Consider the following 72,089-nt stretch of genomic DNA (forward strand, 5'->3'; position numbering starts at 1 on the left):
TCTCCACCTCCAAACCTGCCATTTGACTCTGTATAGTGATCTATCATCTTTGACTCTAATCACCCCCAACCTCATCACACTCAAAATTGTACTATGTGGCTATCACACTGCAATTCATGTTGAAGCTCCCACGTTATCTCTCTTTCATCTTAGTGTTGACGGCCAAAAACATCCTGCCGCTTTCACCGCCAAAAAGTTTGAGAACCTGAAAACACTTTGCTTGGACTCTTTCTACATTGGCTTCTTACTTTCAGAATTCCCGACCATGAAAACAGTAGAAACTTTGATACTGGATTCGAGAAACATAGCACCAAGAGACGCTAGAGATTCAAAATTAACCCTAGGGAAGGTGTTCAGGGTTTTTCCGAACGTGAGTTCTCTACGTATTAATTCAGGTGCTTGGTCGGAATTAGAAGCCTGTTTGGATCCTCAAGGTTGGGACATAATTTTGGATGGGAGTAAAGGATTGAAGACAATCAGTGCATATCTGATGTTAGTTGACCCGTCGTTGACTTTCTCATATGTTGCATGTCTGTTGGACCAATGCGTGGGCTTGTCAGTGGTCTCGTTGCTTATCCACTGTGGTGTTGATGGTACTCAATGTAAAAGTTTCAGGTCTAAGTGCATGGCTCGTTGGCCTGGGTTGAAGTGGCGGTGGGGCGTATGGGGTAAACGCATGAAAGATACTTGGATAACCGATCTACAGATAACCGAACACCACAAATCATCTAAGAAGCTCCGGTTGTGATGAGGTAAGATCGATCATATGTCATTTGTAATCGTTTCTATTGATGAAGGCTTTTAATATTTTTAGTTTATGTTATTGGCTACTGTGTTTTTATGAAATATAACCTATAGATCTAAATATTAGAGTTATGATTTGTATTGCATTATTATTCTCATCATTTCAGAACCAGATTGTGGAGGACTTTTGAAATGCATGCCAAAGGGTCGGGTTCATCGATTATTATTATTGTCCAGTTTTTATAAATTTTTAATGTGTCTAGTACAAGATTATAACGACTGATAATAAAAATAATTACTAATTTTTATATATCTTATTTTTGTCAGCCTGGGAGCAGGGTTATAGGTATGTTCAGGGGCGGACCTAATGTGTTAGTAGGGATAGCACGGGCTACGGCTCAACCCGGTCTCAATTAGTCTGCTGTATATATATATATACTAATATATTTTGATTCTATTATTTATGCTTAGTCAGCAAATTGGTTTCTCTTCTATCATATGGTTTGTAGTAATACAATAAGGTTTTGTGGTCTATTAAAAAATAATATGAATAGACTTTTTATGGAAAACTTATAAGTTAATTTGGACTAAGCTGGGTTGAATATGATCTGCATTGGATTATAATACTCTTTGGATTTATGTTAATTATGACCTGCATTTAGGACCCCTGACAAGGCTTTAAGTGCACTCCTAGTCACAGCTATAATCACATCATTTCGAAAGTGGTTAGAAGCGAAAAACTAAAACAATAAGCACAAAAACCAGTCATATGGTTACATTTGATCTCTGACTTGAGTCATTGTACTAGGTACAATAGATGCATTTAGTTATACATAACAACGGGCACATCTAGAAATTTATAAAGGTAAGTGGCATGAAACAAAGTAGGCGAAAATCTAAGGTGTGACGTTGAGGACTTGAGGCTTTGGCGCCTCAACTACACATGGTCTAAGCTACTGTTATACCATTAAAACGTGTCACCTTTATAATTTTAGTTTCTTGTCCATGTTTTTAGTCCAATTTATGAGTTCTGATCTCCAACCTGCAACAATCAAACTTTGTTGTGCATTTAATTTTACCATTAGTCGTTAAAATAGTCTTACTATCTAACATCATATGTAGATCCGGTTTGTCTTTTTCATTGTGTTAAAGAGATGTTTCTTTTTTCTTTTTAGTAGAAAATTTTGGCCCTGTGCTTATTTTGTTTGTTTTTTGAGCAAAAAAAATGTGGTAAACTTTTATTGATAGCCATAGATAACAGATTGTTTTGCAAGTCTTGCATAACATGCGGGTCGGGTTGGGCGACAGGTAAATTAAGTTTGCGTCAAAACGGGTTGTGAGCAAATAGAGTTTGGGTTGAGTGTCGTTCTTAAAAGGTATCATTTTGGTTTCGGGTCAAAACGGGTCCAACAAAAAAGAACTTGAGTTGAAATGTGTTGTTTCAGAGAAAAAGTATCAAAACAAACATGCACTCGTTAACTTGTAATAATCATCGATCAACTAATCGGAGACCTTGATTCAATCTATTCTAGTTATAACAAATGTGTTCATGCATGACATCAACTATGATATGTAATTCTTTTATATCATATCTATCCGTCCATCCAACTTCATTCTCATCTCTCTGTACTCTTTATTTCAGAGATCAAATATTTTATAAAAGGGTCTACATATTCACACACCTTATTCCCTATTTCCACACTCTTCTAGACGCCTCGTATAGCCCTATACGAGGCGTATAGGTTTGCTTTTCCCGACCAGCTTCTGCACCTCGTACAACGTCACATCAGTCACCTCATACGGGGAGTCTAGCCCTGTACGAGAGGTCAATACGAGGGTACTTAGACGCCTCGTATAGACCTATACGAGGCGTCTTGGGCTGACCGATTTGGCTATGATGAGACTATGCCCGACATGACTTAAAGGCATACGGGGAGTAATGTCACACCCCAACCGATGGCGGAAACATCGGGATGAGACGAACAAATTGCTCAAAACATCATAACACTACATGTGACAATATAATTAAATTTCATTTATTAAAATTGCAAAGTTTCATACATTGTCATAAAAAGGAAATAACAAACATTAAACATAGTTTATTTCAAAAGTGGGTTTCTAGGCCATCCTATTCATTTCTTCAAATCTTGACTTCCTCATCCTGCAGTATGCATTTAAAATAAAGTCAACAAAACATGTTGGCGAGTATACAAGTTTGAATATAGTATAATATGTTTGAAATAGTTTAACATGCTCAAATCCACGTGACTACATGAGTTCATATTAACAGTTATACTCGTAACGATGAGATCTATGTGTTCAAACCAAAGTTTAACGCAATTAACATAGCCTAACCCTAGAAGGGTGGTAACATGAGTAACATAGAATAAACCTAACAATACCCATAATATTATGGGAGGGGCGTTTCTCAACCTACAGCGCTGCCATTGTTAGGGGAGGCTTGCAAAGTTAATGAACACACAGTCATAAATGTTTAACAGTAGCATAACATGATTAACATGAGTCAAATAGATTCACATGAAATGTGGATTGATAGTGCAAAAATGTTTAACATAGTGTGTTTGGTATAGAAATGCATACAGCACCCAAAATGTGATAAAATAGAAAATGGGTCATGTATACTCACCTTAGAGTGCGTTGCGTGTTTCTTGGTAAAGAATAAGAATTGAGTCCAAGAGATTTGCAAGAGATTTACCCTATTTGATTTGGGAATTCGTTAAATTGGTAAAGTGATTAAAAAGGATTTAGTGGAAATTAATAATAACAAATAATAATAAAAATGGAAATGTTTAAAATGAGAAATGATAATATAAGTTTTGATTTTATAATTTATAATATATAGTAATAATAATACTATTTTGGATAAAATCCTATACACATTATTAATAAATTTGATTAATATAATAATGTTTATATTATATTTGTATAAAAATATTAGTAAATCTGATCAATATATATTTATGTCAATAATAATGACTTTTGGTTAATAATAATATTAAATCTGATATGTATATATACTAATAATAATAATAATGATTTTGTAAACAATAAAAAGAAAAATTCTGATAATATATATATTAATCTGAAAATGATATATATATATAGATTCTGAAATAATAAATAGTAATAATAATCTGTTTTATAAGTATAATATTATATATGATATATATATATATATATATATGTACAAAAATTATGAAATAATAAATCTGATTATAATAATATTCCGGATTATAAATTTATAAAGTAATACTAATAATTCTGAGTTTTATGATAATGTTAATTATAAAATTAATAAATCTGATTATAATAATGATATTTAATAAAATAAATTCTGATTTATAACAAAATTAATAATAATCTTGTTTAATAATAAAATTCTACTTTATAAATAAAGTAATAATTCTGATTATATAAAATAATTTAAATATTAATATTAATAATACTTCTGTTATATATATATATATATATATATATATATATATATATATATTGTTAATAATATTAATAATGATAATACTGATTTTATATATAATTATAACTAACAATTCTTAATAATATTAATAATAATGATAATAATAATAATAATAGTAAATATATAACAGTAAGCAATAAAAAAAAAGAAAGGAAAGAAAGAAAGAACAGAAACCGACGATACCGGCGACTGAAACGATTCCGGCGACGTCTTCAGCGGACTCCGGTGATGGGTTGTCTTCTCCGACGGAGCTCCGGCGACTTGCAGGTGGAGGTGTAACGTGAGGGGTGAGGTTTCCGGCGACGAATGTGTGAAGCGGTTACGAGAGTGAAGGATTATTCGGTGCTCGTTTCGGTGATCGGGGGTGAAAGGAACGAACATGAGACTTAGTCGGGTTTATATAGGGGATGCCAGCAACAGTTTCGAACTTGAAGGGTCAAGGTTCCGGTCATCAACCCAACAGTCGGAGAAGACGAACCAGTTTGGCGGTTTTTATTTAAATTCAACGCATTTAATTAGTTGTTAAATATAATTAGATTTCAATATAGTTTGGATGTGGCATGTCCGGCCGAGTGGTTAGTCGTTCGTTTGTTAAGCGTGACGTCCCGAGTTCGATCCTGGTTCCCCCGCGGTTCAACCCCCTTTTTTTGTTAACAGTTAGTCTGACTAACTGGGTTAGTCACTAACTGAGTTTTCTAACTCAGTTAGTGCTGCCCTTTGATAAAATTAACCCAGTTAGCTGATTTAACTGGGTTTTCACTAACTGAGTTAGTTTAACTAACCAAAACTAACAAAATCATTAAAAATTCAGTTTAAAACATCTATTATTTAATTTTAATTATTAGTTTACTTATTTAAAATATTAATAAAATAATATAAAAATTATTTTAACCCAATTTTTGATATTTTTACCGAATTAACGTATAAATTCCCGATTTTTGTACGGTTTAGGGTAATCTCTTGGCAATGATGAATTTGAGAGCTGAGATTAAGATGTAATTTCACTGTTTTTACGTGTTTAACATAGTTTATCATGTTTTTAATTGTTTTGACAATACATAGTATTCAAACACAAATATGAATAAAATAATGCACTTTCATTATGATTTCAAGTCTCGAGTACAATTTGGGAATAAAACCAAATACCACAAAGGTACAACTTACAAAAATAGAAAGTACAAGTAGACTTGCCAAAAATGGAAAGATTGAAAATACGAGGTGTCACAAGTAAAGACCTATACGAGGCGTCTTTAGCTCACATAAAATGCAACCTACAGTGCGTTCTTGGTCCACATCCGAGCATTCAACAAACAAACACTCACATTCTGTTTCTTCTTTTATTTATTCGAAAGACTCTTGTTGTTTGTATTTGCGTTCTTATCATCCCGGAGTGTTGAAATGTCATCATATTGGGACGGCAACTATATCTTCGGGCAGTATTCTAGCGAAAAGTGGGGGCACGAAAGCGTTCCGGTAACAGTTATTAGCGTAAATGTTTTAATTACTTGTTGTTTTAGTTTATTATTTACTAATGATGATACGGTTGTCTATTTTGGAGGAGTCTGGCGTTCCCGATTCTAATGAGCAAGAGGAGGTTGTGTCTAGTATACAAGGAAAACAAAACAGCCCGTTTCTAGATTTGAACAAGCATCCTCCTGTTGATGAAACAGCCCCTGTAGATGACTCATACCATGCTAGTGGATACGGAGGAGACGGTGGATACGGAGGAGACGGTGGATACGGAGGAGACGGTGGATACGGAGGAGACGGTGGATACGGATGAGACTGTGGATACGGAGGAGACCGTGGATACGGAGGAAACGGTGGATACGGAGGAGACGGTGGATACGGAGGAGACGGTGGATACGGAGGAGACCGTGGATACGGAGGAGACGGTGGATACGGAGGAGACAGTGGATATGGTGGATACGGTGGATACGGGGGATACGGTGGATACGGAGGAGACGGTGATCATCAGCAATTCATTTCCCCGGACACTCCTTACGTTCATCAAAACAATTCGGACGTTGGAGGATATGGTGGTTATGGTGGATATGGTAGATATGGTGGTGAAGCACCTCCCATTCTGGACAGTCCGTACTTAAAAAAGACGGTATAAATTACTATTTTATTATTAATATTATTATTATTATTATTATTATTATTATTATTATTATATTATTATTATTATTATTATTATTATTATTATTATTATTATTAATATTGTCGATGTTACAGGTTTTCAACTCCTTAGATGAACTAAAGACACGGATACAAGAAATAGCAAACGCGGATGGTTTCGTTATTGTCACCCGTCGATCAAAGAAAATCGGGGGAAGAACCGGGGGGGGGGGGGTATGGCTTGAATGTGATCGTGGTGGTGAGCACCAGAGTACAACAACACTTAGAAAAGCTGGAAGCAAAAAAACCGGTTGCCCGTTTTACCTGCTGGCTGTCCGAAACCACCCGTATGAAACCTGGGAGATAAAAGACGGAACAATTGAACATAACCACGAACTTTGTGAGGACCTGTCGGCCCACGCGTTTGTGCGAAGGTTTACTCCAAGCGAAATGAAACTGATCGAGCAGCTGACAGCTCAAAACATGGAGCCGCGCAAAATATTTCAAACGATAAGGAAGCAGGACCCCGACAGGTTTCATGTTCAGAAAGACGTTCAAAACGTTGTAGCGAAGATTAGAGCCGAACAAAGACATTCAAAGCGTACGTATTTTGACCGTATTTTTGAAGATTTGAAGCATCACCGGTTCATCCCATAGTTAAGTATTTTTGTCTCGTTTATGCCTTTAGACCGTAGGTTTGCCCTGAAATTTGAATTTTGTTGGGTTTTGGGGGTTTGAGTGTAAGGTTGAAGATGAACAAGTAGAACAGGACGCCGAGTATAGCCCTATACGAGGGCTATACGAGGCTCTGAATTTTTTTTTTTTGTTATTATTATTATTGTTATTATTGTTTATTGTTATTATTATTATTGTTATTATTATTATTGTTATTTATTAATTATTATTATTATTATTGTTATTATTATTATTTATTAATTATTATTATATTATTATTATTATTAAAAACATTATTATTATTGTTATTAAATATTATTATTATTATTAATTATTGTTAATATTATTATTATTTATTAATTATTATTATTATTTATTAATTATTATATTATTATTATTAATTATTGTTAATATTATTATTATTTATTAATTATTATTATTATTATTATTATTTATTAATTATTATATTATTATTATTATTTAATTATTTAATTATTTACTTATTTATTATTGTTTTTATACGTATACAGTATTTATTATGGAGGATGATCTGATGCCGGGCGATGACATTCACTTAGAGCCGGTTCAGCAGGGTCCACGACGGAGACGGCGACCGCCTGTGGATACGCTGCAGGGGCATCCATATCTAGAGTTTCCCGACGGCACCGAGGCCGCCCGTCATTGCCAGAAGCTTAGGAGGATGCACGTTGGATCGCATGCATCGATCGACTGGGATGCGATGGATGAGATTGCTGAGACGCCGAGAGTGCGTCGGTTTATACCTGTCGATTCGCCGTGGCATCGTCTTTTTGATTTGGCGCACACGCCGACCTACAGGGAGCTGCTGGTCGAGTTCCTTTCGTCATTCACATTTCACCCTCCTGGGGTCCCAGTGCCGCTTCCGTACCCAGGTGCTCCCCATCCGCCTGAGGTTTCTTTCAGGCTTGCTGGCGTTATGCGTTCGATGACGCTAGCAGAGTTTGCGGTGCATTGTGGTTTATACATGCAGGAGGAGATCGAGACTGAGATTTACACAGCGGGGCTAGTGGTGGTTGAAAAACCCACTCTTGTAGGGTTTTGGCAGGTGATTGCGGGGGCGGATCATTGGGAGCACGACAAGTCGAAGGGGAGGGTGTCGTTTGTTAGGGACCCACTATACAGGTATGTACGTTTATTATGGCAATTATTGTGATTATATGCACTGTTTATTAATCTCTGTTTTTGTATTTCGCTAACACTATCTGCAGGTATCTGCACCATTTGCTCGCTACTTCTATTTCAGCGCGCGGCTACAGCCGTGAGTGGTGTACGACCACAGATCTTTTTTCCTTTATTGTTTGTTGTATAGGAGGCCGTGCGCGCTAGCACACGGTCTAGCCCAGTACTACGCCTCCGCCCATCACCGGCAGGAGCGCGGATTTTTGTATGACGGGGCGTACGTGACCGTCATTGCCCGTTCATTGGGCCTCGTACCACACCAGGACCCACATCTACGGACGCCGGCAATCATGCCGACGCGGATGGGTATGCAGTCGCTGTGGGGGATGAGGGTAATCAAGAGGTTCCCCGTTGGCCCGCGGTTTAAAAACCGCGAAGGGGGCGTATGGACAGAGGAGGCCCTACCAGAGCATTTCGAGCCCGTTCATCCTCCTGCAGATCCTGCTGATGTAGTGCCCGTGGAGGACCCTCCGGAGGATCTAGACGGTGCAGCGGTGCCACAGCCACCGCCACCTGCCGGGGCACCTCAGTTTCCACGTCACGTTATTCCAGGTCATGCCCCAGGAGCTGCGCTACATCCGGATGTACGAGCCGAGCTTGATAGGCTCAACGATTTGGTAGGTTGGCTGGGACGGGCGGAGCAGGATAGACGAGAGAGAGAGGGATTACCCCCGATACCGCTTCCACCGGTTCGAGCACCACATCAGCAGCACCAGCCGCAGCAGCAGCATCAGGATTCGGATTCAGATTTGGATGCATAGACCTGTTGTTGTTTTTATTTTTATTATGGATGTACAAACTTATCTTATATATTTTTGTTATGGATGTAAAAAGTTATCTTATATATGTCATATTTATGTTTGTTTTCAGTTATTCGGTTACTTAATGATTGTTGTCTTAAATTTAGATAATATGGAAACAAAATATGTTTTGAATATAATACGGAAACAATATAACCCCCTGAATATAATACGGAAACAATATTTGAAAGAGATAAAATTTTAATCGAAAGAATAATATTTAAAAAAGTAAAATGTTAAAAACAATATAATATTTAATCGATATAATATATTTAAAGAGCCGATTTTTAAAATAGTTCATTTAAAAAAAACAAAAACTTTTTATAGTGTAAAAAACAAAAAAAAAACAAAACTTTTTTTAAAACCAAAAAAGGACGATTTTTAAAATAGTTGATTTTTAAAAAACAAAAACTTTTTATAGTGTAAAAAAGAAAAAAAACTTTTTTTAAAAACAAAAAAATTTTCAATAAAAAAACACATCTTCCAAACTATCCAAAAAACCATACCAAAACCCACCAAAACACCCCTCATTTCAGCCAAAAAAAAAAAAAAAAAAAACCAAGCATAGACGCCTCGTATAGGGCTATACCCTTCGTATAGGGTTCCTTAAACATCGTGCCTGACACCCTCTGAGACCCCATCGAATTCAGTGCATATACGCCTCGTATAGAGCTATACGAGGCGTCTAGGGCGCAAAAAGTGTGAAATTAGGCGGAGAAGGTGTCCGGATAGTCTGGGCCTTATAAAATTGTTTTTGAGGATCAACTCAGGACCGAATATGGTTTTGAAGCAGCAACTGATTAATAAAATTGGTCCGGTGAGTAGGGCTGTCAATCGTGTCATATTTGATGGTTTAACAATTTGTAGTAAAGGCCCAATATTTTTCACTACCAAAAACACCGAGACCAACTAAGGCACTTCTGGTCGTGTGTTTGGTCCTACACTTCATGATACTGGTTTTGGGTTTGGGTCGGTTTCTACTGGTGTTGTATAGCACACCCTAGTATAAGTATTTCCATCTAATCATTTTGGCTACACACCTCATTGTATTCATGGACGCCTTCCATGAGCCTTTTTAAGTCAATTTCCCACAATGGCCCTAACTATTTACCCTTAACTAATATCAACACCTACTATCAATGAATATATAATGTTCACTGAAATGAGAAATAAGGCACTTGCTTGATGTTCTTCTCAAAACACTAAGCTTTTAAGCCAATTGTCCGCAATTTTATATCAAGAGAGTTGTTGAATAGACGAGGTTTTGTACCTCAACGCAAGGGGCTTTTATTACTGAATGGTTGGTTTGCTAGGGGTTTTGATTGAGTAAATTACAAAAATCGTCCTTTATGTTTACACTAGATTGCTAACTATGCCCTTAAGCTTCAAAAAGTACAAAAAACGTACTTGATGTTTTCAAACCGTTGCACGTTATGTTGTTTAGCTCTAACTCACTTAGTTTTCAATGCTAAATCTAACTAAGTAGACCCCACATAAGGTTAGTCATTTTACTCTAAATACTAAAATAAACAACCATAAAAAAACAATAAATAAAATAATTCTCAAAACTTAGTTAATTCTCAAAATTAACACAATATAAATTTAAGTCCGACTTTTGGGTTCAAAGTTCACTGTGTCCGTATTTTAACCTTAGTAGTCTGAGTTTAAATTCCTAACAGTCTAGTCCGAGTTTTCTGGTTTGTGTTTTATTTCAGGTTTTTGTGATTGGGTTTCACACTCTGATTAAAACTCAGACATTTCACTCCACTTCACTTCGTGTTTTCACTCCAAGTTAGTTCTTGCTTGGAAGTCCACTGTTGTTTTCTAAAATGGCAAACAACAATCTCACTGCAATGGTGCAAAACCTCAAGCACAATGCTGAGGTAGGAAGTAGCGACAAACCTCCTTTGTTAATAAACGAGCTTGATTTTCCTGAGTGGAAGGAGCGTTTTGAAAGATATGTGCGAGCAAAAGACATCAAAATCTGGTTGTGTATCGTTAAAGGATGTGGAGCTACTCCAGTACGTACGTTGACGATTGATACGTATCTGGCTCTCACTGACGATCAAAAGAAATTTTATGACTGTGAAGAGAAAGCTATGTCAATGATAACAATAGCAATGACACAGTCTACACTTCATACGTTCCGTAAGAGAAATAGCTCAAAGGAATTATGGGATAGTATGATCCAGCGATATGAAGGAAACGAAATGTACAAGAAACGACGTCTCGAACGTTTGAAGACTCAATTCGTTGTGTTCAAGGCTTTGAAGAATGAATCATTTGATGACACAGTGAATCGATTTTATCATTTGCTGAGCGAACTTGATAGAAGTCAAGAGGGTATCTACACTGAATTCGAGAAGGTTGAGAAGTTTCTGAATTGTCTTTCGAGAGAATGGAATATGTACACCGCTTTGATCAGAGAGGGTGTTCTCTACGAAGAGCTTTCATTGGAAGAAGCTGTTCAGAAGCTGAGGGGTTACGCTTGGAATATGGAAGATCAAGCATCTGATTTCGAGAAGATCCAAGATCCTCAGTTATATAAGGCTTCGAAACCAACGGATAAGGGTAGTAATGGTGGTGTCGGTGTCGCCTTGTATTCGGAGAATGAAGGTCCTGCAAGTGAACACGCCTTCATAAGCAACAATGACAGTTCAGGTGGAACAAACAATTCAAATCAAGGGATGTACTCTTCTAGTGGAGCTCAGAAATCTCAAGGAACAAGCCTGAACATTCCTAAGATAGATGCAAGCTGTTTAAAGATGATTGAAGAAAACATGAGTCTGTTGGCGTCCTTCATGACTGCCTACGAGAACTTCTGTCTTGGAAAGCTCGTTGAACCGTCAAGTCTCGATGAGGACTTTGATCAGATAGATCAAGACGAAATGGAAGAACTTGATCTACAACTCAATATGGCACTGTTAGTCCGAAGAGCGAAGAAGTTTCTGTTGAAGACGGGTAGGAAGTTCATAGGAGGTCAGACAAAGACTCGAATGGGAGTCGACATGTCCAAAGTAAAATGTTACAACTGTGGTATCTACGGGATTTCGCACGTGATTGTCGAAAGCCGAAAATGGAAAGATCTGACAACAATTCCCGAGGAAATAATTCAAGACCTCACAACAATTCATCAGCTGGTACCTCTAACTCAAGTGCTCGTTCAAGTGGGTCTGAAAATCTTACACCTTCGACAAACAATGCTATGGTGGCTCAACCTCTACAGAGTGTGACTGAGCCTTATGATTGGGGTTGTGCCTTGGAAGACATTTCGGGAGCTATTGTGTCACAAGCATTTATAGCTGAAATTGTGAACGAAGAAGTGTGTGAAGAGGTTGTCGAAGAGACTAGCATTGAGGAGCTTGCAGTTGTAGCTGAGGTTATTGGGGAAGAATTGGATTCGGGGAATGTTGCTGAGAATGAAAATCCATCGATTGAAGAGTCTGTTGAGAAGTCTAGCAAGACAGAAGATGGAGAAAAGGGAGAACGCTTTGAATTCAACATCTCCACAGCCGAAATGCAGCAATTTGCGGATGCAGAAGCTAAAAGGTTGGAAGAAAACTCCATAGTAAACGAGGCTTGTGCATTCATGGCTGGCATTGAGGTAAAATCATCTTCTGTAGATAAGCGATGTGCTAGATGTGTTGAGTTTGTGACTAAGATTGATAGATATGCACTTCATAACACAAACTTAATTGCAGATTTAGAAAAATCCAGAGAACTCATTGCTGTTTTGTCTAATTCGGATAAAGAACACCGAATTAAGATAAAAGCACTGAAAAATGATATCTCTGAATTTGAGAGACTTGTGGCTATGGGTAATCTTAGAAATCAGGAATTAAAATCTGAACTTGAAATGAATCAAAATTGTGTTTTGGAAAAGAACAAAATCATTTTGGAAAAAGATAATCTGATTTTAGATTTGCAATGAAAGATTGAAAAATTCAGGGATTCATCCGAAGTGATGAATTTCTGTATTAACAGCCAACGTCTCAAAGAATCTGAGGAAGAAATGTTCGGCATTGGTTATACTAAGGTGCCTCCTCCGGTAAACCATAACTATACATCGATGCCAAGCATTGACCCTGAATTGGCAAATTTTGTGCCAAAGACTCCTCTGACGGTTGAACCACAAAGTGAGTCAGAATCTGAGCCAGATGAAGTTACTGACTCAGATCAGTCGAAGATGAGTGGAGTTTCAAAGAAAAATGAAGTAAATCTTGAAAACATTGAAAATTTGATAAGCAATAAGATTTTGGAAATGCTTAATCAAGTTCAAAATGAGAAGTCAAAACCAAAGTCACGTGGGAAAAACAAAAAGGGTTTGAAAAATGTTCCTAAAACTGAGTTTGTTAAAGGGGAGGATTTTATCAAAGAAGAAGTAAAAATCGAAACAGGTTCCAACTCTCAGTTTGTGAACCAAATTTTGAAAAATTCCACCAACGACTCATCATCTTCGACCACTCACGAGGAACGTCCAAAGAATGCTGCGAAAATTCGCAAATGCTACAAGTGTCGTGGGAAAGGACACTTAGCAGCAGACTGTCCAGATGACAAGGGTAAATCTCTTGTTGATCCTGATCAAAAGAAACCTTTTGTTGAAAAACCACAAAATGAAGCAGTTAATGTTGAAAAGAAAAATGGTAAAAATCAGAAGGTTGAGAAAAACAAAGTGATTAAACAAGAAGTAAAACCAGTTATCAAACCAAATGTTAAATCACAACAAAATCAGGATCAAGAGGAGAAACCTGTTGTTATTAACCGCGGGGATAGATCGGAAAATACATCTCAAAGACATGATACTCGTGAGAAAACCCCTCACAGACGACAAAATCATGTCACTTTCCAAACAGTTGAGAATGAGCAACGTTCTGGAGGTTCGAACAGCAATTATGTTAGACCTCATGCACAGAACAGATTCGTGAATGATCGAAATGCGTCACCCCCCCGATTTCCAAATCAAAGACCGCATTCGGATAATCATCCACGATCATTCTTAAAGACACGAAGATGCTCCTAGATTTGGTAGGAATTTTGAGCCACCCAGGAATCAAAATTACAGTTACCAAAACTATGGAAGCCGAGGTTATGGAAACTCTGGTTATACCAACAGATCGTCAACTCCGTATAATCCACGATTTGCGGGGATTCATTCCAACAATTTCCGAAATGGAAATGGTGGACACAGAGGCGATGATGGTTATTTCAAAGAGTTTTCTTATGTTGATGAATCAGGACGACCCAAGACCATCATTGTCACACCCCAACCGATGGCGGAAACATCGAGATGAGACGTACAAACTGTTCAAAGACATCATAACACTAGTTGTGACAATAATTAAAGTTTATTTCATTGACATTCATAAGTTTCATACAATACATGGAAATGAAAAAGTACATAACATAGATTGTAAATTTAAATAGTTGATGGGTTTCTAAGCCATCCTAGCCTTTTCTTGTTTTCTTGAATCCACAGCCTGCAGTATGCATTTAAAATACAATCAACAAATAATTGCTGGCGAGTATACAGGTTTGATATAGCATAGTAGAGTTAATAGTTTATCAAATCTAATCCATGTGAACAACTGATATTCAATTAACTGTCATACTCGTAACGATGAAATCCACATGTCCAAACCATAGTTACGCAATTAACATAGCCTAACCCTCGAAAGGGTGGTAATAGAGTTAATAGATTAAACCTAACAATACCCGTATATACGGGAGGGGCGTTACAACCTACAGCGCTGCCATTGATAGGGGAGGCTTGCAAAGTTAATGAACATGTAGCCATAGATGTTAACATCAGCACAACATAGATAATCAATGATCAAGTAGTTTCACAATAGTATGGATAGATTGTGCAATGAAAGTGTTTATCATTGTGTTTTTGATAAGGAAATGCATACTACACCCAAACGTGTAAAAAGAAAATGGGTCAAGTATACTCACCTTAGAGTGCGTTGCGTATTTCTTGGAATAGAATTAAGAATAATAGATTTCCCCAAGAGGATGTGCACAAGAGGATTACCCTATTAATTTTGAGGTTTGATTAATGTTGGGAACTTAGGGTTTATTTAAATAACAATGCATAAAAATAATACCAACATTCCGAAGTAATAAACATATGTTTCATGTGTTTATATTTATTAAAAATATATGACCAATTGTTTTATAAGTAATGGAGTAAAATAAATACTGATTATTAGAATAATATTACTGATTTTACCAAAGTATTATAAATATTATTACTAAGATGTTGGATTATATAAATAATAATAATTATGATATATATATATATAAATATTATAGATTAAAAATAATAAATATGATTATTTTATAAAATAATGTTGCTAATCTAAATAATATTGTAGATTTGTTTATTATAAAATAATTAGATAAAAATGATAATTCTGTTTATTTAAAATAATAAATCTGAAAAAAAATAATATTTCGGATTTAAATAATAATTTAAATGATAATTCTGATTATTATATATATATAAAAAAATCTGATTTAATAAAGTAATTCTGAAAAATGTAAATACAAATTCTGAAATATAATTTCTGATTTACTAATTAAAAATAATAATTCTGATTAATCAAATAATAATTCTGTTATATATAAAAATAACAAATCTGAATTAATAAAATAAAATTTCTGAACAATAATAAATTCTGATTTAACATATAAATTCTGAAATACTAATTCTGAAAATAAATAAAAATTCAAATTCTGATATAATACAATAATAATTCTGATTTAAATATTATATTAAATCTGAAAATAACAATTCAATAAATCTGAAAATAAATAATAATTCAGATTGTTTAAATATTAATTTAGTTATAATAATTCTGGAAATTTTATAAATAAATCCTGATATAATAACAATAAAATTCTGATTTTATAAAAAGTATTAAATCTGATTTTTAAATATAAATTATGAATTTTATAAATAAAATTTCTGTTTCAGATTTAAAAAAATACTAAACCTGTTTTATAATAATATTAATAATAATAATAATAATATTAATAATATTAATAATAATAGTAAAACTGGAAGAAAAAAAAAATAAAAAAAAAAGAAAGAAGAACGGGGTCGGAAGGAGTTACCGGCGAACGATTACCGGCGACTGGACCGGCGGCAATGGCGGTGGTTCGGAGTTCCGGCGAGTGTACGAGTTCCGGCGGTTCTCCGGCGAAGTGAAGTGTGCTCCGGCGAGTCGTGAACAAGGACGTGAAACTCGAATCGGTTTGTGGTTTGCTTCGGTTTGTATCGGAGTTTTGGATTCGGTCGGGTGTAAAGGGACGAACCATGAAGGTTCGATCAAGTATATATAGGTGATGGGGGTGTTGGTTACAAGAACTGAAAGGTCGGTTCCGGTTAGATGATCAGAAGTCGGTTTAATAAACGAAGAAGACGAAGCAGCTTGTTGGCGGTTATGTTGTTTGATTCAAATTCACGCATTAAATACGTGATAAATACAGTGCAGGTCCAAACCATAACACATAAATGATGCAGCCCAGTTGGTTATGGTTGTTGTTTGTGAACTGATGGACGCGGGTTCGAATCCCGGGTCGCGCATTACATTGGGATTTAATCCCTTTTTTTTTTTATATCAGTTATGATTAGCCACTAACTGAGTTTTCCAACTCAGTTAGTGCTGCCCTTTAGTAAAAGCTAACCAGGTTAGGTTATTTAACCGGTTTTCACCAACGGGGTTAGATTCGCTAACGGAAATGCTAAAAAATCAATAAAAATTTAGAAAATAATTATTTATTTAATTTAAATTGTTATTTTATTTATCTAAAATATTAATAAAATAATATAAAAATCATATTTAACCCAACTTCAATATTTTTACCGAATTAGCGTATAAATTCCAATTTTTGTACGGTTTAGGGTAATCTCTTGGCAACGATGAATTAAAGAGTCGAAATTAAGATGGAATTCCTCTGTTTTTACGTGTTTAACATAGTTTCAACGTGTTTAACATAGTTTCAACGTGTTTAACATAGTTTCAACGTGTTTAACATAGTTTCATAGTTTCAATGATTCATAGTATTCAAACACAAAATATGGATAAAATCATGCAATTTCATTATGATTTCAAGTCTCGAGTACAATTTTGGAATTTGAATCAAGTACAACAACGGTACAACTTACAAAAGTAGAAAGTACAAGTAGACTTTCCAAAAATGGAAAGTTTGAAAATACGAAATGTTACAGTCTCCCCTACTTTAGGAGATTTCGTCCTCGAAATCTAAGAGGAAGACAGTTGAAAAGATGGCATCCAAGGATTCCATAGAGAGAATAGATGAAACTTGATTGTGAATGGGAGTCATATCAAAGACATGGAATAATAGAGAATAGTGGGAGTATGGAAGTGAACGATTGACTCTAAGTGGATGCAAGTATAAGAATGGCATAAGTATTGGATATACAAAAGTTGCGTAGTAAGAATGGAGTTTCGTCTTGGATAATCGGACATAATGCGTTTGTAAGTTGTTTAAAGTTTGCATTAGGTCCAAAAAGGTGTGCAAAACACTGAATTTCTCATGGCACGTTTCACGAAAGTTTGGTAACGTGGTGAAAACACTTATATATAGGATGTACCAGCGGTGTATCCACCATGTTTTGACCATGTTACGTCCGTTTCGTTATTCGTGTCATGTTACGTTCCATGTCTTACCATACACAGTAGTACACTCTATGGTTCTCATGCGCTTATTACTATAATCCCGTGTGCACCCGCGATTATACCAATCGTCGCATGATCCGCATAGCTTGTACTAATTTGCGTATGAATCAAGGTATACATAAATTTTGAAAATAAGATTGTGTGCGTGTAAAAATGTAACATGTAAGCATGTTCGCGTTCCAAATAGTATAAGACTAACGTAAACGAATCCTTCGGGTTTCGCCCGTGTACATGTGCGAATGTATAAATTTTGAGTAAAAAGCATGAGCATAGTATAAGTTTAAATTTGAACACGCACGTGAGCATAAACATAAAACGCATGCCAGGAGTGTGAGCAAAAGTATAAGCATAACGTGTATTAAAATGAGCATAAATGTGAGCACAATTTGAGCACAAACGAATGACGTGAGTATGGACAAAATTCGTATAAATGAGAGTACAACAAAAGTACGAGTATAACATAAATCGTATAAATGAGAGTATGAACACAAGTACGAGTGTGAATACGAGTATAAATATGAGTATAAACATAAGATGCATGAGTATGGTTGTAAATGTGAAAATTAAGTGTAAAACATGAATGTTTAAGTACGAATGGAATGTATGAGTATATATATATATATATATATATATGAGTGTAAACGTGATCGTATAAGTACAAGTACAAGTATGTTGTTGCGACTATGAGTATAAATATGAGTACAAGTGTAAGCATACGAACGTATTGTGGGGAGTACGTGTGTAAATATGAGTCAAAGTATAGACACGAAACGTGTCGTGGTAGTTATGAGTATATAAATACGAGGATCATAACAGACGTGAGAATGTGTCTGAATATAAATACAAGTATAAACATAGCGGTATAAGCGTATACGCAAATTGCATACGTATGAATGTGTATATGATTATAAGTAAAACGAAGGTGTATGAATATGAATTTAAGTATCACGTAAATGTATAATTGTGAGTGTGTAAAACGTATGAGTTTTGAATCGTGAGTATAACATAAATGCGTAAGTGTGAACATAAGTGAAAGCATAAAATGTATAAGTATGGACGTAGGGATTAATGATTTTGTTTATAATATAAAATTAAAATACATGAGTTTATGCGCATAAAAGGTTTAAAGTTTTGAATATGAAAGGAAAAAGAGAACGAGTGACACGCGTGAGATTGTTGTGAGATATTGACTAAAACGTGTAAAATGATATACATATATAGTTGTCTGTGCAAAACGTGAAGTTAAATTAGATTGAGTTGTCAGGAATGTAGAATCTAGTTTGTGAATTGTAAAGAGAATATAAAGGAAAACATATTTTGGTTATGCGAAAGGATACTTTGTAAAAGAATGGAAGTGCTATTATGGTTTTAAAAAAAAAATTTCATAGCTGAAAATTTGTCGTCCTTATAAAGTTTCCTTGCCCACGTGTTTTGAATTTAATTAACGTATCAAGCGAGGTTTTGAAAAGTTCTTCGAATTAAAAAGTTTGCATCGTTTTAAGAAGTTTTTTTTTTTTTTTTTTTTTTTTGTATTACTAACTTCGAAGTTTACAGATTCTAGTGAAAAGGTTTAACCTTAGGAAAAAGGAATTTTGGTATATGAACCTGGTGATCGTGAAAGGTGTCCTTAATAAAATGTTTTTGTTGATCTTGAAAAGAGTTTTGATAACTGATCGGATAATATTTGTAATATTCTGTATGAAAAGTTGGTTTGATTCTCAATTGGAAATTTAGAATTCTTTAGTATAGTGATGCGAGATGAGTGCGTTTTAGTAATTACGTGGAATACGAAATTTTGTGGGCAATAGATTTATTAAACTGATTAGGGTGACAGTAGTATTTTGTGAAATTTTTGAAATCGAGGAATACGCGTTTTTGGTAACATTGAAAATTTTTGTGTATGCGAGCGATGTGAAAATAGATTATAGAATAGGAGATACGTCTAAATAAATGAAGCATTTTGAAATACATGATAAATGATTTAGGTATAAACATGATCGTGTTTACGCAATATAATCTATTAAAGAAAGTATTGGTAACGATCACCTAGGTAAGGGAATCACCCCAAATCCGTTGGTGAGGTCGTTGTAAGATGAGAAAAGAAGCGAAGTTAATCGTCAAGGTAAGGAAATCACTCCTATCTCGATGATATGTCTTCACTCGTTGTTACGAAAGCGTAATTAAAATTAAGTGAAATTATGCATGCTAATGATGTATAATCGTATGATGTATGCGCAAAAGTGAAATCCTAAAAATGGTTCAAAATTGACAAGGAAGAGTTTCATCATAAAAGATCGAAGATAATAAAGTGTACATCTGATAAAAAGGAACTTGGATTTTCTGGGAGAGTGAGAGTACTGACGAGATGATGACATTTAGAAATTCAAAACAAGAAATGGATGAGACTTTTAATCATAATGTTTTTGTTTAGGAAAATTGATTTCATGTATGCATCACATAGCACATAGTTTCTCACATGAATCACCAAATAGTTTCACATAGTTTAACATAGTATTACACATAGAATGATGTTTCACATAGAATAATGAAAGCAATATAAATTTAGTTTGTTCACGAAAGAGAGTAGTTATTAATTGTTTCGGATTGCGATAATAACGTGCTTCGTGTTCCCAAACGTGAATTGAAGATAACGCTCAAATATAAATCACATGATAATTGAGATAGCATAAAAAGAGATTTTATCAATAAATATGGAGTGTCACGGAACGTAACATAGACTATTCCAAAGTGAATCGAAGTCCTTTTCGAATTAAGGAAACGTGCTTTGGCCTAATAGACAAACATTCTCATCGAGGAGCGACTAACGATGTTTGTCCTTCCAGTTACTACACGTCCTTAATCGATTGGGTAAATCGAAACTTTGGCGAGATCGAAAATCAAGGAATGGGACTAGTTAACAAGATGCGAGTTTCACCTCTAACTTGATAACATCGTACCCTAACGTGGTTAGTACCCATCCAAAGATGAGGGTCCACTAGATTAGGAAATGGAAAACTCCCATCAAGATTTGGATATCACTCCTAACTTGAGGGTAGATTTCGTGCAAAATCAAAGTATAGCTGAGTGAAAATCATCACCAAGTGTGGGAATCACCCCTATCTTGATGAATCATTTCGATTGTGTTATAAGAGTGTCTTCAAAGCTTCCAAGTGTGTATTGTGTTAGCCTTAGGAAAGGCTTGTATATTAGAAGTCCAAAAGAATAGAGAGAAGCAAAGAAGAGAGAAAAGGATAATGTCTTTAACAGCAAGTAAATGAGAAAGCTCCTAAACTATAGACTAGGCAAGTAAGGCATTCCTAATTCCCTATAGTTATGGCTCTGATACCAATCTGTCACACCCCAACCGATGGCGGAAACATCGAGATGAGACGTACAAACTGTTCAAAGACATCATAACACTAGTTGTGACAATAATTAAAGTTTATTTCATTGACATTCATAAGTTTCATACAATACATGGAAATGAAAAAGTACATAACATAGATTGTAAATTTAAATAGTTGATGGGTTTCTAAGCCATCCTAGCCTTTTCTTGTTTTCTTGAATCCACAGCCTGCAGTATGCATTTAAAATACAATCAACAAATAATTGCTGGCGAGTATACAGGTTTGATATAGCATAGTAGAGTTAATAGTTTATCAAATCTAATCCATGTGAACAACTGATATTCAATTAACTGTCATACTCGTAACGATGAAATCCACATGTCCAAACCATAGTTACGCAATTAACATAGCCTAACCCTCGAAAGGGTGGTAATAGAGTTAATAGATTAAACCTAACAATACCCGTATATACGGGAGGGGCGTTACAACCTACAGCGCTGCCATTGATAGGGGAGGCTTGCAAAGTTAATGAACATGTAGCCATAGATGTTAACATCAGCACAACATAGATAATCAATGATCAAGTAGTTTCACAATAGTATGGATAGATTGTGCAATGAAAGTGTTTATCATTGTGTTTTTGATAAGGAAATGCATACTACACCCAAACGTGTAAAAAGAAAATGGGTCAAGTATACTCACCTTAGAGTGCGTTGCGTATTTCTTGGAATAGAATTAAGAATAATAGATTTCCCCAAGAGGATGTGCACAAGAGGATTACCCTATTAATTTTGAGGTTTGATTAATGTTGGGAACTTAGGGTTTATTTAAATAACAATGCATAAAAATAATACCAACATTCCGAAGTAATAAACATATGTTTCATGTGTTTATATTTATTAAAAATATATGACCAATTGTTTTATAAGTAATGGAGTAAAATAAATACTGATTATTAGAATAATATTACTGATTTTACCAAAGTATTATAAATATTATTACTAAGATGTTGGATTATATAAATAATAATAATTATGATATATATATATATAAATATTATAGATTAAAAATAATAAATATGATTATTTTATAAAATAATGTTGTTAATCTAAATAATATTGTAGATTTGTTTATTATAAAATAATTAGATAAAAATGATAATTCTGTTTATTTAAAATAATAAATCTGAAAAAAAATAATATTTCGGATTTAAATAATAATTTAAATGATAATTCTGATTATTATATATATATAAAAAATCTGATTTAATAAAGTAATTCTGAAAAATGTAAATACAAATTCTGAAATATAATTTCTGATTTACTAATTAAAAATAATAATTCTGATTAATCAAATAATAATTCTGTTATATATAAAAATAACAAATCTGAATTAATAAAATAAAATTTCTGAACAATAATAAATTCTGATTTAACATATAAATTCTGAAATACTAATTCTGAAAATAAATAAAAATTCAAATTCTGATATAATACAATAATAATTCTGATTTAAATATTATATTAAATCTGAAAATAACAATTCAATAAATCTGAAAATAAATAATAATTCAGATTGTTTAAATATTAATTTAGTTATAATAATTCTGGAAATTTTATAAATAAATCCTGATATAATAACAATAAAATTCTGATTTTATAAAAAGTATTAAATCTGATTTTTAAATATAAATTATGAATTTTATAAATAAAATTTCTGTTTCAGATTTAAAAAAATACTAAACCTGTTTTATAATAATATTAATAATAATAATAATAATATTAATAATATTAATAATAATAGTAAAACTGGAAGAAAAAAAAAATAAAAAAAAAAAAGAAAGAAGAACGGGGTCGGAAGGAGTTACCGGCGAACGATTACCGGCGACTGGACCGGCGGCAATGGCGGTGGTTCGGAGTTCCGGCGAGTGTACGAGTTCCGGCGGTTCTCCGGCGAAGTGAAGTGTGCTCCGGCGAGTCGTGAACAAGGACGTGAAACTCGAATCGGTTTGTGGTTTGCTTCGGTTTGTATCGGAGTTTTGGATTCGGTCGGGTGTAAAGGGACGAACCATGAAGGTTCGATCAAGTATATATAGGTGATGGGGGTGTTGGTTACAAGAACTGAAAGGTCGGTTCCGGTTAGATGATCAGAAGTCGGTTTAATAAACGAAGAAGACGAAGCAGCTTGTTGGCGGTTATGTTGTTTGATTCAAATTCACGCATTAAATACGTGATAAATACAGTGCAGGTCCAAACCATAACACATAAATGATGCAGCCCAGTTGGTTATGGTTGTTGTTTGTGAACTGATGGACGCGGGTTCGAATCCCGGGTCGCGCATTACATTGGGATTTAATCCCTTTTTTTTTTATATCAGTTATGATTAGCCACTAACTGAGTTTTCCAACTCAGTTAGTGCTGCCCTTTAGTAAAAGCTAACCAGGTTAGGTTATTTAACCGGTTTTCACCAACGGGGTTAGATTCGCTAACGGAAATGCTAAAAAATCAATAAAAATTTAGAAAATAATTATTTATTTAATTTAAATTGTTATTTTATTTATCTAAAATATTAATAAAATAATATAAAAATCATATTTAACCCAACTTCAATATTTTTACCGAATTAGCGTATAAATTCCAATTTTTGTACGGTTTAGGGTAATCTCTTGGCAACGATGAATTAAAGAGTCGAAATTAAGATGGAATTCCTCTGTTTTTACGTGTTTAACATAGTTTCAACGTGTTTAACATAGTTTCAACGTGTTTAACATAGTTTCAACGTGTTTAACATAGTTTCATAGTTTCAATGATTCATAGTATTCAAACACAAAATATGGATAAAATCATGCAATTTCATTATGATTTCAAGTCTCGAGTACAATTTTGGAATTTGAATCAAGTACAACAACGGTACAACTTACAAAAGTAGAAAGTACAAGTAGACTTTCCAAAAATGGAAAGTTTGAAAATACGAAATGTTACAATCATGGCTTGGGTCCCATACTCTAACTAAATTTTTGTTGGGGAGTGTAGGAGCAGCTGAAGAGGGCTATCTATATTTGGTATATCGATAGTGGCTGTTCCAGACACATGACAGGAAATAAAGAGTTATTGAACAATGTTAAACAAATTCGTCGTGGTTATGTGAATTTTGCCGGTGAAAAGGGTGGTTACATCACCGGTGAAGGCTCTGTGTCAAATGGAAAAATCACGCTGCATAAAGTGAACTACGTTGAAGAACTGAAGCATAACTTGATGTCGGTTTCTCAAATCTGTGATAACAAGTACACGATGTTGTTCACTGATAAAGCTTGTTTCGTTATGCGTCCGGGATTTGCTGTTCCTGAAGATTGGATCGTTATGAGGGCTCCAAGGGTGAATAACACATATGTTATGGACATGCGCCCGTTGGTTAACTCGTCTGCTCTAGCGACATGTCTACTTTCGAAGGCGACTGAAGATCAATCGTATCTCTGGCATAGGAGAATGGGCCACGTGCATCTGCGAAAAATGAACCACTTAGTGAAAAACAACTTGGTGTTGGGAGTTCCTTTACGTAGTTTCAATATGCACAACAAATGTGAATCATGTGAAAAAGGAAAAATCAAACGAAAGCCTCATAAACCGAAAACAGTTAACTCAATCCAAAAACCACTTGAATTGCTTCACATGGATCTTTTCGGCCCGATTCATGTTGCTAGCATTGGTGGGATGTCTTATTGCTTAGTTGTCACTGACGACTTCTCACGTTACTCATGGGTATTTTTCTTAAAAACAAAGGTCAAACCGCTGGTATTTTAAGAGACTTATTCAAACAACTTGAGAAAAATTATTCACTTCCTATTAAGAAAATCCGAAGTGACAACGGCACTGAGTTTAAAAATCATTATATGGATGAGTTATGTCGGGAAATGGGAATAGTTCATCAGTTCAGCGCTCCATATATTCCTCAACAGAACGGAGTTGCAGAACGGAAGAATCGTACCCTGATTGAGGCGGCCCGCACTATGCTTTCTGAATCTAAATTGCCAATTTTCTTCTGGGCCGAGGCGGTAAACACTGCATGTTATGTGTTAAATAATGTGCTTACTGTCAAAAGAGAAGATAAAACGTGTTATGAATTGCTTGAAAACAGGAAACCGAACTTATCTGGTTTTCAACCTTTTGGGATTAAGTGTGTTATCAAACGCACCAAAGATACTCCGAAAATGGGGGAAGTTGGTGAAATTAGGTTCTTTTTGGGTTATGCCAATGGAACTCCAAACAAACGCGTTTATAACATCAAGAAGCGAATAGTGGAGATCGTGTTTGACATAACTCCTTTGAGTTTTGATCCTCCACCGTCCGAATTCGGTCCCAAAAGTGGTTATGATTATGATAAATTGTTTGATTCGTTTGATCTTCTTGATGTTTCAGAAGAAGATTCGGAGGTTGTATACACACATCTTGTGAACAAAGATGAAGTGGATGCGAGCTGGAGAGCAAGTATTCCTACTAATGTGTCTTCGAATGTTCCAGTCGCTGATTCTTCGTCCGTAAATGATGTTGTTGCTGGGCAGATCCCCAATGCAGCTGCTCAAACTACAAGTGGAGATCTATACGTTGACTTTTTAGCATATCCAAATGTTAATGCGTCTTCTGGTAATGATCAAGCTTCTTCTAGTAATGCAAATGCTGAGGGGGAGATTCAGTCAAATTTGGGAAACAATCTTCAAGCTCCGGAAATCCCAGTTCCAAGAACAAATATTCATCATCCTGTTGATAATATTATTGGGAATCCAAATGCGGGAGTGCAAACGCGAAGGAGTATTTCAGAAATGCAATGTCTGTTCTCTACTATCAAGAAAGAAGAAATCTACAATCTTAGCCTGCATGAATGTTTTATCTCTCAGATAGAGCCGAAGAACTATCAAATGGCTCTGAAGGATAATTCTTGGTGTGAGGCGATGCAAGAAGAGTTAGCTCAGTTCGACAAGTTAAAGGTGTGGAATTTGGTCGATCTTCCAAAAGGCCAACATGCAATCAACACGAAATGGGTTTTCAAGTGCAAGAAAGACGATAAGGGTGTCGTTGTCAGAAACAAAGCACGGTTGGTTGTTCAAGGCTTCAATCAGGAGGAAGGGATTGATTATACCGAAGTTTATGCACCTGTGGCAAGACTGGAAGCTATTCGTTTGTTTCTAGCCTTTGCTGCACACATGCGTATCAAAGTCTATCAGTTGGATGTGAAAAACGCCTTCCTTTATGGGAAATTGCATGAAACTGTGTATGTGTCCCAACCACCGGGTTTCGAAGCTCCAGGGTTAGACAACAAGGTCTATTTGTTGGACAAGGCTCTCTACGGTCTCCATCAGGCTCCTCAAGCGTGGTACGAGACGTTGTCAAAGCATCTATTGGAGCATGGGTTCTCGCGTGGTGCGATTGACTCCACAGTGTTCATTTTGAAGAAAGGGGGAGATTTTCTGATCGTGCAAATTTACGTTGATGACATAATTTTTGGTTCTTCAAATGAAGAATTGTGTCGTGAGTTTGAAGCGGTGATGAAGTCAAAATTTGAAATGAGCGCGATGGGCGAGTTATCATTCTTTTTAGGTCTTCAAGTGAGTCAAGAAAAACCGGGACGTACGTGCATCAGACGAAGTATGTCCATGAGATTCTCAAAAGATTTGGACTGGAAGATAGCCTACCCTATGACACGCCTCTACCGACAAATCTCAAGCTTTCATCCGATGATGTGAAAGATCCTGAAGTGGATCCGACGCTATATCGAGCAATGATAGGTTCACTGATGAATCTTACTGCTTCACGACCAGATATTATGTTCTCTGTTTGTTTGTGTGCTAGGTACCAATCAACTCCGAATGAGTCTCATTTGAAAGCAGTCAAGCGTATTTTCAGATATCTGAAAGGGACGCCTAAGCTTGGATTGTGGTATCCAGCTGAAGGTGGTCTGGATTTGATCGCGTATGCTGACGCAGATTTCGGAGGGTGCCGGCTGAACAGAAAATCAACCTCTGGCGGCGCACAACTTCTTGGAAATCGTCTTGTCTCGTGGCAATGCAAAAAGCAAGTTGCCGTTTCTCTATCCACGTGCGAGGCCGAGTACATTGTTGCTTCAAGCTGTTGTGCTCAGGTCTTGTGGATTCAGCAGCAAATGAGGGATTACGGTTTGAATTTTACTCGAACTCCTATCCTTGTCGATAACAACTCTGCCATTTCCATAACAAACAATCCAGTTAATCACTCACGTACTAAGCACATAGATGTTAGGCATCATTTTATTCGTGACTGTGCTGAGAAGGGTTTAATAGAAGTGGTTAGGGTAGACACCTTGGATAATCTTGCCGACCTGTTTACGAAAACATTCGATCGGGCTAGATTTGAAAATCTGGTCCGAATGATTGGCATGATCAACCCAGAGTAAAATGCTTTCAAAACTCGCATAGAAATTTTATTTTATCTTTTCTGTATAGTTCTTTCCGCTTTCGAAAAACTGAAAAAACTCCAAAAATATTTTACTTAGTTGTAGGAAAAATTTTCAGAAAAATACAAAAACATATAAAAAAAAATCTAAAATGAAGTCGTATTGAGATATAAGGGAAATGATAGTACATTGGTTAGTCGTATCTGGTGCAGGACTATGGCTATATATATATAAAGTTAACTGTTAAATGTGACAGCTTCATCATATGTTGCTTCGGTAGGTTTTACGCGTAAATAAGAACCTGTCTTTGGTATATAAACATAATGAACTGCGTAACTCGTGTGGCGCATCTCTCGGATATATGATCTTGGTACCGTAATTTCGTTTGATAGATTGCCGAGGTTCTGAGATACGTGGTCTTTATGCTGTTTATCATCTGGGTATCATGGTTGTTTCTTTTACCGGAAAACAACGGGGACGCAAGTCTAGATCTTCCATGATACCATACATACGTGTAAATATCCTTAAATTCCTGATGCATCCGACCCAAATAAGTGATAAACAATCACATGTCCCACAAAATCATGCGGGAGTCAAGTTTATCCTTAATAAGTGATTCTATCACAAATGACTTGCTTCTGTGCCCTATGCATCTGAATTCCAAATAAGTGAGTATCTCACAATAGTTATACGTCAAAAACAGATGATAAATGGTATTCTCACCAGTAAGATGATCTCTCGTGCATACCTTGATACGGGAGTATATTCTGAGGTGGGTAAACATAGTTACTGTCAGCTATTAATACACTTAATTCCATATCTCGAAAACAGTGTTCAAAAGCGTGCTAAAACTTAAGTGGACCACAATACCGTTGAACGTCTTGAACTGTCAACATCATTCTAAGAGATTAAAGCTAAATGCTATGGTTCTTGTGTTGAGTACTGACAGTAAAACCGATATGATTCCTTTGCTCCGATTTCACAAAAAGATAATTAGTGTAAATACGTTCTAGGCTTATTTTCCATTTCAGTCAAAAATTGAAAAGTCACAAAAAGATTTTGCTTTCTTGTTTCTATGTGCGAGTTAACTTATTTAGAATACTCTAGGGTTGTGAAAATAATTCAATAAGATATTAAATATCAAGTTCGGTAAGCTTAAAATAAGTTTTTCTCATGAAAAATCGGTCGTGTAAGATTTACCTAAGTGTTTGTGAGAAAGTTCATCAGGTAAGGAAGTTGATAAAGTTTTGTACCAAGCAGTACACAAGTAAAAGTTTTGTTCTTTGAAAATTTATAGTTGTGAAGTTAGGGGTAAAATTGCAAATTAAAGTTTAATTGGTCCGCATTTTGTAAAAGGTTTCCATGGTCCGACCTTTCAAAGAAAATCATCCAAGTATTCCGATTAAAAAAAAACAAAACAAAACCGGGTCCGAGGTTTGACACTTCTCCGGTCCGAGTTTTCTAGCAAAGTCGTGGGTCCGAGTTTTAATCTCCCCAGCCGTGACCCACCTCCTACACTTCATATAGTCCGATTTTTTTTCTTATGTCTCCTTCACTATTCTTCTTTCAAAAAAACCTCTGAGGTTCTCCTTCTCTCAAACCCTCATTCCACTTCATTCTTCTTCTTGATTCTTGCATATTTCTTGCTTCTTGGTCATAAAATCCTAAGTCATCTTCAAGGTATGTAAACTTTATCCCTTACATCTCCATGGTATCTTGTTTGGTAAGCTTTCTTGGATTTCTAGGGCTTGATTTGAACTTAGTGTTCATAGTTCTTGATAAATTCATGCTTAAATCTTTGTGATTTCTCTCAAATTGTTGGTTTCATGTGATGATTTTGAGTTTCTTGAAGTTAGGGTTTGTTAGAAATTTTGGGGCTTTTGTGTTTGGCTTCAAGAGCTTGGTGTTCTTGATGTTGGGTTTCTTGAATCATGTAGAAATTTGTTTGTTTGAGTTAATTTTGAGTTTTGTTTGGTTGAAAGTTTGTATGAATGTGTGTTTTAAGTTGTTTGGTTAGGCAAAAATTGTTACTTGCTTGAACATGTTCTTGGCGCGAAACTTGGTTATTTAGGAAGAAGATGATAAAAAATTTGAATTTTTGCCTTTGATTCATCATGGTCGTGCTTGTGTGTTAAGATTTTGAGTTTCAAACTTTTTCTCTTCCGTAAGTTCGGAGAGATTAAAGTCTTGATTCAATGATAAAATCTTAACATTTAAACTCTCTTCGTTCCGAGTTCTTATCGTTCCGATTTTTGTTACCTGTGTGTTTATAGTGAGTTCAAAACAGTAGCTGAGTCCTCCGAAATTTTTAAAGTTCTGTGATTGTTGTCTGTCCGAGTTTTGAAGTTGTTTTTGCTCCGAGTTTTAGTATCATATATATGTCCGAGTTTTAACCGGTTTAAAAACAAGGGGCTCCGAGGTTTTCAGTCTGCTCTGTTTGTCCGAGGTTTGACTTCTCAATAGTCAAGCAGTCATCTGTCCGAGGTTCTTTGACAGCAAAAACATTTTAGTCAAAACGTGTTTGTTCCGAGTTTCCTTTAGTCAAAACTGTCAAATGTTTGGTTCCGAGTTTTAAGCAGGTCCGAGCTTTACTTTGTGTAAAACATGAACTGCTCCGAGGTTTACTGTTACATGTTGTCTCCGACGTTTGCAATTCAAGCTTTATCCAATTGGTCTCTCACTAGGGGTTTCGTTAAATTGTTTGGGACTGTGTCTGAATTTTATCTCACAGTCTATCTCTCTTATATATTTTCACTGTGAGGTTAATTATTCAAAGTTTGTCTTTTTATACATCAACTGTGTATAACTATTCGAGGATTGATCTTTTTATGTTAACTGTGTGTTTTTGTTTATGTGACAGTAATTTTTGCCCAACATTATATATTGAAGTGCCCTATGTGTAAACGGCATGTTTTATTTTCTAAACTGATGCATGTGTTTTGTTTTTGGTTTTGGTTTGTCTTCAACAGAAATGGCAGAACAACCTCGTCCGGTTCGTGAGTTTCATCGAAATCATAATCAAATTGCATTGCTAAACGTGAACGTTGGTGGTGGAGCGGAATATGCTGATATTATTCGTTTTCTTCGAAATTCAAGAATTGGTTTCGCGATTTCAGAAAATATTCACCAAGTGCAAGCATATATTGATGATTTTTGGCGTACGGCTCGGACTGTTGATGATACTATCGAAGCTACTGTTTCTGGAAGTTCTATTGTTATCACGGAGGCAGTTATTCATGCGGCTCTCCGTTTTGGTGACTTAGATCATGGTAACACGTGCTATGTGCGTCAAATACGAGAACGTGGAGTTAGATCTTTCGGCTATGCTGGTTCTTTTGCTAAGAAGGAGATCTACAAGGCTATGTTTCTTGGGCAGTGGAGATACTTCTTTCATGTGTTGATGCAGTGTTTGTCTCCACGAAAATCGGGAACTGATACAATGGGTAATGATCTTGTGTCTGGAATGATTGGGTTAACTTACAACCAGCCATACAATTTCTCTCTAATGATTCTCCAAGCTCTCAAACACCAGATCGGTCTGAAGGCAAATGATAAGCGATTGATGATTTTGTATCCTCGATTTCTTTGTCTTATTTTTCGACATTTGTTGCCGAATCTTTCATTCGAAGGAACTTTGCCTGCCTACGCTCTAGCACCAATGCCTAGTCGTATTTTCACTGATTGTGCCAAAGTTAACAAGTCCACAAGGACTGATGCACGTCCAGTTCCGACTCCCTTGTGTGGTGTTATTCTTCAAGACAACTACAATCCAGAAATTGATTCGAAGTGGTTAAACATTAGAGATGGTATTGATCAAATCTTAGTTGGAGATGCTCAAGAGCCCGTGGTTGTTCAACCTCAGGTTGATCTTCAACAACCACCGGCTGCTATTTCGGAACCTGAACCTGTTCAAGAACCAGTGATTTCTGAACCAGTTGTTGTTGCTTCTCTTCAAGAAGCTGTGTCTGTTCAAGTTCCAGTTTCTACGTCTTCGGCAACAGGGGTTGCTGTAGAAACTGATAATGTGATTTTAGAGCTTGATGCTGCTTTAGAAGCGTGTCCGTCCTCCCGTACAGTTGACAAAGGGAAACGGCCTATGGAGGAAGTTATTGTGGATGAATTGATTGATGATATGCCATCCGAAAAACAATACCTTCGTTTAGTAATGAAAGAACTTCAAAATCGTCTTCCACCCCCCGAAAGAAGAAATCTTGAGTTATTTCGAGCGAAGGTTGCTTCTCTCGGTCCCTCTTCCGATTGGAGTATTCGCCTAGATAGCTGGAATGACAAAACAAACAATTTGGATTCAATTGATTTTAGCTCGTCCTCTTCTGATGATGATGATGAAGACCGTCGTCGTCCTGTTTCTGATACTGTTCGTGTACCAGTACCTTTCAGGATATATAAGCGACAACGTGTTGCTGTTTCGGCTCTTCAGTCTTCGAGTCCGATGGTTGCTTCGGTCACGGTTACATCCAGCTCGGCTCCATCCGACTCCAGAGGTCTTCTTAATATGGAGTTATCGGTAACTCTCCCGTCACTGTCTTCCTCGCTTCCATTTCCTTCCTTTGTGGAAGCTACCAGTGTGGTTACTTCTTCTCAACCGGTAACGCCGATTATGTCGTCTCCAATTCCTGTAGTACCGCTATTTGAGTCGTTAGCATCTCAAACGGGTACAGGCAATTTGTTTGCCTTATCAGGAAGTTCCTCTCTGCCAGTGCAACCTAGTACTCTCACTGATTTGCCAGCATCATCAGAGTCACGTCAAGCAGGTCCGAAGGTCGCTTACGGTCGGAATCCACCAGCAGTGCGACCGAAGAAAGGTTCTTTGCGTCCTCCAGTGACACCATACTCAGGTCCTAGGCCATCCAGGACACAGCCGTCTAGCTCAAGACCTCCTGCCCCTAGATCTTCTACAGTTTCTGCTTCGAGACCGTCAGGTTCAGGTCAAGGACAGAACTTTCAGCAGTTTATCCGTGGCAAGTTTCAGGATGCAGCCAAGGTTATGGTTCAACACAAGGATCAGATTTCTAGGCAACAGGAAGAAATTGCCTTCTTGAAGAAAAAGGGATGCAGAACGAGACCAGCAGATGGCTCAGCTTTTTCGTCTAACCAAGGATCAGAGTGTTCAGTTGGGTAAGTTCATAACCCAAGATGCCTCGACGGCTGCTCGACAACAGACCTTGGTTAGTACGACGGATCGGCTTCTCGGGATTGTGACAGATCTCGTATCACTCCTTGCTGCTCAGGGGGAGATTTCGGCTTCGGATTTTCAGGTTCAGGCTAAGTGCAAGATGGATGAACTAAAGAAAATTAGAGACGATCTTGACAAGGACAAGGATCCCAACGCGTCGAAGCAGGGGGAGCAGTCAAGGAGCGCACGTGCTCCTGAAGCTGCAATCCCGGCTCATGTTGAAGGGGAGTCCTCAGGTGCAGCTGCAGGGGGAGATAAGGGCCCTGCAGAGGCTGATGCTGAATTGATTTTGGGAGCTGGTGAAGTGGTTGAGGAAACGTTTGAGGATTGGCGAACAGACGACGACTTGGCTGGCAAGTTCAGTTTCATTGAGACTGCGAAAGGGAAGACAATTGAGTATGAGTCCTTACCGGTCAACAGTGATACTATCAGAAGCTTTGTGTTTGGCTGTGAAATGCCCGAAGAAATTTTTAATCCTATACGAATTCCTGAAGAAGTCAGTGTGGCAGGTCGAAAATGGTTTAGAAATCTTCCAGATGATACTCAAAGGAAGAGGTACTTATCCACAAAAGGTGAGTACTCAGGACAAATTCGAAGTTGGGATTTCGATGAGCAGCACGGCCTGGTAATGATCAAAAGGACCGATGGGGTTCAGTACTTCAGGCCTAGGGCTAAGGATCTTCAGACTCTTCCAGCACGTGATCTTCATCACATTGCTCAACTCGATCTCAACAACCATACAAATGTTGCCAGTATCAGAGGATTGATTCCTCATCTTGTTGCTGAGAGTCGTGAGAGCAAGTGGAAGTTGTTCAAGCCAGCAGTCGGTCAAGGAGTTAAGTATCTAAACAAGTTCACTAGTAAAGAAGAATGGAAAGTGGTTTACCCTCCAGCGAGTTGCCTTCGTAAAATTCCTATGCGAAAGTTCGATCTCGACAAATTCGACAAAATAGGTTATTGGTATCTCAATGGGAAGACTGGGGAAGCCGTGATTACTGAAAAGAATTTGACGGAGGAGATTGCTAAGATTCTGGATCCAATTTGGCTTGCCAACCTTAGAGAAGCTCAGTTGAAGAAGCTTCGGCGCCTGCCTCTAAAGTACAATGAAGAAGATCGTGTTCTAGCGGACTAGTTCATCAAGGTGGTTCAGTTCTGTGTGAAGAACAAGGTCTGGGCAGGAAGCCGCTTCTCGAAGAGAGTTTGAAGATCTCAAGTTCAATGAAGACCATGCATTGATCAAGGGGGAGTTTGTTAATGCACTTTTGGTGATAAGTGCATGTCTCCCAATTTATTAGGGTCTTTATTGTACATATGCTCAAAATTAGTCCCAAGATGTTCCTAGGGACAACTTTGTCCAAGTTTTATGGATGTTTTCCTTAGTCAGAGTTTTTTGTATAGGACTAAGGTCAGAGTTTTGTTAGTGTAGCTTTTGTCTGAGTTTTGTCTAGGCAAAGGTCTGAGCTTTGTGCTATTTGTTTTGTCCGAGCTTTCTAGTTAGTCTTGAAAGTCCGGGCTTTGCCTTGTATATATACTTTAATATGGAATAGACAAGGCAAACGATTCTGTGTGAATTTCTGTGCACCTAACCCTAATCATTGTCTTTTGTCTGGCGGCTGCTTTGTGTGAGTGACGTCATTCATCTTCATCAAGAATACTCAGTGTATTCTTGATTTCTCTCTCAAATCCTTGCATTCTAGTGTTTCATCTGCAGTGGTTGATCATCAGGTGGATTCCGCACACCTGTTGGTTGCTTTAGCTGAGTGAGATCTTGGATTAGGAGGCCTTACAATTAAAAGACCATCACCAGTTGAATAAGTGTTTCCCTAATCTTCAAGTTCTTAAGTTGATAGGGGTAGGGCTTAAAGATCCAAAGATCCACCTTCTCAACCTCCAAACCTGCCATTTGGATTTCTTTGCTGATCCATCATCTGTAACTCTAATCACCCCCAACCTCATCAAACTAAAAATTAAATGTCCCTATCACGCTGCAATTCATGTTGATGCTCCCATGCTATCTCACTTTCGTCTTAGGCTTAATACCTGTACACATGTTGCTGCATTCACTCCCAAAAGTTTTGAGAATTTGAAAACACTTTGGCTGGACTCTTTTTATATTGGATCATTACTTTCAGAATTCCCGATCACAAAAACAGTTCAGAATCTGACCCTGGGTTCGGGAAAGAATGCACCAACTAATGCAGGAGATTCAAAACTGACCTTAGGGAAGGTGTTCACAATTTTCCCGAACTTGAGTTCTCTATGTGTCAAATCAAGTGCTTGGTTGGAATTAGAAGCTTGTTCGAATCCAGAAGGTTGGGAGTAAAAGATTGAAGACAATCTATGCATATCTGATGTTAGTTGACCCGTCGTTAACGTTCTCATATGTTGCGCGTGTGTTGGACCAATGCGTAGGCTTGTCAGTGGTCTCGTTGCTCATCCATGTTGTTGTTGTTGATACTAAATTTAAAAGTTTCATGTCTAAGTGCATGGTTCGTTGGCCGCGGTTGAAGTGGCGGTGGGGCATATGGAGTGAATACGTGAAAGATACTTGGATAACCAATCTATATCCAACTGAACACCACAAATCATCTAATAAGCTTTGCTTTTGATGGGGTAAGATATATATGTTATTCATTTAGTTTAATTTGGATATTTGGTTTTGATGAAATATTAATGAAAATGCTTAAACTGTTACATTTAGTTTTGATTCTTATTCTATAAATGTAGTTATAAAAAGTGTTTACCAATACGTCCTTTTATCCTTTGATTTTGAGACACCATGATCTACCGTTTCCTTTTGACTACTCTCTATGGCTACACAATATATCTTGGAAACCACCAATTATCTTGTGGAAACTAGGGGTGTAAATAAGACCAAAGGTTGGTTAAAAGCTCGAACAAGTTGAGCCCGAGCTCAAGCCTGTAATAGAGCTCGTTTAGTTATCGAGTTCGAGCCTGAAATACAAAGCTCGTTTAGGCTCGCGATCCTAAACGAGTCCAAACAAAATTTTACTTTTTTATATAATGACGATGACGATGACGGCGGCAACGAGCCGAGCATTGGCTCATTTAAGAGATATTGAAGCAAGCCCGAGCCGAGCTTTTAGCTTGTTTGAGTTTGTTCTCAAAATAGCTCGAGCCCGACTCGAGCTTTGGGGTTAACTTGCGAGCTGACCTCGAGCTCAAATAAGTAGGCTCCAACCGAGCCGAGCTCGAGCTTCATAAAAACATGACGAGCCGAGCTCGATCCTAGTTAGGCTCGGCACGGCTCGTTTACACCCATACTTTAAACACACCTTGATGGATTTTTTTCCATTTGATTCTCTTTGACAGCCTCAAAAAGGCTGTTGTATACAGCAGAAAGTAATAAGAACAGGTTGTCTTTAAGTGTTTGTTTGGTAAACACAAAGACAAAAGACATGAGATAAAAACACCACCACATTTTGCCCTTGTTTTAAATCGTTTTTTTTTTTTTTTTTTTTTTTTTTTGCTGTTTTAGAACAGCCGTCTGTGTTGGTTTAATCGAGTTGTTCACATGTCATGGTTCAATAGGTACAGGTCATGGATGTTGGATTAATCGGGTTCGTTCACTGATTACAACGGGTCACGGGTCTCAGGTTATGAGGTGTTCGATTGTTTGCGTGAAATAAACGAAACTTCACGTGATCAAGTGCATAGTGCATGGCTTGAAAAACATTTTATGGTTTTTAGATTTGGATTATATTAATAGTTTAAGTAGGTGTACTTGGTATTTGGTGTGACCTATTTAATTGGTGCATTTGGTAGAAGAGTGGGTCTCCAAGTTTACCGGTTCTTTAAGTAGACTAAGTTATTTTATTGTTATTTCAATTTCTCACGTTGTAATCTTGTATGGCTATTTAAACGTCGATAACCCGATTTCGTTTATACAAATACATATAGCTTGTGTATTTATTTTGAATGTCAAATAATTTGAATTCTTTTATAAAAGTAAACATAGTTTACTTCAAACTTCAAACAATCCGAATTCTTTTATAAAAGTAAAAATAGTTTACTTTGAACATCAAACAATTCGGATTCTTTTCCAAAAATAAATATAGTTTATATATTTACTTCAAACATCAAACAATTCGGATTCTTTTACAAAAATAAATATAGTTTATATATTTATTTCAAAAATCAAACAATTCGGTTTCTTTTACAAAATAAATATAGTTTATATATTTATTTCAAATATCGTACAACAAGAATTCTTGTATAAAAAAATAGACGTAGTTTATCTATTTATTTCAAACATCCAACTCGATGATACTGCTATAAAATAAATTTATTTTTTTATATTTATTTCAAACGCCTAAACGACATATACCTATATTTTGTTAAGTTATCGTACAAGACGCGATACATAATATGAGTTAGTTATATATTGTTTTATTTTCATATAACTATTCTTTACATACATCTACGATTTCTCGAGACGAATAACGTGATTATATCGATATATTTATATATTTTTATATGAATATTTATATATTTTAAATCTTTCGAGAACTAAATCTTTTCAATACTTACTAGTGATGCGGGCCCAAGTGTGCAGGAGCGGGCCATCTTGTATTTGGAGGCCCAAGATCATGTAACAAAAGGGGGCTTCACTAAAATGGCTCTAACTTGGGTCGCGAGGGTCCGTTTTGGGCGTGCGACCAGGCGAAAAACGTTGTAAAAGGTATGTTTTCATGTTTTCCTCTTATGTTTAAACAGAACCGATCAACATGGTTTGCATGGTTTAAGGATTAAAGCCAAACCATGAACACCGCTAAGAATTAGTTTTTGAAGAGCTCGAACCGTGTAGTTGAAATTGGTTTATAACACCATATTTTGAAATCAGCTTAAACCCGGTCAAACCCGACCTGAACCGGTCAAAACCAGCTTCCAACTGACCAAACCCAATTGTTTGACTTTCTTTCCAACAAAAACCTGTTTCGGCTTTTGTGGACTCAAACCGATTTAGAAAAAAAAAAAAAAAAAAAAAGGAGGAAAAAAACCTATAAAAAGGCTGTCAATTGGGTTGGACCCTATCGGGTCGAGGGCCACAGAGATATAAATTAACAGGTAACCCGAATGCATGGCATCTTCTCGCTGAATATTCAAAACCCTAGCTACTTCTCTGGCGGATCATAAGAAGTAACTGTTTACATGGACAAACTTCCTGAGTCTCTGCTACTCGAAATCCTGAGTCGACTCGACAACTCAGCCGACGTTGCTCGCTGCCGATTCGCTTCCAAGGCTTTCAATAATGTCTTTCCAGACCTTCGATCAATTAAGCTACTATGCTCATGGCGCGGCACTTCAGGCTCTATTTCCTCGAGTTGTTTCAAGAAGGTTTTTCTGGACTTTATTTCTAAACTGAGAGTTGTTGAATCGGTGTGTATCGGCCTTCATGACGCCACTGGAGTTGATCCCGTAGATGCGGAATTTTTAATGGAGTGGCTGCCTAGGGTTTCCCAAACCTTGAAATCGCTTTCGTTGTCTGATCTTCCTTTCGCCAAGTATTGTAAGTTTAATAGTATTTTCTAGTGATTTTGTCGACTTAAATGGCCGCTTGATTAGTCTCCTCTTTGAATATTTTCTAGTGATTTTGTTAAGCTATTCGTTCTGCATTGTTTGTGGCAGGTCATAATCTTGCTGAGTTAAATCTAAGGTCTGCACGGCTGTCTTTGGACCACTTGAATCCAATGCCAATGCTAACTACTTTGACACTTGAATGCACAATATTACAAGACCATCACCTACACCAGTTGAATAAGTGTTTCCCTAATCTTCAACTTCTTAAGTTGGTAGGTATCACAGGACTTAAAGATCCTAAGATCCACCTTCTCCACCTCCAAACCTGCCATTTGACTCTGTATAGTGATCTATCATCTTTGACTCTAATCACCCCCAACCTCATCACACTCAAAATTGTACTATGTGGCTATCACACTGCAATTCATGTTGAAGCTCCCACGTTATCTCTCTTTCATCTTAGTGTTGACGGCCAAAAACATCCTGCCGCTTTCACCGCCAAAAAGTTTGAGAACCTGAAAACACTTTGCTTGGACTCTTTCTACATTGGCTTCTTACTTTCAGAATTCCCGACCATGAAAACAGTAGAAAACTTTGATACTGGATTCGAGAAACATAGCACCAAGAGACGCTAGAGATTCAAAATTAACCCTAGGGAAGGTGTTCAGGGTTTTTCCGAACGTGAGTTCTCTACGTATTAATTCAGGTGCTTGGTCGGAATTAGAAGCCTGTTTGGATCCTCAAGGTTGGGACATAATTTTGGATGGGAGTAAAGGATTGAAGACAATCAGTGCATATCTGATGTTAGTTGACCCGTCGTTGACTTTCTCATATGTTGCATGTCTGTTGGACCAATGCGTGGGCTTGTCAGTGGTCTCGTTGCTTATCCACTGTGGTGTTGATGGTACTCAATGTAAAAGTTTCATGTCTAAGTGCATGGCTCGTTGGCCTGGGTTGAAGTGGCGGTGGGGCGTATGGGGTAAACGCATGAAAGATACTTGGATAACCGATCTACAGATAACCGAACACCCCAAATCATCTAAGAAGCTCCGGTTGTGATGAGGTAAGATCGATCATATGTCATTTGTAATCGTTTCTATTGATGAAGGTTTTAATATTTTTAGTTTATGTTATTGGCTACTGTGTTTTTATGAAATATAACCTATAGATCTAAATATTAGAGTTATGATTTGTATTGCATTATTATTCTCATCATTTCAGAACCAGATTGTGGGAACTTGAGGACTTTTGAAATGCATGCCAAAGGGTCGGGTTCATCGATTATTATTATTATTGTCCAGTTTTTATAAATTTTTAATGTGTCTAGTACAAGATTATAACGACTGATAATAAAAATAATTACTAATTTTTATATATCTTATTTTTGTCAGCCTGGGAGCAGGGTTATAGGTATGTTCAGGGGCGGACCTAATGTGTTAGTAGGGATAGCACGGGCTACGGCTCAACCCGGTCTCAATTAGTCTGCTGTATATATATATATACTAATATATTTTGATTCTATTATTTATGCTTAGTCAGCAAATTGGTTTCTCTTCTATCATATGGTTTGTAGTAATACAATAAGGTTTTGTGGTCTATTAAAAAATAATATGAATAGACTTTTTATGGAAAACTTATAAGTTAATTTGGACTAAGCTGGGTTGAATATGATCTGCATTGGATTATAATACTCTTTGGATTTATGTTAATTATGACCTGCATTTAGGACCCCTGACAAGGCTTTAAGTGCACTCCTAGTCACAGCTATAATCACATCATTTCGAAAGTGGTTAGAAGCGAAAAACTAAAACAATAAGCACAAAAACCAGTCATATGGTTACATTTGATCTCTGACTTGAGTCATTGTACTAGGTACAATAGATGCATTTAGTTATACATAACAACGGGCACATCTAGAAATTTATAAAGGTAAGTGGCATGAAACAAAGTAGGCGAAAATCTAAGGTGTGACGTTGAGGACTTGAGGCTTTGGCGCCTCAACTACACATGGTCTAAGACTCTCAGTTAATTTGTTACTTTGCTCGGTCCTTAATAATTTCGAGAATATTATTGGTTTTGATCTACATTATATTATACTAAACTAATGCAAAAGCTACTGTTATACCATTAAAACGTGTCACCTTTATAATTTTAGTTTCTTGTCGATGTTTTTAGTCCAATTTATGAGTTCTGATCTTCAACCAGCAACAATCAAACTTTGTTGTGCATTTAATTTTACCATTAGTCACTAAAATAGTCTTACCATCTAACATCATATGTAGATTCGGTTTGTCTTTTTCATTGTGTTAAAGAGATGTTTCTTTTTTCCTTTTTAATAGCAAATTTTGGCCCTGTGCTTATTTTGTTTGTTTTTTGAGCAAAAAAAAATGTGGTAAACTTTTATTGATAGCCATAGATAACAGATTGTTTTGCAAGTCTTGCATATGTGGGTCGGGTTGCGCGACAGGTAAATTAAGTTTGTGTCAAACTTGGTTTGCGTCAAAACGGGTTGTGAGCAAATAGAGTTTGGGTCGAGTGTCGTTCTTAAAAGGTATCATTTTGGTTTCGAGTCAAAACGGGTCCAACCAAAAAGAACTTGAGTTGAAATGTGTTGTTTTTGAGGAAAAAGTATCAAAACAAACATGCACTCGTTAACTTGTAATAGCCATCTCAACTAATCAGAGACTTTGATTCAATCTATTCTAGTTATAACAAACGTGTTCATGCATGACATCAACTATGATATGTAATTCTTTTATATCATATCTATCCGCCCATCCAACTTCATTCTCATTTCTTTGTACTCTTTATTTCAGATATCAAATATTTTATAAAATTGTTTTTGAGGATCAACTCAGGACCGAATATGGTTTTGAAGCAGCAACTGATTAATAAAATTGTGTTTAATTTGTTGTTGACTTGGTTCTGTCAAATATTGCTGAGCATTAGGCCACATCAGTGAGGCTAATAGGCTCATGCTAGCAGCTTGTGGTAGCTTCTGTAAGGGTCAAGTGACACTTTTGACCTTTGATTATTTTGAGATATAATTTGTTGTGCTATATAAAGTTACCAAACTATAATAGCCTCAAATAATTAAGACCGGGTTAGCAAGTGGAGTTTCCTTATCAGAACGGAAGTAGTTGGGCTTTAAAATAGTCAATGTCCTCAAGGATGTCTCATGAATTATACGAAAAGTGTCCTTTGATGATTAACAAAATAGGTCCGGTGAGTAGGGCTGTCAATCGTGTCATATTGATTGTTTAACAATTTGTAGTAAAGGACCAATATTTTTCACTACCGAGAGTACCGAGACCAACTAAGGCGCTTCTGGTCTTGTCTTTGGTCCTACACTTCATGATACCGGTTTTGGGTTTGGGTCGGTTTCTACTGGTCCTGTATAGCACACCCTAGTATAAGTATTTCCATCTAATCATTGTGGCTAAACACCTCATTGTTTTTTTTTTTGGACGGCAAATTTGGATCACTGACGGACCACTGGAGTATCATCGTGCCACCAGCAGAACCACCCGATCATATCCATCTCCACTAGGCAATAATGCCTATACACCAATTCAGGAGGAAACCCAATAAATCTGGGAAAACCCCCTTTGTGGGAATCGAACCCATGACCTAATGGTCATAAGCCTTATCCCACCCCCAAGATACCACTAGGCTATAATGCCATGGGTCTAAACACCTCATTGTATTCATGGACGCCTTCCACGAGGCTTTTTAAGTCAATTTTCTACAACGGCCCTAACTATCTACCCATAACTAATATTTTGTCCTTTTAAGCACGACCCAACGACATAGGTTGATGTGTACTAATTTAGAAGACTTTCAATATTGTATATCAACACCTACCATCAATGAATATATAATGTTCACTGAAATGGGAAATAAGATGCTTTCTTGAAGTTCTTCTCAAAACACTACACTTTTTAAGCCAATTGTCTGTGATCTTATATCAAATATGAGAGTTGTTGAATCGATGAGGCTTTGTACCTCACCGCAAGGGGCTTTTATTACTGAATGGTTGGTTTGCCAGGGGTTTGAATTGAGTAAATTCCAAAAATCGTCCTTTATGTTTAAACTAATTTGAAAACAATGTCTTTTCTCTTAAAAGTACAAAAAACGTACTCCCCTTGCATGTTATGTCCTTTAGCTCTAACTCAGTTAGTTTTCAATGCTAAATATAACTAAGTAGATCCCACATAAGGGTATTTTGGTCATTTTACTCTAAATACTAAAATAAACAACCAAAAAAAAAACAATAAATAAAATAATTTTCAAAACTTAGTTACTTCTCCAGACTCTCTGTAATTTAGTCGTTTTGAGTTTTGTAGCATTGAAATCACTTTCAATATCAAATACACGTGTCGCCTTAATATCGAATGTGTCGAATTTGGTGTTCCAGATTTCACAATCATATCTACGAATCATTGTAGCTTATAGCTGATGTATTCACTCTCTAATACAACTTGAAAAGAATATTGCAATTGATTTCATAATTGATTTCATCTTTTTCTCAGTCTGTCTTTAATCCATTTTTGTATTATATTAATTTCAATACCTTCAAAATGAGAATCCAATTTGGATTAGGCCATCCCAAATCCCAATCTAGTTATAACCCATAGAACATCTAGAGGCACAAAAAAGCGGTTAGAAACGACTCGAACCGTATATAGTTGGAATTCGGTTGCAACACACTAACACTATACATTTATATCATATTGAACCCAATCACACCCGGTTCAAACCGCCCAAACCCAAATTGTCTAACCTTTATCAACCAGTGGTACAATGTAAGCTATAATTATGAAGGCTTTGGATTGGGTTGGACCCAATCGGGTGGAGGCCCAAAGAAATATAAATCACCACGTAACGTAACCAGAATGCATGGCGGTGTCGTAGTAGGGTTTTTAATTTTATAGCCTTCAAAACCCTAGTAATTGTTTCCATGGACAAACTCCCTGAGTCTCTGCTTCTTGAAATTCTGAGTCGACTCGACCACTCAGCCGACGTTGCTCGTTGCCGATTCGCTTCCAAGGCTTTCAATACTGTTTTTCCAGACCTTCGATCAATTAATCTTCAATGTTCCTCGAGGAAATTCTCCAGTTCTTCGAAGAAGGTTTTCTTGGATCTTATTTCGAAACAAAGAATCGTTGAATCGGTGTCTATCCGCCTTCACGAGACCGTTAATGAGGACTTTGCAAAAGAGTGGCTGCCTAGGGTTTCCCAATCCTTGAAATCGCTTTCATTATCTGGTTGTTGGTACCGTTTTGCACCTCCATTGGCGCTGATTTCTGCGTGTTGTAAGTTGAATGTTTTCTAGTGATTTTGTTGAGTTGAATATGTAATTGTTTTAATGCATTCATTCTGCTTCCTTTGTTGCAGGTCATAATCTTACTAGGTTAAATCTAAGTTTTGCATGGCTGTCTATGGATTACTTGAATCCAAATCCAATGCCAAATCTCACAAGTTTGACAGTTGAACATACATTATTAGAAGACGAAGACCTAAACCAGTTGAATAAGTGTTTCCCTAATCTTCAAGTTCTTAACTTGGTAGGGGTAGGGCTTAAAGATCCAAAGATCCACCTTCTCAAACTCCAAACCTGCCATTTAGAAATTGTTACTGATCCATCGTCTTTATCCCTAATCACCCCCAACCTCATCAAACTAACAATTAAATGTCGTCCCTATCTCGCTGCAATTCATGTTGATGCTCCCATGCTATCTCACTTTCATCTTAGCCTTGATATCCCTAAACATGTAACCACATTAACCGCCAAGTTTGAGACTTTGAAAACACTTTGGCTGGACTCTTTTTATATTGGATCATTACTTTCAGAATTCCCGATCACAAAAACAGTTCAGAATCTGACTCTAGATTCGGGAAAGAATGCACCAACTAACGCAGGAGATTCAAAACTGACCTTAAGGAAGGTATTCACAGTTTTCCCGAACTTGAGTTCTCTATGTGTCAAATCAAGTGCTTGGTCGGAATTAGAAGCTTTTTTGAATCCAGAAGGTTGGGAGATTTTGGATGGGAGGATAGAATTGAAAACAATTTGTGCATATCTGAAGTTAGTTGACCCGTCCTTGACTTTCTCATATGTTGCGTGTGTGTTGGACCAATGCGTAGGCTTGTCACTGGTCTCGTTGCTCATCCATGCTGATGTTGTTGATACTGAATCTAAAAGTTTCATGTCTAAGTGCATGGTTCGTTGGCCAGGGTTGAAGTGGCGATGGGGGGTATGGTAGATACCGAAGATTCCTGGATAACCAATGTTATATATATCTAACTAAACACCTCAAATCAAAGCTCCACCTGTGATGAGGAAAGATAAATCTTATGCCATTTGTAATCGTTTATATTGATGCATGCTTTTAACATTTTTTAGTTTATGTTATAGGCTAGTATCAGGTCCGGTGACTTCCCCCGGTGGAAATTTTGAAGCTTCGCCACTGATAAAGATTCAAATTTTTATGCATATTTGTTGTTGGTTGATCTGTCATTAGGTTGGGTTATGATTTTTGAGAGGATTTGATTATCTGCCTCGAATCTGGTTACAAATGATGGGTAAAATTTATGGGTATAGAAATGCAGAGCAGTATCAGGTCGCGTTGGACCAATGCGTAGGCTTGTCAGTGGTCTCGTTGCTCATCCATTGTGATGTTGTTGGTACTCCATGTAAAAGTTTCATGTATAAGTGCATTACTCGGTGGCCTGGGTTGAAGTGGCGATGGGGGGGGGGGGGTTATGGGGTGAAGATATGGAAGATTCCTGAATACCCAATGCTATATATATCTAACTAAACACCACAAATCATCTAAGAAGCTCCACTTGTGATGAGGCAAGATCCATCATGTTTTTTGTAATCGTTTATATTCATGCAGGCGCAATTGCCTCGCCTCGCCTGGAAATTGGGCCTAGGCGCGAAAGCCGATGGCTTTTAACATTTTTAGTTTATGCTATAGGCTCGTGTGGTTTTATGAATTAAAACGGGTAGATGATGAAAATAGCTCTAAATATCAGATTTATGAGTTGTATTGCATTATTATTAGTATCATCATGTTAAAGTTTTCAAGTTTCAACATTAGAATTAAAAATAAGGTTTCATTCCAATCAACTGGGCAAATTACATAAGTATAGCAGGTAGACGGACAACAAATATTGTTGGCTAAATGTACTTTAAAACGCATGCCACAATATGCTGGGTCGGGTTCATCGGACATTGTTTGTCTAGCTTTTATAAATATTTAAGGTGTTAATTACAATCGTCATAACCAGCACCTTTATTAAAATAATCATCTAGTTTTTATATATCTTTTCCTATTGGACGGGTTATAGGTATGTTACAACCCATTTGGTTAGGATGCCTGTATGGGAAGAAAAGGATTTATTGGTTTATGCATATTTATTGTTAGACGAACTGTCATAAACTTTTCCATTTGTGAGACAATCTGAATATCCACCTGATGAAATCGAATCACAGATGATGATAATGTTGGTAGTGTATTGAAGAGTATCATGTTACGGGTATGGGTCAAAAGGGGTCAAAATAACATTGTTTATGGCCTAAATCGAATAATATTGGGGATGGGTCTGTTAATAACCTGTCAAACATATATTGTCGGCCAGACTAATGGTTTTTCAATACCGTGAGTCTTGAGTCGGCCCCCATACGTTAAAATCATTTGTTAAACAAATATAGTGAGCATAAGACTAAAAGAAGGGACCAACAATTGCATACATAGTGGCTAACAGATTGTCACGGATGCAATTTTTTTTTTTTTGAACGGAAAATTTCTTTTATTTCTATCGTTTGTGGGTTTGTGGGACTTGAACCCAAGACCTCCCTCTCCCAAGGTGTTTAAAGGATTTGCCTTTGCCAATGGACCACCACCCCATTGGTACTTTTGTTTTCCGATCTGATTTCCATGCACAAGGAGCTTTGTTACTGATCAAATCATATAAGGAACCTTGTAATTTTGATTGAATTTTTTGTGGGTTTTCGTTTTTGTTGCTTTCCGAAAATATATGATTTCCAAGGTTTTCTATGGATCTTCCTTTGCTTCATTTCAATCATATCCGTATTTTTGTGAACTTTTGTTTTGAGAATCCAGTTCTGTCAAACGAAAAATTCTGTCAAAATTCTTTACCCAAAAAAAAAAAAAATTCTGTCAAAATTTTGTTTTCACTATGATGATTTTCTACATGATTTCTGAGTCAAACAGATCAATAATGTGATTATGAATGTGCTCAATAGTGTGCTGATTTTGTGGGTGCGAAACATGATGTAAATCATATTCTCTTAAAACGGCCCGTTTTGACCGGAACCTATTTTGCTGATGACCCGTTCTGAGCCAACCCATATTAAATTCCTTTTTAATTTGACCTGCTCAAACCCGAACCCATTTTGACCCGCCACTCAACCCAACCAGACCCGACCCGTTTGTTTGCCAGGCCAAGGTGCAGTATATCAAACACTTGGATTGCATATCAAATCGAATTGCACAGACTTCCATTACAATTTTGGTTAAAAAAAAGTGACATTTTCCATTTCCAAAAATGTAAATATTATCATAACACTTATTATTACCACATCAACATTCTGTTCTAAGGAAATTAAAAAGAGAATATCATTTCAGACTCGCATGTTATGGTTTGACACGCTTAATCACATGTAGCTTTCTTGTTTATGATGGTGGGAGTTCAAATGAGATTTTCATAGTACACCCATGTATGTTGAACCCGGTAAATTTCCAACTGAACCAGTTAAAACCAGGTTTCAAACCGGTTAACTCAACCCTTTCCTCCTCAAAAACTAGGTTGAAACCCTACAAGATTTCAACTCGAACATGTTTGGCCCAAAAACCCGATTTATATTCCTCTACATGCGAATGGGAGCCATTCCCCCTCTAAGCAAATTATCGATCTGCACCTGGTCCGAAAGTATAAGAGTTATTTTACATTTACTTAAAGTTGTATAGTTGATAAAGTCTTAATTTTGTCAATGCACACTTAACAAGTAAATTCTTTTTCTTTTATTTTTTACCTTTTGTATTAAGTGTCACAATTTCCAAATTTCAAGAATACATGAAACCTCTTTAAAAAAACATTTGTTCACTTTATGATACTGATATATCATGCTAAAAATTTTGCCACACATGTTATGACACCTATATAAGTAAAGTTTGCGTAAGAAAAAATATATTCTAATCCAATCTAGAGAGAATATTTGTAAAATATGTAATTGCTATTGGAAGTTACAATTTGCCACAATGACCCTAACTACCCAACGACATAACTTGACGTGTACTAATTTAGAAGACTTTCTATATTCTATATCAACAACACCTAGTTATCAATATATAATGTTCACTGAAATTGGACATAAGGTGTACGTTTCACTTTCTTGAAGTTCTTCCCAAAATTCTAAGCCTTTTAAATCAATTTTCCGCAATCTTATATCAAATATGAGAGTTGTTGAATCGATTAGTATCAACGTTGTGTGAGAGATGCTCTATGACGACACTAAGGACGATGAGGCATTGTAGGTCACTGCATTGGACTTTTATTAATGAATGGTTGGCTAGCTAGGGTTTTGTAGCAATGTAGCATTGAAATCACTTGCAATGTCAAATATTCATGTGTTGTCTTAATCGAATGTGCCGAATTTACTTTTCTACCTTTCACAATCATATCCTCTTATTATCATTGTAGCTTATAATAGATCTATTCACTCTCCAATAAAACTTCAAAAGAACTTCAAATTGAAAAGTCCAATTTGGGTAAGGCCACCCCAATCTAGTTAAAACTAGTAGAACATCTAGAGGCACACAACAAAAAAAACCATTAGGCTCCGTATCCTATTCGAAACGACTTGAACCGTATATAATTGAAATCTATTTGTAACACAATACTTTTAAATCATATTGAATATTGAACCTGATCAAACCTGGCCAGAACCAGTCAAAACCCGGTTCAAACCGACCAAACCCAATTGTTTAACCTTCGCCAACCAGTTTGTACAACAAAAACCCCGGTTGTGCATCTCTAGAACAATAACTATAAAGGCTTTGGATTGGGTTGGACCCTATATATGGGGTGGAGGCGCATAAAACCTGAATGCATGGCATCGTATGGTTTTAAAATATTTTATTTATAGCCTTCGTCGTCTTCAAAACCTACCCTAGCTCTCGAATAAGTAATTGTATGCATGGACGAGCTCCCTGAGTCTCTGCTTCTCGAAATACTGAGTCGACTCGACAACTCAGCTGACATAGCTAGTTGCCGAGTCGCTTCGAAGGCTTTAAATACTGTTTTTCCAGACCTTCGAACAATCAATCTTTATTGCTCCTCGAGGAAAAGCTCGATTTCTTTGAAGAAGGTTTTTGTGGATCTTATTTCCAAACTGAGAATTGTTGAATCCGTGTGTATCTGCCTTCAAGACGCTGTTGATGAGGATTTTGCAAAGGAGTGGCTGCCTAGGGTTTCCCAATCCTTGAATTCGCTTTCGTTATCTGGTTCTCTATACCAGGGTCTACGTCCATCGAATGTTTTGACGCTGGTTTCTGTGTCTTGTAAGTTGAATATTTTCCAGTGATTTTGTTTAGTTGAATGTATATCTAGAGTAGTGTTTTTGTTTCTGTTGGTAGCCCTAGAGATATAAGTTACACTTTTGTCTTCCTAATTTAAAAGTTTGATTTAACATATATGTTTGTTAATTAAAGCATTCCTTTGTTGCAGGTCATAATCTTGCTGAGTTAAATCTAGGGTCTGCATGGCTGTCTGTGCGCAACTTGAATCCAATGCCAATGCTAACTAGTTTGACACTTTCATACACAATAGTACAAGACCAACACCTAAACCAGTTTAATAAGTGTTTCCTTAATCTTCAAGTTCTTAACTTGATATGTGTTAGAGGACTTAAAGATCCTAAGATCCACCATCTCAACCTCCAAACCTGTCATTGGTATGATAATAATCAACTATCTTTGACTCTGATAACACCAAACCTCATCACACTCAGAATTGATTGTTTCTGTTACACTGCATAACATTCACTCCCAAAAGTTTTGAGAATTTGAAAACACTTTGGCTGGACTCTTTTTATATTGGATCATTACTTTCGGGAGAATTCCCGATCACAAAAACAGTTCAGAATCTGACTCTGGATTCAGAACACGAGGCAGTACTTGTCAAAGAATCAAAATTGACCCTAAGGAAGGTGTTCATGGTTTTTCCGAACGTGAGTTCTCTGTGTATTAATTCAGGTGCTTGGTTGAAATTGGAAGCTTGTTGGAACCCAGAAGATTGGGAGATTTCTGATGGGAGGAAAGGATTGAAAACGATCCGTGCATATCTGATGTTAGTTGACCCGTCGTTAACATTCTCATATGTTGCGTGTGTGTTGGACCAATGCGTAGGCTTGTCAGTGGTCTCATTGCTCATCCATGCTAATGTTGTTGATACTGAATCTAAAAGTTTCATGTCTGAGTGCATGGCTCGTTGGCCGCAGTTGAAGTGGCGGTGGGGCATATGGGGTGAATACATGAAAGATACTTGGATAACCGATTAACAGATAACTGAACACCCCAAATCATCTAAGAAGCTCCACTTGTGATGAGGTAAGATCGATCAGAAGGCTTATGATTGTCCACAAATCATTTGTAATCGTTTATATTATATTGATGAAGGCTTTTAACATATAGGCTATTGTGTTTATATGAAATATAACAAATAGATGAAGAAAGTAGCTCTAAATATAGACTTATGAGTTGTATTGCATTATTATTCTCATTCATGTTTAAACTTTCAAATTTCAACATTTCAGTTTTAGATTGTGGCAACTTGAGGACTTTTGAAATGCATGCCAAAATATGTTGGGTCGAGTTGACTGGTCATCATATTGTCTGGTTTTTTCCAAAATTTTAATGTGTCAAGTACAAGATTATATAATACGAGATTACGATACTAATGCATAAGCTACTCTCCAACCTGCTTTATTTCATCATCATCATCTAGCATAGTGTTGTGTACCCAAGTTGACACAACCAGAGATAATCAAATAAGGAATTAAGTATTTGTGATTCTATTGATTCAGTGGAAAGATTACAATGCAAAAAAAAAAAAACAGAAGGGGTTGGGAAATTAAACTAGAATATGAGGTGGGAGGAAGAACAATCACATTTTCTAAACAATCTACACAACCTTCTCTCAATCCTTTTTCCTTTATATTCTGGGATGATTTCTTCACAATCCAACAAACCTTTTCTCTTCTTGGACTCATGGAATGTGGAATGGGCTGTTAGGTTGGGCCATGGTGGGCTAGTATGGTGCATAACATATAAGGCATAGCTATTATCACCAACAATCAAACTTTGTTGTGCATTTCAAGTTTAACTTTAGTCACTAAATTAGTCTTATTATCTTACCTCATTATGTAGATCCAGTTGTGTGAGGAGGTTATAAGAAGTGATAGTGAAAGCATGAGGAAGACTACTGTACTGGCAAATTTACAAGAAAATCATTGATGTCACATAGAATGACTTATAAAGGTAGCTCCATAGAGCTGGATCAAACGTGTGCTAGTATCACTAGCATGTAAGTATAGAGAGTCTCGGCAGTTGCCAACTGCTCGACGCAGTGGCTCACTGTTAAAAGAACTTGCTACCGGTTAGGATCGATACACAACCTTACAGTGCTACACGATAGATCAGAAGAGATTAAAATCCATGTGAATATTGGGTTTTCATAGGCTTATAGCATCGGGTGAACAAAGACTATACTCTCAACAAATCCTATTAAAAGTTCCCATTGGTGATTAAAATCGAAGATCTATGTGAATATTGGGTTTGGAAGTAAAAAGTTTGACCTTGAAAGTCAAAGTACAAAGTTTACCTTTTAGTCATGTACAATATGCGGAACCAATGTTTTAAATACCGGTATGAACCGGCCGGTTAAACCGGATACCGGACACGTGCCCATTACGATAAAGGCCGGTAAAACCCAAATACGGTATGTCTTATGTACTGCCGGTAAATCCGGTTTTACCGGTTCAAACCATTGAACCGGTTTGCATTATCTTAAAATTTGATTTTTTTAATTATAAAAAATACGATATTAAGGTAATACTGACGTTCCATTGTTGGTAATTAACCAAGAGCCTTCCATTACAATATTTCGTCGCTGTTAAACTGTTACTGACAAGTGATATCATCCATTGTAATATTGTTTATAAGTAAATGCATAACATTTTACAAGAAATAATTGTTTTTAGATAAAATCATAATCAGTTATATAAATCTTAATTGAGATTGGATTGTTCTTTTAGATTAATTTGTATTTTATGGAATTATAGTGTTAACTAGTGACCCGGTTGAACCGCCCGGTACAACGCGGTTCAACCGGTTGAACCATTTCAGAGCCTAACCCGGTATGAATAAAAAACCAGTTTTTAAAACATTGTGCGGAACAATCAAGCCGCCGCTCATTACCTTTCATTCTCATGTTTTGATAGAAAGATGATTTGAGATGGCTATCTGAACAAGAACAATTTTGTGCTTATTTATTTATAAAACTCAAAAGCCTTTTATAAAGGTTACCATTTAAAGTACTTTCCTCTTGTGCTTCATGACTAAACAGTGGAAAGACACAACTTCCTTATCTTATCTTGATATATTTCTAGAACATCATCATCATCTTCTGGTGACTAGAGAGTTAATAATGAAGCCTCTACCATGATAGAGAATTAACTACAAAACTATGATTGTGAATTAACGAAAAAGTGCAACCCATGACAGAGAATTAACTACAAACCTAGGATTATAAGCAACCGACTTAGGTATCCTATGACTACAAACCTATGATTGTGAATTAACTAAAAAGTGCATCATCATGTTCTTCTATGCCTTCATGTTCGCTTGAAATTCATTCTTATTAGCGACATCTAATCTAATGATTCGGCTCTTTTTCTTTTCTCGAATTCAGCACAAGGTTCATAGATTCTTGATGATATGTTTTGATTTTCATATTCATCAGCACTAGGTATGCTTGTTATCAAAATATATTTTTACATTAATCTATACCTTATAATAAAACAAAACCATCTGAAGCCACTTGGCATTTGCTTAAACATGTTATTGCCACATGGCATCTTATTGTTTCTCTGATTCTTCCTTTGAGCGGCAATTGAAAACCCATTTTCTCTTCTTTACATTCACAAAACATCCGCTCTTCCACTTCAATCAAATCAATATTTCCAAAATTATGAAATTCTTTCCATTCTCAGTTTATTTTCAAATTGAAACCTCTGTTGTTATGCAATCATCACCAATCCTTTTCTCTCTAAATTTGTTTTTTCAAATCACAAATCTTGAGCCGATGGTGGCGGAAGTGGTGGTTGAACACAAACCAGCGGTGGTGATAGGATTTCCTTAGTTGTCAGCGGTGGCGGTGGTTCTAAGGCAATGGTTGTAGTTATTGGTGGTTTTTAAATGATCAGATTTGTCTCCCGGTGGCTAGGTTTCTGCCATGAATCACTCCTTCTACTTCTAAAAATCTGCTCCAGGTTTTTTATCCCTTTCGTTCACACTTCGTCACGTCTATTTCGAATTTAGGGTTTTCAGACATTTTTTTTGAATAGGCTTTCTGTTCAGGTGCGTTTGGATTACGTGCATTACAATTTTGATGTTACATTTGGGTTTTTTCGATTGGGGATTTAATGATTTTAGGGTTTTAACAGGTTTAATGAACACATTTATGTTTGTTTGTGAATTTCATACTAGGGTTTTAATAGGTTTAATCAGTAAACTACTTATGGTCGATTAATCTCAACATTTACAACACTGGCTATAATTTAAGTTACCGGATCTCTATTTTAATTTAAAAAGGGAAGATAATAGTGTGATCGTTTTGATGTACTTTATAGTCGATTTCAGAACCATGAGTTTAAATTTACTTCGGTTATGTGTGATGTAGCCAGATAAAGCTTAGGCTGGAATATCTTTATTAGGGGTGACTGTTGAAGTATGCAGTTCCGAGCGGTTTCTTGCATCTTACTCTGTTTGGTTTTAGGAGTTGATTAAACATCTTCAGGTATTTAGATTTTGTTTCGCTTTTATAGTTTGCTTAACATTCGTGTGTATAGTGCATGTAATGCCAAGGGTGGGAGATTAGTAAACTTCACCAACTATTTTGGAATTTCGAAGATTACCAGTTTTGGATCTAACACAAAATTTAATCTTGCATGTAAAAGTTTGGTTTTTTAAGGGGAATTTGATTATTATTTGATAATAAAAATAATATTGTTCATACTTTATAAGTTATAAGTTATAACTCTATGATGAATTAATAGTTGATTATATATGTGTTTTCTGTTAAATGTTTGTTTTGTTAATTGTTAATTGCACTCATATGCAACTGATGGAAATGTTTTTTACTGAGTAATTGAATCGGTGTAACGGATACTAATATTGTTTTTATATAATAGGTTGTTATTCTGTTGTGAAGTTGGAAACAATGGCTACTGTTGTTGCGAAAACGAGTCATGTGTCGCCGGTTATGACAGTTCAAGAGAAGGGGAGTAGGAATAAGCGGAAATTTAGAGCTGATCCATCGCCGCCAATCGGTTCGCAGAAAATGGTTTCGACTTCGCAGGCGGAATGCTTTAGTTATGATTTTTCTGCTGAGAAGTTCGAGTGTCATGGGCAGGATAACGCGTGTGATATGTGTAGTTTTGGTCTTGAAAATACGGATTCTGTAAAACTGGATTTAGGGTTGTCTTGTGCGGACTTTGGGGCTAATCGGAATAGAGTTGAGTTGGATGCAAATGACGGGTTTCATGACGCTAATTGGAGTGATCTTACGGAATCCGAGCTGGAAGAGCTTGTGTTAGTTAACTTGGATACGATGTTCAAGAGCGCGGTTAAGAAAATTGTGTCATGTGGTTATACGGAAGAAGTTGCGATAAAGGGTATTCTCCGGTCTGGTCTTTGTTGTGGTTGTCAGGACATTGTATCGAGTATGGTCGAGAACACGATTTTTCTTAAAAATGGGCAAGACATCGATCCATGGAAGGAACATCAGTTTGAAAATTTAGAGCAAATGGAGAAGTATTCGCTATCCACCTAATTTAGCTTATCCTTCCCAACCATATGGTTCCGAGTATCCCCCAAATTGGGAACATGCGCGTCATACCACAGAAGTTAGGATTCAATAACATACAGTCCATGATGAAGTATGATTACAATAAAAATCATGACCATATGGTTCCCAGTATCCCTCTCCTGGTAAGTCTTTAATCATGTCTTAGACTTTTGTTTTTTCTATTAAAAATGATTAATGACTTAAAATGGTGCATGATGACTGTCACCATATTGTTTATAGTCATTTATGTATAGATTTACATATGTTTATTTGTGTATATAATAAAAATATATATTGTTTATGCTAAAAAACTAATACGTGACAGATAATTCAAATATCACATAAATATGTGCAGGACCGTTTTACTTCATTGGCCCTTTGAGGAAGTCGACCCGTTGAAGAAACAGATAGAAAGACAAGGACCGTTTTACTTCATTGGCCCGACCCGTTAATGAAACGGATAGAAAGGCGAGGACCGTTTTACTTCATTGGCCCTTTGAGGAAGTCGAGAGTTTGAGATACAATAACGTCAGGAGTTTGAAGAGTTCGAGCTAGATCTTGATGATGGTTGTTGTTCTTGAAGGTACTGATTTCGTATCGCGTTGAATGACGTCGGTTTATGTTGGTTGGATGATGGTGACTTTTGTCATTTACGGTTTTTTCTCTCTTCTTAGTGGTAACCTCTATTGTTTTTTAATCTAATGTGGCAACATTTATGGCTATGACAATTATTTCTTAGTCGGGCTATTGTGTGATGGCCATAAACAAGTACTAGAGCCAGCCCTAATTCTGAGCCAAACTTATTTTTTAATCTTTTATAAATGTCATTTAAGATTTTACATTACAGAACTGAGGAGGAACTAAATTTGTATAGAGCATTGTATTCTTTATGGATTATTTTCTTTTTATATTTGATTTCTTATAATCATTTTATTCTTTTAGGCAACGACGGCAAACCTACTAATAAAACGACAAATGTAGTTTATAAAGAACTATTTAGTGATTTGTGATTTTCATGTACTCATTTATCTATAATTTTTTAGTTCAGTATCATTTTTATACGTTTTAATTTAAAAATGACTCATTACAAAGTTCATCTCAATGCCGGTAAATATTATGTGTTTGTGTTAAGCCATCCGCGAAACTCGCGGGTTCTTAGACTAGTATAGTTGTTAAAACTTTATATTGGCTTAAATCAGATTATTTGTAAATTGTTTCATACTAATACCAAACAAAAATTTGTGCTATTAATCCGTGTCAATTTTGAGTATTTTAACACTCGGCCACCAGGTGTTAGTCTCTTGGAACCTTCAAAGTTCATCGACATAAAAAATGAGATTAGTCTCGACTCTTGAATAACGTGCACTTCACACCTCCTACATCGTATTAATGATTTATTCCGATTTTTCAGTTAGCTAAAACAATTTGGTAATATTAAAATAAAATAAAAATCAAGACCATCTTTTATTCTTTTGTTGTGGGATTAGTGATTTGCTAAGTTTTTGAGTCTCTTAAAACTTCTCATAAAATCGTACTCAACGAAATAAAATATTCCAAATCCCAATTATGTAACTAAACATTTTTGTAACATCCATCGCGTCACAACGTCATATATATTTATTTTATCCAGAAAATATAGATATTTTGTATACAAACTGTTATATTTTGATGATTTGATACACTTATCAAGGGCAAATCTTATCTTATCTTACTTCTTACTATACTAATAAACAAAAATCGTTTTTGGACACTTGTCACTTTATGGTGTCTTCACATCTTATTTTGCTATTTATGTCTCATATAAAATAATAATAATAATTAAAAATTTTAAACAATAAGTTAACTAAATCTAATTTAGATAAAAATAAAAAAAATATTTTTTCTATATAATTATAAAATTATATCGGTGTGAATTTAGATAAGAATAAAAGAAATAAAAAATTATTTTTTCTATATAACCATTAAATTATGGCAAATTGGATTTAATAATCCCAACTTGCTCAATTTGGCAGATAATAATCCCAACTCAGTTATTGGCAGATAATAATCCGAACTGGTCCACTTTTGGCCGATAATAGTCCGCCGTTAAAAATAGCTTAACGGAGTTAAGCTTTTTTCCGAGTTACAAATTGATGTTTTATGGATTTTGATCAGAACGAGGATACAAGTTGATTGATATAAAATTTACCTCGAAATACTGCCCCAAACGACGAAAACGGTGCTTCAATTCGGGTGTTTAAACTTCCAATTTACAAAAATCAAGTCGTTTGAAGCACTGTTTCGAGGTAAGTTTTACATAAATCGAATCGTATCCTCGTTCTGATCAAAATCCATAAAATATCAGTTTGTAATTCGGAAAAAATCTTAACTCCGTTAAGCTATTTTTAACGGCGGACTATTATCGGCCAAAAGTGGACCAGTTCGGATTATTATCGGCCAATAACTGAGTTGGGATTATTATCGGCCAAATTGAGCAAGTTGGATTATTTAAATCCAATTTGCCTTAAATTATATCCGTGTGAATTTAGGTAAGAATAAAAAATATATATTTTTCGATATTATCACAATAAAAATATATTTTTGTGAATGAGTCCCTTTGAATAAAAATCTTTTCAGTATATTTAGTCTAGGGATGGCAATCAAACCCGACCCCGCTGGGTAAACCCGAAACCCGACACATTTGGGACGGGTTTGGGGTCAGTTAATCGGGTTTGGGACGGGTTTGGGAATAGTTTTTATTTTTTTCGCGGGTTTGGGACGGGTTTGGGATTTAGTTATATACCCGTTTACCCGACCCAATTACCCGATAAAGTGTACCCGTTTACCCGATTGTATACCCGATATAATTTCTTTTATATTATTAAATATGTATATATATGATACATCCAATTTTTACACATATAGGTATTCTATTCCGTATTCATTGTAGTTATTTGATATATATTTTTATAATACCAATACAAAATGTAACCGGTTAATAGTTACCCGATAGATACTCAATGGGTTTTGAGATGAGTATACCCAACGATTAATCTTTTTAAATTAACGGGTTTACCCAAAACCCGCGGGCATACCCGATACCCGATGGGTATTTACCCGCTAGAACCCGACGGGTTTTGGGACGGGTTTGGGACAAGCATATCTAACCGGGTTAGGGTTTGGGATTACCTAAACCCGTCCCAAACCCGACCCATTGCCATCCCTAATTTAGTCCCTTCAGTTATTTGCCTATGTGTGTTTACTTTTGAATTTGTACACGTTGGCTGGATAATGGCCGGATGAATTGTTTTCTTGAAAAACCATTTTTATTTTTTTCCCTTTTTTTTCTTCTCATTTTCAATAGTCTAATCACTACAACGAACATTTAATTAACCTTAATCACAAAACAGTAAACATGTTTTTCTCTGTCAAATTCAAATCCGATTAAAAATAATACGTTTTTATTCTATGGTATAAATTTGACTTACTATGTTTCGAACTAAATTTAGTTTAAAAATGAGTTAGTATCAATTGTAGTCTATACTTTATCACGCCACGTGTTTATTTTATTGACGTTTTGATTTGTCTACATTTCGACGTAAATTTTGTGTGGAAACAAGTCGAGTCAAATATAATTCAATTTCATTATTCGGAATAATTTACTTTTCAACGTAAATTTAGTTCGGAAACGAGTATGGTTGATTTTAGCCTATAATTTATCACGTTGTGTAAAGCGCCGCCAGGGCCGGCCCTAAGAATTCGTGTACCCTGTTCGAGGTCCAAAAAACGTGCTCTTAGGCCTTAACGAAATTGGGTATTGAGCTCAATAAAGGTCTAAACCTAATGTCAATTGGTTAATAACTAATATAAAGTACAAGAATAATTTTGTAAATGGGCGTATGTTGGTGTTTGTATAGGTATACCCTATTAAAAAAGAAATTTATTGTATACATATCGGGTTTTTTCAACAAATAGCGTGCCCTCCGAAATATCGGGCTCTGGCCGGTGGTCCTCCCCGCCCACCCCCAGGGTTGGCCCTGAGCAAATATAAATAATTTTTCTATACTAATAAATGAAAATTTTTTTTGGACATGTGTTACACTCTGGTGCTTTCTCACCTTATTTTCCTATTTATCTCTTATATTAAATATTAATAATTTAAAACAAAAATTAGATAAGAATAAATATTTGTTTTTCTGTAAATAATTTTAAACAAATATTTAAATAAAGATAAAAGTTTGTTTTTTATATAATTATAAACGTGAGGATCGATCTCCACCTTTTTGTGCTGTAAACTCTACTGAATACAAATTTGAGACGAGCGTTTTATGAATAAAATAAACAAATAAGCATGAAGGTGCATAAAACTAACTAAAATCATTGTATCTCATAATTTGAACGTATCATAAAAACAAGATTCAACTTCATGTAATACATGTGTTTTTTTACCTAATAATAAATAAAAAACAAACTAAAATGTTATAATAAGTAAATAGAACATCAAAGTTCATTTTTAAAAGGTAAATTTTGACGATTGTATGTGTTAACCTATGACATTATATTTTATTCAACACGAGTTTTTTTTAAAGATATATTTTTTTATTATTTATTATATAAAATTAAATTTATGCAGCCCGTGTAATACACGGGGTTGAAACCTAGTTACATAATAATAACAGATAGTTGGCCAATAAACTGCGCCGCCATCCCCTTCTAAATAGAAAATCCTAATCTACTAAAAACAAAGTCTCGCCCTTGAGGGGTCGAAAAGTTGCTGTGGACCACACGCTGAACTCTAGCCAAGAACCGTCTCCGGCGCCAAGGAGCCAAACTTATCAAACGTCAGGGGGACAAAGGCATGCTGATTATCCCCACAAGCTTTCGCGTGCTTTTCCACCTCTTTTGACTCTGATTTCAGTACCGGTTGCCCCGCACAAACTCATTTTCCCGGAACCCGGCTAGGGGATACACCTGTGAGATCGACACAAGCATGTTTCCCGCCCTCCCAACCAAAAACTAACACCTCAGCCAGACATAGGGTGGACCTCGGGTCTGTAAGAAAATTAACGGATTCCTTTTTTTTTTTTTTTTTTTTTTTGCCGAGATCCAACGCGTCTCGAACAAAGTCATGTATATCCAATTATCCATTACCATATCCGGTTATTTCGTAATAAAACCGTAGTCAAAGGGCAAACATTTATCACAATATTCTTATTCCTTCTAACCGATACTTTCACACCATTTGATTCCTTTTTCCCAAAATCAGTATCAACCAGTCAGAATCTCACTTATTTCTGCACAAAATCTGTTCAAATCCACCAAAATCACCACTAAATCCTCACAATTTCCACTTCAAACCGATCAATTTCATCCTCAATTCGGTACAATTTTGCCATAATAGCTCAATTCATTATTTCTAGGGTTTTCAACCACTCATCAATGATCATGTTGCGTATCGTCTCTATTTTCGTCTCTTAAACCTTGCAATTACGTCTCCGTGTTTAGTTAAAGCGATCGTGTTGATTGTTAGGGTTACGGTTTTGGTTTTGTTCGAATTTTGGTTGCGATCTGTGACATGAAGATCGAGGATTTGGATGATTTGACGGATGTGAAAAGTGATCAACGAATTGTTGATTATAGTGTTAGTAGGTATGTTGTTACGGTGGATGCTAAGAGAGCGTTGGTAGGTGCCGGTGCTCGGATCCTGTTTTACCCTACGCTTTTGTATAATGTTTGTCGGAATAAGATGCAAGCGGAGTTCCGGTGGTGGGACGAAATTGATCAGGTATAGGTGTTAATCATTCTGTTCATTCTGTGGTTGTATGTAGATGTTAATTGTTTTTATTTTGTTGACTCTGTTTAGGAGATGTAGAGATTGAAATAAAATTCATATGATTTGATATAGTTTTAACTCAGTTTTGAGTATGAATTTTGGTCAATTCATGGATGACATCAGTGAGTTAAGTGGTTGATTATTGTTTAAGTCAGGGATGAGAATTGAGAAGTTTTTTACCGAATACCTGTACCGATACCAGTACTGGTAATGTACTATGCTATTGCTGGTACTGTATTTTGTTTTAAATTAAGTTAAACTTCAGTATCAGTACCATGTGGTACCGTACCGGTTCGGGATTTGTAACAGTACCGTCGGTACGCAATGCAGTTTTAGATTTAGCTAAATTTTGGTAACAATACCTGTGAATTTGAAGTTAAATTCATTATTTCTTTTGCTTTGTTCGTCACTTTGTTGTTGTTTTAGGGAGTGTTTGGATGTTTCTTTCTGTAAGTTTGTAAACAGTTCGGTAACTTTACGTATATAGCAAGAATGAGTATTATAATAGCAGTCGGTGTACGATTATCCAAACATGTATTTTTTTAACATACTATAATTAGTTTACGTAAGATTGAAAGTTTGAAACTGACTAAATGAAAATCAATTGCGTTGTTTGTAGGATTTTTATATAACTCTAATTTCTAACTCAATCTGAGTAAGATTATTGGTCAATTCAAGGTTGCTTGGATAACTTGTGAATGAGTTGAGTGGTTGACCGGTGAATAAGTAGAGTGCCTGTGAATTTGAAGTTAATTTCATTATTTCTTTTGCTCTGTTTGTTATTCTTTCTTATAGGGAATGTTTGGATGTTTCTTTCTGTAAGCTTGTAAACGGTTTGGTGACTTTATGTTTATATCAATAATGAGTATTCTCATAGCAATTTTGTGTTTTATTATCCAAACATGTAAATTTCAACATGTCATAATTGGAAGTTTGAAACTGATTAAATGAAATCAAATCGCTATAACCAGTTGAAACACACAAAGACCCTAGATGATAAGTCAATTTTGTGCTTTGGGGTATGATTTTCTTATTTCTTATCATGCTAATTAAATTGATAGATTACTTGATGATATGTAATTTGTTGTTCTAATCCTGTTTGCTTTTCGTATATATAGTTTCTTCTGCTGGGTGCTGTTCCGTTCCCAAAAGATGTTCCTCGATTGAAACAACTTGGCGTTGGTGGTGTTATTACTCTCAACGAGCCTTTTGAAACGTTGGTTCCCACTTCCTTGTACCGAGTAAGTTCTTATGAGAGTAATTTCACTGCAAATATTGAGTAGTCTCTTAACTTAACCATGATCTCTGTGGTTTGTTTTAGTCTTATTACTTCACTAATCTTTCACGCGACGAGTGCCGTGCGACGATCTAAAACCAAACCAGGACTAACCTGGAGCAAACAATTTGCAAATAGGGCAACCGACCCAGACTGTATGGTACTGGTTCGGTTCCTAATGGACCATAAACCGTACTCAACCTTTTGCCTTGTTATGTTATAAAAATAAACGGCGTCACTTCAGTTGAATTGGGTGTATAGTTTTGGTTCTGCTCCTGCACAACCAAACCTACCTATTTATGTCTTCTTAGGATGATGTGAGCTGTATATTTTTCCTTTTTACGCTACAACAGAGTGATAAACTACATAGAAAATTGCCGATATCCATGTGCATGAGTCTGTTGAATTTTATATTTATAGTTTGCTTACTTCACTTGTCAAGCTGAAATTGACTACAACATTTTTTAATACTTAATTAAATTAATGATGCCACAGTCCAATTGAACAAGTCTCTCAGAAGATAAAATTGAGGTGGCATTTTATTAGACGTGAATTGTATTGAATTTAATAAAGATTACATACTAAAGGCTCTATATATAGAGCAGGATATTACAATTCAATACCCTATACAATTAACTATATATAAACTAAGATTCTAACTTAAATAATATTAACACATTTTGACCCATTTAGTTACGAATGGGTCGATTTGGGTTGTGTTTGATGAAATTTTCAAGCTAAAAGGCTAATGGATCAAACTTGCACTTATGATCATAGAGCATGGTTTTGAACGAATTTATTTCAAGGATTTTCAGATACATGCTGCATTTTAAGTTTGCTAAAAACATCGTCTCCTTGTTTCTTTTCCAGGCTCATGACATAGACCATCTCGTTATTCCAACGAGAGATTACCTATTTGCCCCTTCATTTATTGACATTGACCGAGCAGTTAATTTCATTCACAGTAAGTAACGCATATTTCTGTTATAAATATTTTCTTTAAAGGTGGCAATATGAGGCTGGTTGGGTAACATGTCAAAGGGCAAAATGACAAGCTGACCCAGAACACTTTTTGCTTAATGTTTATTATGGTTTATAAACAATTGGTGCATCGTATATGATTACAAGAGTTATCTTATTTTGATACCTAATACCTTTTGAATGAGTAAATTATTATTTTGGCCCCTAAGGTTTAGTCAGCATAACTCTTTAACTCCTTTGACTCAAACATATCAGACCCTGAGGTTGCATGTTGTAACGATTTTGGCCCCCTAACACTAACTCTGATACTTTTTTCTGTTAAGTGTAAGATTATTTGGGTCCTTTTACACCTCAATTGTTGTTATGTAAATTTCAAAGTTTTTCTTTAAATAAATAGCCCTTAAATATTAAAAAAAAAACTTTATACTTAATTACTTCACATAAACAACCCCTGAGGTGTAAAAGTACCAAAATATCCTTACACAGTTACACTTAACATGAAAAAGTAACAGAGTTAGTGTTAGGGGCTAAAACCATTACAAAATACAACCTCAGGATCTGATATGTCAAAAGATTCTTTTTTGGATCGAAAGGGTTAAACTGACTAAACCTCAGGGACCAAAATAGTAAATGATATAGCAGTTTTTATGCATTGAAAGTACACTCTAGCAATGGATAAAACGTACTTGAATTGACCTGCTCAAAGGCAATGGATTGAATTGCCAGTTTTCCACCCTTATTATTTATATATTTTGGTTATAACGACATATGTGGCTCATCTTGTTATAGGGAATGCAAGCAGCTGCAAGACCACATATGTTCACTGCAAAGCTGGTAGGGGAAGAAGTACAACAATTGTGCTTTGCTATTTGGTAACACCTATTCTGTTTACATTGTTAAACCTTTTACCGTAATATTAGCAAGCTCACTGCAGCCTGCAGCGATATATTTAAGGGGTAACAATTTCGACCCATATTGGCTTGTGTTTCATGTGTAAGGGGTCAAATGAGTAAAGGAAGGAAGTGTAAGCTGTTTTCAGTAAAAGCTAATTATCTGCTTTTGCTTAAACAGATTAAAAGCAATTTCAAGCATTATTTTATATAAAACAATAAGATTAGTCTTGAAATTAGGCCTGTAAACGAACTGAACGAACATGAACATAGGCATGTTCGTGTTCGTTCATTTAACTTTAACCGAACACGAACACGAACATATAATCGAACACATTTTTTTGTTCGTGTTCGTTCATTAAGAAATCGGTCATGTTCGTGTTCGTTTATGTTCGTTCGTTTAAAGCCTAAACGAACAGTTCACGAACATAAACAAACATAAAAAAATTACTGAACATATTTGAATAAACATAAATTAACATGATTGAAGAAACAAGTCTAATATATTACATTTCATCCGAAAACACATCTAAATAAGGGTTCATAGATATACTAATTAGTTATATTTATATAACTAGTTATGAAACCTAATATTTATATAAATATAACTATTTATGTCTTTATTAAAATTTAAACGAACATAAAAGAATGTTCACGAACATAAATGAACGAACACAAGGTGTGTTCATGTTCGTTCGTTTATTAAATAAACGAACTTTCCGCCGAACAAGTTCATGAACAGTTCATGAACGTTCGGTTCGTTTATAGGCCTACGTGAAATAATATAACTACTTGACAGCTAGTAAATATAAGAAAAACCTTAAAAACATTGTATGTCAGGTTAACCCAACTAAACCTGACCCGAGCTTTTGGGCTTTTGGCCTATTCCTGGACCCACTTGACCTCCTATTATTGAGTTTGTAATGTCGTGTCAGGTGGAATACAAGCACATGACTCCTGCTTCTGCTTTGGAATACGTGCGATCTAGACGACCTAGAGTCCTCTTGGCTCCATCTCAATGGAAGGTTAGCTCCTTATGTTGTCCTTTTTCTTAAACTGAAATGAAAAGATTAAATTAATTATGTACGTCTTCTTTTGTACTGTAAAAACAATAAACTTACTGGTCGATTAAAACCCGTTTTCTTATTTACAGGTGATTCACGAATACAAACATTGGCGGTTAGCTTCAACCGCCACACCCTCACCATCAGTGGATGCTGTTTTAATTACAAAGGCCGATTTAGAAGGGTATAATAGCCCATCACGTGGCGGAAAAGAACTAGCGCTTGCTCCACAAGTAGCAAAAGCCAGCCCAATGATGGCAAAACTGTCCTGCCTTTTTGCATCTTTAAAAGTTTCTGGTTACACACCTATTAATGTGAAGCTAACCGAGGCACCCGCCTGTTAATTAACTAATAATAATTAACCGCGGGCTTAGCAGCAAGAAGTCGGTTTTGGTGTTGCTGGTTTTTATATAAAAGGTATGTGGTAACGCGCAATAATGGGGATCACACGCATGAGGTATTATGAATATTATGAATACGATTTCTGTATATATGTGTTGGTTTTCTAAACATATTGTCATGTCATGATAAGTAATTTCTAAACATGTGATGCCATGGTGTATGCATCTTTCGGTTTTATGTTTGATCCTGGCTGATAGTGCTCACATATTTGGATCCGTTTTACATTCGGTAGTTTTTAATAATGGCTCTGATTGACCCGTTACTACTTTTATATAATTTAATAAACCAAATGAACCGTCAGCAATCTTTTTTGGAATGGTGTCTTTCTTGTATTAGGCTACCGCACTCCTCATTTGACATACGTTGTGCCACCACAAGAGTTGAACACTTTCTTGCGTAACACGCGGTAGGACAAAAACCCGGGTGATCTCATGATAGAATGTGGTACCTCTGCAAGGAGACTAGGTCTACCTGTGATTGCCTAAAAAAAATCAGTTTTATTAATAAAAATACACAACACTCTCATTTGTAACCACGCCACTATATTTTTCTTTTCACACAATATTCTTCTTCACTTTCGTTCTATTTTCAGACCTCAAAAGGCAAGAAGACTTGTCTAATGGGCTACAAATGTTGATGATTAGAATATTAATTTAAATATGTAGCTTTTTTTTATTTTTAGAATGTACTTTTTATTTTAATTATGGCGGTTTTTATTTTAATTATGTAGTTTTGTTTTAGTTGTATTAATTATTTTAGATATATTAAGGTTTTAAAGTTTAATTTAACTTAATATAATTTTATTTTGGGGAATTCTTGAGAAAAGTGAGACGAAACCATGCATTATGGGAAAAAAACTATGAAGAACTGGGAAAGTGGGACGACTCTCACCCCCCTTATGTATTTTCCTTCATTATAGTTTATAGTGCTGATATGAGATCAAATACAAACAGTTATGTTTGTAAGAACCATAAGAACCAATAAATAAATAACAAGTGTTCTTTAATTAAAAATTAGTTTAGGGGTAATTTAGACATTTTCACCCTATTTATTTATTAACTAATTAAAATTAATTATTGCATTATTCCTAAATCCATGGAGGTTTTATTCAAATCGAAATTTGAATACTTTACATGATAACAATCTGTAGGAACCATAAAAAAAGATTGTAACTGTCAATCTGCGACTTACTGGAGTTTTTTTATTGTTTCATTTTGATTGCTACCTATCATGGATTCAAATCAAGGAACGTCAATGGAAAGATTAAATCCGATCGAAGTTACACAAGATAAATTTTATCCCATAAAAACTGTTTTGATTCAACGTAGTTTCAAATTCAGATTCACCATCCCGTTTCAAATGAAGTTAAGTAATTTTGATAAAATATATTCGACGGTTTTTTTTATGCGAAGAGTGCTAACTATACAAAAGATATGTGAACTTTTATATACACTGGCGTTTTTTTCTTCGTGATATACGTATTTCAATATGTTGAGAAGATTGGTAAATATATTCATTTTGAGCCTGTTTTTGTATGCTGTTTGTTTCCGTTTTTTTTCGAAAACAGGAATGTGCTGGTTTCATAACCAGTGTGCTGATTAGATCAGAGATAATAATTTTTTTTTTCAGTGTTGAATATATCTGAATATTTCTGAATGGTTTTGACATAGCACAACAAGATTTGCTATTTTCATAACCAAAGTGCCGATTATGTCTATCGTTTAATCCAATTCAATTTATGTTATCAACACAATACATTTTTCATATTAGCACATTACAACTACATAACTAACACAATTATAAAACACATTTTTGTAACTTTTTTAAAAGTCACTTTTATAAATATAAAAAAATATAGCAATATGGTACTCATATTAAAGATAAAAAAATACTTGATTTTATAGTATAATTTTTTTTCAAAAATAATGAAGTATATAAAAATTATTTTAGTTTAAAAAACTTGGTGGAATTAGTATTTAATGGGAAATTACTAAATGACTAAAATACCCCTAACTTTATAGTATTAATTATTAATTATATGGATTTTATTTGTAATCAATACCAACCCTTGATTTAAACTATCAATGGCTTAGATCTGTTCTTACGGTTCTTACAGTTAGCACTGTTTGTACAGGATCCTAACTCTATATATCTTCTACGTTTACTTCATTTTATTTACCAACATACTCTTCTATGTTTTCTTCATCTTATTTATCCACGTTGTATGTCGACATTCTCAATCTTTAACAAATACCAAAACAAACTGAATGAGCACCATTGTAAACAAGCTTCTTCAACCACCGACTAAGCACGAAACTACAAACATAATCTTTGAAAAGTCAACCATATTGTTTGAGTAAGTCACACCGCATGAAAAGAAAATAAAGAAGATGATGGTGAATTCAGACGGGGAGTTGGAATCTCTCACCACACGTTTGAAATGATAACTTGCTTCAAGTGCGTGATCAAGGGAGTTCTTGGATCGGTAGAATGCCCATACCCATACGGGTACCAGAAATACCGTAACGAATTTGAACAAAACTGAGTACCAAATACGTATACCGATTATATTGGTATGGTACATGTATCAATACTGGTACTTTGATACAATACCCACTTTAGTACCACTTTAATTTTTTTTTTTTCCAAGCACTCCTATTTGTTACAATAGGAAGTGAGATTGTCATTTGATTCCTTTATCATAAGCATAACTCTAAATTTCACCACGTGTTTTCAAAAACTTCACAAATCTATTCCTCTGTTAAAACAAAAACCCATTCAATCTGCAGATATGAATCCATTTTTCTTAATCTATTTATAACAAAAGGAGGGTTAAGTTATAATATAAAGGAGTTTAAAAATAAGAAGGGTAAGATGCCACTATAGAGTAACTAGTGGTAAAGCCCGCGCATTGCCACGGGTACTTATGTTCATGTTCATGTGACGAGGGTAAAATGTCATTACAAATGCCAAGATTGCAAAACCGCAATTTGATACACCTAGTATTGAAACAAAGATCCCAATATTGTGGGTAACTTTGACATTGTGTTATGCAACAGCATAAAGAATAATTTCAGACCCAAAGTTGTCGCATGAAGCTCTAGTAAAAAGTCGCTTTTGAATACATAAACGCCCGTCGTTGCAATGTACAAATTTTTCAAAGCTTCATGGCCAGATAACATAACAAAACTGGTGTCAACTTTCTAGAAATGAAATATTAAAAAGTAATTATATTACAACTAATGAAGAAGAATGTGACCAATTTTAGCATTGAGAAGATTAAAAAGTAATTATATTATAAAAAAATAAGAGTGTGACCAATTTTAGCATTGAGAAGTAGTTTATTCAACCATGAAACTATATGAAAAGGTAAATAAATTAGTTAGAGAATTCATAAAGCCATGTTGCAATAAATAAATAAGTTGTAAAATATAATAAACTTTTATTACGATCATTTTTCCTTGTCCTTGCACCTTACGAAATCCAAATTAAGTTTGTGAAGTTTAGGAAGAAGACCCACAAGTTGAAAGATACTACCGAAATTTGTGTTCGGTATTGTGTCACACAATGACACCGATAATATTTTGATATTTGCAGCGTTTGCAACCTCCGCTAGTTTCACTTTGCCTACCGAGATTATATCCATGCTCATCTCCTCAAGTGAGAGTGACGCTGATAACGCGTGTTCAAAATATCAAGAAAGAAACGCTGATAACGCGTGTTCAAAATCTCAAGTAAGGGTCACTGAGTAATAAACTCCTCAAATTTACTACTTTCAAAATGCAGCAGACCCGACTCTAAGCTCAGTAGGTTCGGAAAACCACGAAAATCAACTGGAGGATCAAGACGACAGTAAAAAAGCTTCAAATGTTTCAACTCTAAACAAGAGAATAGATGGGAAGGCAAATTAAGTGGTTCCCCATTCGTCTTCGTAACAGTGAGATCCTTAACTCCTTTTCTAGACAAGAACAAAAACCAACTTGCGATATCTTCATCCAACGCGGAGTAACATCGCTCGTCTATGTAGAGGACAAACTTTGTTATAGTACCTCTAAGATGAAGTAGAAGCCTACTTATAATCCTCCCAAACTTACTTTCATTATTTGTTTTTAATATTAAATACAAATAGAAATCCTTATCAAACACGAGTCGTCTAAGCATAGTCCACTTAAACCTCCAGTTTTTCGACAAGATACCGGTCTTCACTGCATCTTGTACCGGCAATCGATCCAGAATATGAGTCATCACAATATCTGGCATGCTGCTATACTTCTATATCTTAAAATAATTATTTACCAAAAAAAAAACCATAACCTTCAACCTTACAAAAGTATATGAAATTAGGATCATGTACTTTCAATGAAAAGGCCTGCAGCACAGTCAAAAGTTAAAATCCAACTATATTGATTCCAAACATAAAATCTAAAACACAGCCGACTAAAAACATAACAGTTAAGTATTCTCTTTTTATAGCTTAGTTTGAGTTCTGTTGTGGTCTGAAACCAAAACATCATAAAGTCCATGTAGTAAATTATGTCGACTTTTAAGAAAGCCAAAACTAACATGAGTTAGCATAATTAAAGGCAAACGAAAATCATGTAATAGGCCGTCAGTTTGGAAATATACCATATAAACGATTTATACATAAATAAGAACCATTTAAGATATAATACCTTATAATACCAGTACAGTAGATGTTGCTTATGAAATCTTTTTTTTTTTTTTAAATTAAGATGCACATAAAGTCATCCAGATCATCTTATTTCACATATTCCTTTTCTCAAGTCCCATTGGTTTAAACCAAGTATTTCTTGTGCTTATCCCACTGGTTTAAACCATGATGCCTTTTTCTTTTTAATATAACTATGGAAGCTTCTATTTTGTTCTTGAGAAGAAGAACAGTTATCTCTGTTGACAACATGGTTGATAAAAACTGTCCTAGATCGAACGTGTCAACTGTAATACTTTTGTAGATTGAATCTCCAAGACTCTCTTCTATTCTGTCAAGTTTAAAAAATATAGCATTTTACTATGAAAATTTTTGAATCTTTTTACTTGCAAAAAGTTTGACTTAGGTTATTGATGTATCTCAAATGGGTCAAAGTTTAAAAAAAAGTTAGCTAAAACGAAAACGGGTTAAACTTGTGAAAATCTTTTAGGTTTTTTTTGCCAATGCACAGATCAACCTAAAGGTATAGATTGCTACATCAATATTGTTTTGTATTATACTCAATATCTAATCTTTTGTCACAAAGTTATCAGGATATGGATATAAAAAAAATTTGGGTCAATAACCCAGCCTGATCCGTTTTGACCCATACCAAAAATGACCTGTCTGAGAGCAATGATAACATTTTAAAACATTACCTTAGTGAGATTATCAATCAGGGATCTCCATTTCTGCAAGTACTTCTGCCTTTATGGTCATTGAAGCTTTCAAAATCTGATTAACACAATTTTTTGATACTGTATCCGTTTTCTTGATTCTTCGGAGAGTCCTTCAAACACAAATTTACGCCTTAATTTAGGCTCGTGTTTCTTGTCAAAAACCGGTTTTCGAGCTTCTAATTGATCAAATAAATGTGAGTTCACAATCTTGTTAGTCCTGTTTAAGGTGAAATCCTCAAACATTGACTCGATGTTGGAAAGTATGCCCGTACATGCATTCGATTTGGTGCCAGATGATTCAGTGTCAGTTTCTTTGAGAAAACTCACCGAATTCTTGACCCGCTACCTAAAAACAACACAAAAGTCATAGATGAATGAATTGTAAAATGCATTAACCGTATACACATAACAAAGTGACATATTTGAGCATCTTTACTGGTTCTGATGAGTCTTGATAAACAAAAGCAGACACATGGCATTTAGCGACTCGTAGCTTTAAATATGCAAATAGAGAACATAAAGATGATCAGTTGGATAATTAAACAGCAGATGCATATGAGGAATTGAATTAATCGAGCAAAATCTAACTAATTTCGAACCTGATCAAATAAATTAGACCTAGACGTGCGAATATGATGATATCAGAGAGACAAATTGGGGATATCTAAAATGCATTATTATATGGAGGGTTTGATGGAAACGGCGGAAAGCGCGCCATCTATTAGCCCATGATGTGTCCGACATACCAGAGGAATTGGTTTATACGAATGTCGAACATGTATCTCTCGCCTTTTCATCTTTCAGGATTATTCGATAAAAATGTAATCATATTTCTCAATAAGTTTCAAACCGTTACAGTTCTTGGAACCGCTTGAGTTGTGCTACAGATCGTTATGTGCTTGTGGTGATCGCATGATTGCTGACGGCAGTCTTCTCGATTTCTTACGGCAAGTCTCCACTTTCAGTCTCTTGCTTGTGCGACTCCATATCCGTCAAGAATCTGACCGCCTTTACGCAAATGCATAGAACAACACACTAAGTGTGACTTTTCTGCAATTATTATCTCCATATTAATATCTGAATTAGGCTTCATTTTACTTGGTTGCGAGCTGATCTTGTGTTAAAACGAATTAATAGACACAGAATGATGCCTGAATGTTTTTTTAACTATTGTAATCGTACCTTTGTTGCAAACTAACTACTGTACCTGCTAACCCTTGTGGCTCTTTTAGAACCCATCATATCCACTCTCACACTTAAAATTTGCAGTTTGCACATTGCAGACCCTTTTGTTTTTTTTTTTTTTTTTTTTTTTGATGTTTCACTTTTAAATCTCAAATAAGCTATTTACAAAAGCCCCATCCAAACTTGAAAGAGCTTAATAGTTTTATCATAATGCAATAAGCTATTAAGCTGATAAGACAAGCTAACCCAAACGCCACCTAAATTTATATAATAATACAAATAAAGGAGTTCAATACAAATGACAGCTAAGATTACATAATTGAATTGATAGCAACAAGCAAAGTAATGCTGTAGAAAAGTGTCAATTTGGGTGCTATTTTATTGATAAATGATAACTGATCAAAGGAGTAAAATAGAAAGTAGCAGTCGATGAATGAGACTAAACGGGCCGAAATTTATCTAGGCGTATAATTACGCGTTTTCATTCATCAAATAACCGACCCACCTGTTTTCCGATCTCTACTCACAATCAACAAGGGAATAACTTACTAAATCACTCGCCCCTCACACCCAAAACATTCACTATTCCTTTATATAACGCGATAATTTCTGGTTATGCGTTAAATCACTCGCCCCGCACACCCAAAACATTCCATGTGCTGGCAAAAC

At 35.7% G+C, this 72,089-nt stretch overlaps 7 protein-coding genes across 8 annotated transcripts in view; 6 read left to right on the forward strand and 1 right to left on the reverse strand.

The window, feature by feature from the left end:
- The window catches only part of LOC110928488 (F-box/LRR-repeat protein At4g29420), a 2,098-nt gene extending 1,028 nt beyond the window's left edge, over window positions 1-1,070 (forward strand). Inside the window, exon 2 of the mRNA XM_022171499.2 lies at window positions 1-1,070. This exon is cut by the window's left edge and continues 202 nt beyond it. Within this exon, the coding sequence (XP_022027191.1) occupies window positions 1-748 (748 nt within the window). The 3' untranslated portion in view covers window positions 749-1,070.
- A 36,474-nt stretch (window positions 1,071-37,544) lies between these two features.
- LOC110928487 (F-box/LRR-repeat protein At4g29420) lies at window positions 37,545-39,654 on the forward strand. The gene is made up of 2 exons (XM_022171498.2): window positions 37,545-38,253; window positions 38,373-39,654. The coding sequence occupies exons 1-2, from the start codon at window positions 37,896-37,898 to the stop codon at window positions 38,897-38,899; spliced, it is 885 nt and encodes a 294-aa protein (XP_022027190.1). The 5' UTR covers window positions 37,545-37,895; the 3' UTR covers window positions 38,900-39,654.
- Window positions 39,655-42,926: 3,272 nt separating this feature from the next.
- On the forward strand, window positions 42,927-44,760 carry LOC110927479 (F-box/LRR-repeat protein At4g29420). The gene is made up of 2 exons (XM_022171088.1): window positions 42,927-43,579; window positions 43,662-44,760. Exons 1-2 carry the CDS (start codon window positions 43,225-43,227, stop codon window positions 44,528-44,530), a joined length of 1,224 nt encoding a protein of 407 aa, XP_022026780.1. The 5' UTR covers window positions 42,927-43,224; the 3' UTR covers window positions 44,531-44,760.
- A 3,732-nt stretch (window positions 44,761-48,492) lies between these two features.
- LOC118490133 (F-box/LRR-repeat protein At4g29420-like) lies at window positions 48,493-49,854 on the forward strand. The gene is made up of 3 exons (XM_035987387.1): window positions 48,493-48,856; window positions 49,023-49,100; window positions 49,550-49,854. Exons 1-3 carry the CDS (start codon window positions 48,493-48,495, stop codon window positions 49,852-49,854), a joined length of 747 nt encoding a protein of 248 aa, XP_035843280.1.
- A 9,773-nt stretch (window positions 49,855-59,627) lies between these two features.
- LOC110928486 (phosphatidylglycerophosphate phosphatase PTPMT1) lies at window positions 59,628-65,086 on the forward strand. Its single transcript, XM_022171497.2, has 6 exons — window positions 59,628-60,186; window positions 61,353-61,475; window positions 62,381-62,474; window positions 63,281-63,363; window positions 64,317-64,406; window positions 64,535-65,086. Exons 1-6 carry the CDS (start codon window positions 59,977-59,979, stop codon window positions 64,787-64,789), a joined length of 855 nt encoding a protein of 284 aa, XP_022027189.1. The 5' UTR covers window positions 59,628-59,976; the 3' UTR covers window positions 64,790-65,086.
- A 4,341-nt stretch (window positions 65,087-69,427) lies between these two features.
- Window positions 69,428-72,089, reverse strand: part of LOC110928484 (tricin synthase 1) — a 6,287-nt gene continuing 3,625 nt past the window's right edge. Inside the window, exons 6-7 of one of the 2 annotated variants that reach the window (XR_004888156.1) lie at window positions 70,215-70,581; window positions 69,464-69,847 (exon numbers count right to left, since the gene is read on the reverse strand). The gene's annotated coding sequence lies outside the window, so the exon portion shown is untranslated. Of the gene's footprint in view, window positions 70,582-72,089 lie in introns of both variants that reach the window. The other variant, XM_022171494.2, reaches the window with a different exon arrangement.
- LOC110928485 (phosphoenolpyruvate carboxylase 2-like) overlaps window positions 71,870-72,089 on the forward strand; it is a gene marked incomplete at its 5' end in the record, with an annotated part of 831 nt that continues 611 nt past the window's right edge. The window contains one exon of the mRNA XM_022171496.2: window positions 71,870-72,089. This exon is cut by the window's right edge and continues 611 nt beyond it. Coding sequence (XP_022027188.1) covers window positions 71,870-72,089 — 220 coding nt within the window.

The sequence above is a fragment of the Helianthus annuus genome, chromosome 3 (assembly GCF_002127325.2).
Source record: "Helianthus annuus cultivar XRQ/B chromosome 3, HanXRQr2.0-SUNRISE, whole genome shotgun sequence".
Taxonomy (NCBI): domain Eukaryota; kingdom Viridiplantae; phylum Streptophyta; class Magnoliopsida; order Asterales; family Asteraceae; genus Helianthus; species Helianthus annuus.

Coding starts and splice junctions, on each gene's coding strand:
- LOC110928487 (XM_022171498.2), top strand. CDS start 37,896: ATGGACAAACTTCCTGAGTCTCTGCTACTCGAAATCCTGAGTCGACTC. Junction 38,254..38,372: donor TCTTCCTTTCGCCAAGTATT/GTAAGTTTAATA, acceptor TGTTTGTGGCAG/GTCATAATCTTGCTGAGTTA.
- LOC110927479 (XM_022171088.1), top strand. CDS start 43,225: ATGGACAAACTCCCTGAGTCTCTGCTTCTTGAAATTCTGAGTCGACTC. Junction 43,580..43,661: donor GGCGCTGATTTCTGCGTGTT/GTAAGTTGAATG, acceptor CCTTTGTTGCAG/GTCATAATCTTACTAGGTTA.
- LOC118490133 (XM_035987387.1), top strand. CDS start 48,493: ATGGACGAGCTCCCTGAGTCTCTGCTTCTCGAAATACTGAGTCGACTC. Junction 48,857..49,022: donor GACGCTGGTTTCTGTGTCTT/GTAAGTTGAATA, acceptor CCTTTGTTGCAG/GTCATAATCTTGCTGAGTTA. Junction 49,101..49,549: donor TCCAATGCCAATGCTAACTA/GTTTGACACTTT, acceptor GTATTAATTCAG/GTGCTTGGTTGAAATTGGAA.
- LOC110928486 (XM_022171497.2), top strand. CDS start 59,977: ATGAAGATCGAGGATTTGGATGATTTGACGGATGTGAAAAGTGATCAA. Junction 60,187..61,352: donor GGTGGGACGAAATTGATCAG/GTATAGGTGTTA, acceptor TCGTATATATAG/TTTCTTCTGCTGGGTGCTGT. Junction 63,364..64,316: donor CAATTGTGCTTTGCTATTTG/GTAACACCTATT, acceptor ATGTCGTGTCAG/GTGGAATACAAGCACATGAC.